The sequence below is a fragment of the Crocuta crocuta genome, unplaced genomic scaffold (genome assembly GCF_008692635.1).
Source record: "Crocuta crocuta isolate KB4526 unplaced genomic scaffold, BGI_CrCroc_1.0 scaffold3, whole genome shotgun sequence".
NCBI classification, from domain to species: domain Eukaryota; kingdom Metazoa; phylum Chordata; class Mammalia; order Carnivora; family Hyaenidae; genus Crocuta; species Crocuta crocuta.
Genome location: NW_027529934.1, coordinates 3,656,733 through 3,728,821, shown reverse-complemented (window position 1 = coordinate 3,728,821; position 72,089 = coordinate 3,656,733). Strand labels below are relative to the sequence as shown.

The 72,089-nt window shown below is 44.6% G+C and overlaps 1 long non-coding RNA gene across 1 annotated transcript; it reads right to left on the bottom strand.

Moving 5' to 3' along the window:
* Positions 1–26,076: 26,076 nt before the first annotated feature.
* LOC144230787 (uncharacterized) lies at positions 26,077–61,795 on the bottom strand. The gene is made up of 3 exons (XR_013334868.1): positions 61,732–61,795; positions 42,767–42,965; positions 26,077–26,140 (listed from the first exon to the last, which is right to left on the bottom strand). It is a non-coding gene; the product is annotated as an uncharacterized LOC144230787 (long non-coding RNA).
* Positions 61,796–72,089: the final 10,294 nt, after the last annotated feature.

Genomic DNA, 72,089 nt, shown 5'->3' with positions numbered 1-72,089 from the left:
AGGAACTGGAATATCTAATAAAAACCATAGTATTCCACAAATAGAAAGTGTTAGAAAATGCAGAAAAACAATGGCAGAGGACGTTCTGAACCTTCCCCCCAAAACAGAGATCACCTGAAATAATAGAGCAGCAGTAAATGTCCAGTCAAAGCAACACAAAGAATACTGCGTAGGGTAACCCCATTTAAAACCTCAGAAGGATAAAATGGAAAGCACAATGCCTGGCACACAGTAGGACATCATTTTGAATTTCTTCCCCTTTCTAGTGGCTTTCCATGGAGCCTCCTTCCAATAGTCTAAGTTCTTTAGCTAAGGTTGTCACCATCAGGGACTCTTTGCCCTCCACCAGAGTACCTCCAGTGACCGCCACATCCAGGAAACCCAATTCCGTGAAGGGCCGTAAAAGCCCCATTTCAACCTGAGTAAATGTTTAATTCCAACTGAGAAAAATCAGGGGATGTTGGCAAGCACCAAAGGCCATCCCTTCCCAAAGAAGAGTGTGGCAGATTCGTGGCTGGGTGACTCTTGTTTGCTCCCCAGAGCTGGGGGGGCGGGGAGGGTGTGAATTACAGAAAGAATTGAGGAGCCAGCCTCTACTCGGGTGCCCCCATTGTCTCCGTCCCCAGAGTCTCCTCCGAGACACACCCAGCCCCATCCGAATGGAGCCCAGTTCCTGAGATGCCTGACTTTGGGGATGTGGCTCTCCGGTTTCTGGGTGGAAGGGTTTATTCACAGATGATTCACTCTACCTGGACCTGTTTCCAGATGCAAACCAGGTGGGGATACAGTCGACTCGAAGCCCCAAGGGACCACCTACCTCTGTTCCTGCCCGCTCTCCTTCATGCTGCGCGGCCCTCAGCCCCCACCGCCATTGTTGCCTTTGGGGAAGGGTGCAGGGCAAACACAGAGCACCCTAGGGGCTGAGCCCCAGAACAATTGTATTACCTGTGAGATGGGGAGGAGAACTGTGGGGCCAAATCCTATTTACTTTTATTCACAATAATGTACCTAATCCTTGCATGGAGTCAATTTCCCTCCATCATAGTACCCCTAATAGCGCCTCCCCCTCCGAAAAAGTTAATGGAAACAATCTAAATATCTGACAATTGAAAATGTGCAAAGTAAATCCAAATAATTGGATACAAAGCAATAATTTAAAATGTTGTTTACAGGGGCGCCTGGGTGGCTTAGTCGGTTAAGCGTCCGACTTTCGCTTAGGTCATGATCTCGCGGTTCGTGGGTTTGAGCCCCACGTCAGGCCCTGTGCTGACTGCCAGCTCAGAGCCTGGAGCCTGTTTCAGAGTCTGTGTCTCCCTCTCTCTCTGACCCTCCCCTGCTCACGCCGTCTCTCTCCCTCTCTCCTAGAAATAAAAATATATATATATATATATATAAAATGCTGTTTACAAAGATTTTGAGGACTGGGGGAATAGTGATGACATAAGGTTGGATGAAAAACAGGATACAGGATACATTTACATACAGTCTAATCCCAGCTACATAAATATAGAAAAATATATACAGCTCTAGATAATGTTCTGTCTGCCAGTATCCCTTTTCCCCAGCTTTTACACACACANGAAGTAGATGTCTGACCCCAGCCAGGACAACCCTCTCCTTCCCCAGTAATTCTGAACTGGAACTCAGGGAATCTGTCTCTTTCCAGCAGTAGAAACGATAGGACAGAGTGGCCAGGAGTTGCAGATGTGGGTCCACATGTCCCAGCCGGTGGGCCAGAGATGCCGGCAGCTGATCCGCAGAGAGAAGAGACGGGAGGGGGCACAGGCACAGAGGCAAAAACAGGCGTCACAGCGCATGAGTCTCTGCTGTTCTTGCTCCTGGGGCCCGGCCACATTGCCGCCCTTGGAGTCCACAGGACACACAGGCCCAGATCTGCAGAATAAAGCTCCCTTTTTACCCAAGCTGTTTGAATTGGATTTCTGTCACTGTAACCAAAAGAACCCTAACCAATACGTGTTCCCTCGAATACCCAGTTATTTACACACCCCGTACCCACTTCAAAATGTTGGGGGGGGGGGGTGTGATTACAAGTGATTTCACTTTGCTTCTCTGCATTTCCCAAATTCTCTACTATGAACATTTTCATCATCTGATGTACAGTGACCACCTCGAAACCCACCCCTCGGATTCATTTACACACAAACATACTTTTGCTCTACTTAACAAGAAAATATATATTTATGAAATATGTATTTTGTGCTAATGTGAACATATTATTATTACTATATAATCTTCATATTAGATATGGAAACCGATAGCCTGAGAGCGTTGGCCTTTTTGAGGCTCCCCTCCCGAGGCCTCTGTGCTCCGCTGGGGGCCTCTGTCATCCCCGCCCCTGCCCTGGCCTCTAAGTCATGCCCTCCGCTTCAGCCATTCCCAGGTCTCTGCTGATTCATTATCCAAAATGCACGTCATTATCAGCCATTTGCACGTCAGAAAAAGAAGAGCAGGAACACTTCCATCGTTCCACACGGTGTGACCACAATTCTTTTTACTTCTACTGCTCCCCGAAACCAGGGCCATTTGGGCCTCTTCTTTTTCCCCTGTGAGTCCTTCAAAAACCCTATTCTCTGGAAGTGGAGAGCAAACTCTCTTTTCTGACTGAGAATCAGAAAACTTGGCTGGCACACCCCCTAGTGGTGGCCTAATGAATCCCCCCCTCAATTACTACAGGGCGCATACCCCAGGGGGTTTCTCAAAGTGGGTTCCATGGGACCCCTGGTTTCTGCAAGAAGACAGCAGAGGAGAGAAGTATTTTACGTTTAAGTTAGATCTGAAAACACTCGGATAAATAAAAGCAATCGGTTTCCTTACTGGTGGACTCCTCCCAGCCTTTAATATACTAATTAACATCACGAACCTCAAAGATCAAGATTTTAGCATGCAGTGCATCCCAGATTTATTTGATCAGAGTTTGGGCAGATAAGAGGAAGAGCTAGCATTTATTGACACCTACTATCAATCATAGTATTCTCATTTATAGGCAAAGAACTTGATGCTTAAAGAGGTCCAATATCTTGCTTGAGCTAGGTTTACATGACACTGAAGTCTGTGTACTTAACCATTACAAGATCCTGGCTTTTTTGATTTGTTCCAGGACATCACTCTACAGATTCTACCTGCATAAAATATGCAACTTGTACATATCACTCCACCCATTCCCCGTATTACCAGTCCTGCAATACTACAGATCATTCCCCTGTGGGACAAGAAAAGCAGAAGCCTACAGAGGATATTGAAGGCTCTCTGATTGCCCTTGGGAAGCTTCGGTGTCCATGCAATGAAGAGAGGGTCAGTGTCTCAAGGCCACACACAAAATCCTTCTTGAAAATCTCAGCACGAGGGTTACGACATGACACCATGTCAAGGAGCCTAATATACATTTTCCAATGATACTATGGAAAATATAATAGACTACTTTTTTTATTTCTTCTAAAAGAAGCTTAGTTTCTCTTGAATCTTATATATCTGTTGACCTGGTTTTATAAGCAGTAAGATATTTGTTGTGTCATACCTGGGCTTTTTTTGGTCTATTAAAAAGTTGAGATGATAATAACCACCTCACAGCACATTTTTAAGTCAAATGTAAGTATATAGTATGTAAAAAGTGTAACTCTGGGTTGTTTTTTGGTTTGGGAATTTAAAAAAAAATTTTTTTTTAGTTTCTAGTAGAAGAGGCCCAAAGATAATTTATTGAATCACATAATTTAAAATTCCAGGCTTCAGGCACAGTTGGATCTAGGAGCTCAAATGAGACTATCATTAGACCTGAATGCATGTTACTTGTATTTTTAGACAAAAGAAATAGAATATAGTGCTATAATGTCTCGGTCCCTTGTCCTGGTGGACACAGAGAGATACTATAAATAATTGCATGGATGCTGGGCATTTGGGATAGACCCCACTTCTACAACTGACCCTCCAGCTACCTTTTTTGAGACTTGGCTTTTCCATCTGTAAAAATGGGCACACTAGTTCTCTTTTTTCACTTCAATGAAAGCTGGAAGAAGTTGTGAAGCTTTCAAGGGCTTTTTTTCCTTGGAGGATTAAAGATTGTGGGGTTTTTTTGTTTTGTTTTTTTGGGTTTTTTTTTTTTTTTGCTATTAATGTTCAGGGAGATAGCACTTAACGCTGGCAAAGGGTTTTACAAGTTTTTATTTGTTTCATAAATGTATCATTTAAAACTCCATAATTAGCCTGGCAAAATATACACCTTCAACATTACAACCACAGTTTAAAGCCAGTCAAGCCACAGGGGGAGCTGTGTAATATATATAATATAATATCCATATCCATATTTAAATTCACATTGTGTGTGCATGTGTGTGTGTGTGTGTGTGTGTTTGCAAGACACATAAATGGCAAATAAGGAAACTTAAAAAAAAAAAAAGACAGATAGATAGATAGTCCCAGATTTTAAAACCACCCCAAGGTAGAACAGGTGGTGAAAATATAATAAAACATGTTGCAAGGAACTTGTCATGAATTTTAAAAACAAAACCGCCTACAGACCACATAAACTGCTCTGAAACTCGGCTAAATCTGAAGTTCCCAAACTATTTTAAATGACAAAGCAGAAGCTCCCGAGAGAGGGAGTCCAACAGAAATGGTTGGAGGGCGATTGCTGCGGAACTCACGGAACAGAGCTCGGGCAGACGGGCAGACACCCAGCCCGCTCCCCTTGCCAGGACAGGCCACGTGCAGCTGTACGGCCCTCGGGGCCAGACCACGTGCATGGGGACCGAGGATTCTGTTGACAAAGGCCTCCGGGAGCCTCCCGCACCCACCTCCCCACCTGCTGGGTGGTTTCTCAATGGATCTAAAGGCAAACATTTGGACGATTTGACCAGAAGCTGGGCCTACATTTGTGGACATCCACTTCCTGATGCCCTGTTTGAAGGCAGGCAAAAGGCCCCGGCCCGGGGATACAGGCGGCCACCTCTTCTCTCTGCAGCACCCACCCGCAGAGACCCCAACCATTTATTCAGCACAACCACCTGCCTGTTTTTGGTTCTTGGTCAACAGTTTATGAAGGCCTTTTAGCTCCACTGCGTCTCTCTGTTACATACAAACACTGGGAGCTACACAGAGACTTCATTTTGACCGAGGAAACTGAGGTAAAGTGATCTGCCCCAAATCACAGAGCTGGATGGACAGCCCCAGATTTCCTGGTCCACTGCTACTAGAATTAAGACCATCCAGGGGCGCCTGGGTGGCTCAGTTGGTTAAGCGTCTGACTTCGGCTCAGGTCATGATCTCAGGGTTCGTGGGTTTGAGCCCCGTGTCAGGTCCTGTGCTGACGGCTCAGAGCCTGGAGATTTTGCTTTGGATTCTGTGTCTCCTCTCTCTGTTCCTCTCTCTCTCTCTCAAAAATAAATGAAGATTTTTAAAAAATTAGATAAAAAGACCATCCAAGGATATGGGATGTCTACATGGCTCAGTCAGTTGAGCATCCAACTCTTGGTTTCTGGTCATGATCTCATGGTTCATGGGTTCAAGCCCCGTGTAGGGCTCTGTGCTTACAGAGCAGAGCCTGCTTGGGATTCTTTGTCTCCCTCTCTCTCTTCTCCTTTCCCTCTTGTTCTCTCTCTCTCTTTCAAAAATAAATAAATAAACATTAAAAAATAAAAATGGCCATCCAGGGATAAGAGTTGGGGGAGGGGCCAGCATTCTGCTCCCTCAAACCCAGGCTCATCTGAAGAGATGAAGCCAGGAACAGAAGCAGTGAGCATGCACCCTAGCTAACCAGAAAGCCAGGGCCCCTGTCAGCGCATATTGTTATGCAGGAATGGCAGGTCTTCTCATTCTTTTAAAAATGAAGCCAGAGATCTGAATCTTTACATGAAACATCTTCGTTTTTAAATATCAGCTTGGTTTAAAATAACAGTACCACCATCTGAACCTGACAAACCCATCTGCAGCCTGCTTTGTGCCGCAGGGCATGAGCTGGAGATCTCTTCCCCATGCAGGTGCCCAGTGCTCTTGACTTCCTCTCTGAAGGTCAAGATGTAATCCATTAAAAGAGGGCCTGTCCAGAGATGCGAAGGGAGTCAGCAAACCTGAGTTTCAATCCTAGCCCTGACTTGCTAGTGGCATGACCTTGAGTAAATAATTTACTCTCTTTAAACCTCAGTTTTCTCATCTATTGAATGGGGTTAATAACACTTCCCTTGTTTCCTCAGCCCCCCCAAGGCTCTGGCTTAGTGAGGGTACCTCCGACACTATTCTAATATCCCATAGCAAGTTTCATTCAAAACTACCATCCCTCTTCCCATACTGCACTGTGATCACTTTTCACTCCATGAAACAGGGGCTCCTCATAAACTAGGCTTGCCCAACTTGGTTCTCCACAGTGTACAAGCATATAATAAGAGCTCAATAAACCTTATTGAATTAAGCAACAGACCAATCAGCTCACTGAGTACTGATTACATGCAGGACACAGTACTAGGTGCTAAGGAAACCAACCTAGAATCACATTCTTAAAGAAGATGGGCTCTGGTTGAAGGGACAAGACACACCCACAACAATCAGATTACCAGTCACGTGTGCTGGTTCAAGCTACAGCCTGGGATCCCAACCACCCTGAGAAGAGGTAAGAGAAAGAAGACCTCTTTCCCTGTCTTTTTCACAGCCTCTTTTAAGCTCTTCTTGGCCCCTAGAGTTTAAGAAACTCATCTTCCCACACAACAAACACATAGAGATAGACCTTGATACCCTGAATGCACATACCGCAGCAGGTAGGAATAGAATTAGGGTGGCTCGCGAGTTCTCTTTTTTTTTTGTTGTTTTTTAATATTTATTTATTTTGGGTAGAGTGCAAGTGAGGAGAGGGGTAGAGAGAGGGGGACAGAGGATCCAAAGCGGGCCCTGTGCTGACAGACTGACAGCAGCAGCGAGCCTGACATGGGGCTCAAGCTCACGAACTGCGGGATCATGACCTGAGCCAAAGTCGGAAGCTCAACTGACTGAGCCACCCAGGTGCCCCAGCTTGCCAGTTCTAGTTGAGCACTACCTTATTTGCTGGTCTGGGGGCTTACATGGGAGAAATGCAGGCTCCATCACTGTCCTGTGATGCTCATGAAGCCAGGAGAGCTGAGGCCCATCTATCAACCCACCTGCCCCCATTCTGGCCCTCAATTCTCACCCCCAGTTAAATGGCCAGTTCCCTGGGTGTACAGGTAGCAAGCATGTGCTAATTCTCTAATCTGGCTTGTCCCTGGGGGCCCACCCCATCCTGCTGGCTGCACCAGCTGCCTGAGGGAGCACAACTGAGAAGAGATTTGGCAATTATCCAGTTAATTTGATCAGTGGAGACAGCCAAACAAATAATCCAGGCCAAAAATGCCCAGATCAGCTGTCTACATGGATCAAATTCCACCTCACTGATGCAGCGAAGGATCGGCCTTAGAGAATGGCTTTGAGCGAGAAACCTGCCCCAGGATCCAGTGTCCCAGGCTGCAGGGGCCTTTAGCGCAATGATGAGCCTGGTTATGTTTCTCTGGGCCTCCCTCCTCCATTCCCTGTCGGCCTCCATACCACTTCTAGGCCTCTCTACCTTGCTCTTCGGAGTTTGGCCCCCACAGGACAAGGGTCTTCAGCAGCTGCGAAGGGCTGGAACAGTCTTGTGCCCATCTAGGCCTCTCTACCTTGCTCTTCGGAGTTTGGCCCCCACAGGACAAGGGTCTTCAGCAGCTGCCAAGGGCTGGAACAGTCTTGTGCCCATCTCCTACTCTGAGTATTTGAAACTCATTAAGTAGAGATTTCCAACATCTGAGATGCCTTCAAAACTTCAAGGAATACAAGCATCATGGTAGAATGGCAGAAGCCAGCAAGCTGGGAGGTGGGAAGGTACAGAATAGGTACCTTTTTTAAAAACTTTTTTTAATGTTATTTATATTCAAGAGAGAGAGAGAGTGCACACATGCAAGCACGCAAGCGGGGGAGAGGCAGAACAAGAGACACAGAATCTGAAGCACGCTCCAGGCTCTGAACTGTCAGCCCAGAGCCCAACGCGGGGCTCGAACTCACAAGTGTGAGATCATAACCTGAGATGAAGTCCGATGCTTAACCAACTGAGCCGCCCAGGCGCCCCCAAAATAGGTACCCTCTTAGAGGCTGCCTGCCCCTCACCTGTCCAAATCCCCTCTTCTCAGATCTTGTCAGGGCTACCCCCCGGGCCCAGAGGATAATGGACCAAGGCCTCAGCACAACTTAAGAAACTTTCACAATTGGCCCCAGGGCCCTGGAGTAGCAATTGCGTTCCATTACATTCATCCAAAATACTCACAGCTGTTAGAAGACAAGGGCTCACAATCTAACATAAATGAGTTCAGAGGCAGGGTGTCCACACTGTGGAAGACAGTACCCTCAATCCTGTCTTCGTAGGGTGGGCACCAGCCTTACTTCCTGCTAGGGCATTGGTTTGGGATCCACTCTAATTCCACTTCACTTTGTAGAATAAAAGCCAACAAAGTTCCATGTTCTCAATAAACGTATCACCCCGCGTCAAAGAGCACCTCCTCGGCCAAGCAGTATTGCTCTCCTTATCTGCCTTATCTGCCACTTTGCTAAAAAGTGGCAAGAGGGAGAGAGCTAACCAGCACTGAATCTTTCTTGCCATTTCCTCTAAAGCAAGAGCTCACGGTTCGCTTTCCCAACTGCAGCTGGCAAGGGCTCCAATACTCTCCCAGTGCATAACTAGGGCCACCAGCTTTCCAGTTAGCAAAACCTGACTTCTAAATATTTGCCTTCCCACCTCCTCCGCTCAGTCAATATCACACTTTAGACTGCGTTTCTGGGAGCCACCCCCTTCCAAGTATCAAATCTCCGTCACTTTGGATGAGGTTCAGCTGCAGAAAACAGAAGCTAGAATACACACAAGGATTTATCCCGTCACATGAAGAAGTCCACAGCTAGGCAGGGCTGGAGGCTCCACAGTCATCAGAGATCTGGGGCCTTCCTCTTGTTCTGCTCCAGCATCCCTAGAGCACAAAACATCCATCGTCAAGGTGCCCCCATGATACAGACAATTGCTGGAAATCGCATAAGCAAGTCTACAAGGGATGCTGGAATACGTGGTCTTTCACCCGAGGACATGGCTGCTGGGAATAAATGCCGAATTCAGTTATAAAGTAAAAGGAGAGAATGATACTGGAGGAGGCCACCAGCAGCCTGATGCCACAATTTGTTATTTGCTAACATTTAAGGCTTCCAAACCACAGTTGGCCCATATTTTATTTATATTTGTAGCCATTCCGCCCCCCCCTCCCCACTGCTGAGCACAATGGCTTTCAGAGCATAAGAAATCAACAAATGTGTACTAAATACGCCTGGAAATCCAGACTGAAGAGGTGTTCCCTTAGGACCCTAGCTTAGATGGAATCTCAACGATAATTTTCACATAATCACCATCTGTATTATTCTTTGTGAAGGTGTAGGTTCTTCTCATCTACCCTCCTTAAACCAGCTTCTAGGGTTTGGATCAAGACCTTCAAGCATTACTTGGAGCCATACCCATCAAAGTGTGGTCAGAACTCCGTTGTCCATCTGCACCCGCAAACATCTTTATCACTTTATCACTTTATCACTGTGCTGAGCTCGGCTCAGACTTCCTCGATACATTGCTTTTATTCTGGAGTGAGCTCCTTAACCCCCTGACAGACCAGCACAAATCAAACAGCACTGATTTGGAGGCTGTGCCTGTGTCCGCAACAGAATGCGTGGCGGGCTATGCCAAGATGTGTGGTTGACATTACAGTCAGCATTCTCATTCGGTCAGATGACCCAAATTGAGAAGATAAGTGATTACAATTCCAAAGGACTTTGGCCTTGTGTTCAAAGGAGCCAAATCCAGCCCCCTAAAATACACACATATAGGAGCGCCTGGGTGGCTTAGTCGGTTAAGCGTCCGACTTTTGCTTAGGTCATGATCTCGCGGTTCGTGGGTTCGAGCCCCGCGTTGGGCTCTGTGCTGACAGCTAGCTCAGAGCCTGGAGGCTGTTTCAGATTCTGTACCTCCCTCTCTCTCTGACCCTCCCCTGCTCACACTGTCTCTCTCTCTCTCTCTCTCCTAGAAATAAATTTAAAAAATATTAAAAAAAAAACAAAATACACACATATGTTTATTGGAAATCCAGGTAAACCTTCCTCTGCACCAGTCAGGACAAGGTAGACATGACTGAGTACTATGTGTTGAAAAGACTTAAAGATCTTGCTCGAGTTCAGCTCAGTAAAATCCAACACTGTGATGTGGTCACATGTGTTTTTAGGCTGTGTCAACAGAAGTATTAAATCTAGAACATAGGAGATGATAATCTGACTCGACTGTGTACCAGTCAGAGTCTGTATGGAATATTGTGTCCAATTAGGGATATACCAACCAGGAGGAGTGTGGAGGACCTGGCACTTCCACAGAGGGGAGCAACCTAAATACTGAAAAGATTCAGGGGTGCCCAGGTGGCTCAGTCGGTTGAGCATCCAACTCTTGATTTCAGCTCAGGTCATGATCCCAGGGTTGTAGACTTGAGCCTCCCAACAGGCTCTGCGTTGAGCTTGGAGCCTGCTTGGGATTCTCTCTCTCCCTCTCTCCCTGGTTTGTACTCTCTCTCTCTCAAAATAAAACAGTTAAATTAAAAATGAAATAAAATAGCTAAAAGATTCAAAACCACATCATATAGAAACAGTTTAAGGAACGGTCAATGTTTAGCTAGGTGAGGAGAAGACTTGGAGAGCATGACTTCTATCTTCAACTATACAAAGAGCTGTCAACTGACAAAGAGATTGATCTTGCTGTGCAAAATGCTAAGTTATAGAACTAGGACCAATGGGTAGAAGACCTAGAAAGATAGATTTGGGCTCAGTAGCAGCAAGAAATTTCTAACAACCAGAACTATCTCTAGATGGAGCAGGCTATCTTGGCAGATCATGAACTTGGCCACTGGGGGAATTAATACTCAGGCTGGACAGCTTCCCAGAGGGTAGCATAGGGTGGGCTCAAGATCCAGATAATAGTTGGACTAAAACCTCAAGGGTCATTCCCTTCCTGGAACTCTGTGGCTTCGGCTCTATAGCAACACCTGAACAGCCACACCATACGTGGTTATATGAGTTAGTGGTTTACTGTTCACCTTTCCATTCATTGTCTCTGTTGACTCTCACAGCTCTTTGGAGTAAGCAGAGTGGATGACAGAGGATACAATGTCATCCAATTAAGTGTCCAAGTCAGGTCGGACCCCAAGTCACTTGATCTCTAGTCCACCCTTACATGGGCAAGGTCACTATGAGAAACCTCTCTCTTGACAGATTGACCAGCAGGGAGAGAGCCGCACAGAGGACAGCTGAGTAGGAGCACACTGGGCTCCGATGGCTTATCCAATCTCTTCCAGGTGTTGCTCCTCTCTAAGAGGTTCATTCCCACAAAACACTAATTCAAAGGGATACATGCAGCCCTATGTCAATTGCATGCAGCATTATTTACAATAGCCAAACCACGGAAGCCATCTAAGTGCTCACTGATTGATGAATGGATAAACAAGAAGTGTGTGTGTGTAAAGTAGAATACTATCCAGCCATAAAAAAAGAATGTAATCTTAACATTTGCAATGACATGGATGGAGGTAGAGAGTATAATGCTAAGTGAAATAATCAGAGGAAGATAAATACCATATGAATTCATTCATACACACCATTTAAGAAACAAAACAAAGTGGGGGGAAAGAAAATAGAAACAGACTCAACTACAGAGAAAAAACAGGTTTACTAGAAGGGAAGTGGGTTGGGGGTTGGGTGCAATGCGTGATGGGATTAAAGAGGACTCTTGATGAGCGCTGAGTAACTCTGAGTAACGCACAGAATTGCTGAATCACTGTATTGTACACCGGAAACTAATATAACATTGTATGTTAACTAGACTAGAATTAAAATTTTTTTTTTAAAAAAGAAGCTCATTCCCTACATCAAGAGATCAAGGCTCTAGACAGGTGTCAGCAAACTACAACCCTTGGGCCAAATCTGGCCGGCCACTTGTTTTGTAAATAAAGTTTTATTGCAACACAGCTTTGCCTATTCATTACATATTGCCAATGGCTGCCTTCCTGTTTTAAAGGCAGAGTTCCATAGTTGCAACAGAGGGCATATGGGCTGCCAAACCTGAAACATTTGTTACCTGGTCCTTTACAAAAAGTTTGCCAATCCCTGCTCTAGGGTTTCAGTGTGGAATGTCAATACTAGCTAATGTTCTCTACTGTACTGGGCAAGGAACAAGAAAATCCTGCAGGACTGGGCAGCCCCATCCAGGAAGCAATTCCGTTCACAAACATTTCCTAACGCGAGAGAAAGGACCACAGGTCTTTTTCAGACCAAAAGTTTTCATCTTCTGTCTGTTGGGTTTCGATAGACCACCACCCTAGGGGACAGCTATTATGACTCTTTAAAACACATGTAAGAAATCAATCGTTCCATCACTGTGTCTATTTGTAAAAGCACAGATGACGCATGACAGCACAGTTATGGAAAAAAGCAAAGTAATTCTATGCATCGATATTAGGACCTAATTAGCCACTGAGCCCAGGCTGATAACAGCTTATCATACCTTTCAGCCCAAAGAAAGCTCAGGTGGAAGGGAGAGGGAGAAAAAAAAGAAGAGGGAATAAATAGCTAATTATGATAAACTGGTTTCCTTGGTAACTCTGTTTATAACCACAGTGATGTTGCCATATTTTTAATGATAAACACAAAGGTTTGATGGGAGATGATATAACGCATACTGTCTCGATGCTGATGCTACTCTAGCAAAGGTGAAGCCAGAGACAAACGTGAAATTTTGTGAGGCTAAGAAAATTAGAGAAGCCTTCTCTAACCCCACCCAAACATCTGTTGTTAGTTTATTCTCTGAGTACCAAAGAGCTCAAGAATATGGAAACAGATATTTGTGGTGTTCGATGAATCCTATGTGCCCATTCAACCCTCAGATTTTTAGTTACAGCTGGGGTGTCCCTTGGTCACCTCTCTGACCCAGACCTGTGGTTCGGGGAGAGACCTGCAGTGACTAATGCAGAGAAGAGGCGCCCCCTCCACAAAGCTGTCAGCCAGTGGACTCAACCCTGCGACCAAACCATCTCATGAGATTCATTCCCCACCTTCATCTTTCCGGGACGCCTGGCCCCTAACTGGTGAGAATAACACTTTGGCTGAAATATTTGGGTCCAGTGGCAAACACTGCAAGTTGAATCACTAAGCCAGGGGTTGGCAACTATGGCCCATGGGCCAAATCCAGCCCATTGCCTGTTTTAGTAAACACAGTCATCCTGAAACACCACCGCACACAAACACGCACTGAGGTATTGTCTGTAGCTGCTTTCAAGCCACAGGGTAGAGATGAGCAGGTGCGACAGAGATCATGTGGTCCACAAAACCTAAAATAGGTACTAGCTTACCCTTTGCTACATAAGTCTGTTGAGCCCCACACTGAACATTCATACTCTGAGCCACATATGCCTTTGCTTCCCTCTACTATAGAGGCCAGAAAGCAAAATACTGAACTTCAGCCTACTCCATGGCTAGGGGTGGAAGTGTGAAATTGTTCTGGCCAGTGAGATGTAGATAAAACTCCCTGAGAAGGTCTCCCCCCTCCAACATCCCTCCTTCCTCGCACAGAATGAGCAAAGCCCATAAAAGGGAGAATTTTGCCCTTCATAATCCTCACTTCTCCCCTCTCTGCCAAGGCCCCTCTGCCTGGAACACAGACGCAACACCTGGAGATGCAGCAGCCATCTTGTAACCATGAAGACAAAAGTCATCACTAACGATAGTAAAGCTGGAAGACAGAAGGAGCTGATCCTTGTTAACATCCTTGAGTAGGTGCCCAGCATTGGATTATGTTCTAAGTACCTCCAGACTCCTTGTTATCTGAGAAAAATTAACCTCTTCCTCATTTAGCCATGCTAGTACAGTTTTTAACTACTCACAACTGGACTGAATCCCAATTGATCAAAGGGATACAAAGAAAGTGTTTAGGAGCATCTGGCTGGCTCAGTCAGAAGAGCACGTGACCCTTGATCTCAGGGTCCTGAGTTCAAGACCCACATTGGCTTGCAGAGATTACTTAATAAATTTTAAAAAGCAGGTTTTTAGGTGGCAGAACCTAACAAGCTGGCAGGGTGGGGGTCAAGAGTAAGATGAGAAACAGATTAATTGGCCAACTGCGACTGCAGAGCTGTGCCTCTGAGAGACTAGAAGCCCAGGGAACGAGTTGTCAGTCCTGCGGGTGGGGCCACTGGTGGCCGTGGCCCCTGCTGTGACAACCTGGCTCTGAGGATGTCCTGAAGCCACTTGTATCCACCAGGACTTGAGCGCCCACGTGATCTCCCCACTCACAGACGACACGACCACCTACCCGTGGCAGAGGGGTGTAGCAAGCAAACATGAAGATTCCAGAGCCAGAATGCTTAGGATACATCACATCTAGCTGTTTGACTCTGGATAAAAGTTACCGTCTCTGTGCCTCAGCTTCTTCATCTGTAAAAGGTGGATAATAACTGTACTTAACCGAATAGAGTTTCTGTGAAGAGTGGGTGAGTGAAACCATTTAGAACAGTGTGCAGGGTCCGGTTGGTACAAAACAAGCCATAGCTATTGTGGATGGATATTTCTGCCCCATGATGTCTGGGGCCTCAGCTAGGAAGACCCAAAGGCTGGGGTAACTCAACAGCTGGAGGCTGGACCGGTCAGGAGCCTCACCCACTCCCGCATCTGGTGCCCGAGGCTAGAATGACTCCACCTCCTAGCAGACGAATGGCAGGGCCGTATCACGGAAGGGCGTGTGGGATGGGAGATTGCGTCGTGGCCGCCCTTGCTCACCATGGTCTGCCACAGCTGTTATTACTTTTCCAGCACAAAAAGCAGAAAGACTGACTGATGCATGATTTTGTTGGTGCTGGCATGCTGGCTACTTAAGATAAGCCTCTAATGTTGTTTAAGGCACTGTGGTCAAGTCTCTTTCTAGTGGTCAGATGAAAATCCTCCTATACCACACACTGAGCCTTTAATAGGAATTATAGAACCACTTCTTCCTCTGAAGTTTCTACAGACTTTGTACCCTTCCTCTGGTGTTTACCACACAGTAGCTGGCACTATTGTACCATGTTTTTAATCTCCCTACTATATCATCACTGCCAAAGGATGTGACCCATTCTACCTATCTTGGGGTCCAGACACAGTACTAGCAAAGTGTCTTGTTCTTACTTATAATTTGAAATATACATTTTAGAATGCAATTAGTATTGATCTTTTTATTAAGTATAGGGCTGTAAAGGTATTTTATCATACTTGTTGATCGTATCATTCGTGCCATTGCCTGGTCGCCTTTGGGACTTTAACTGGAGATAGTAACACACCACCTCAGTCACCACAGGGAGGAGAACTTGAAGGCTGCATTTATGTTACTCTCCTACTTGCAAAACCTACTATAGCATATTGTGGTCGCTTTAGGCTTTTCTGCTTAGCATTTTTTCTCATCACTCATCTTTGTGTGATGTGGGGAGACTTCCTCCCCTCCTGTACAGCCTGGTGGGGCTGTGAATCATGGAGAGCACCCAACCCTTAACCTTATCTGTTTAGAAGCCACGAAGAAGGGTGGACACGGGGTCCTGGCTGGCTCCACAGCCTCCTGCACGCAATCACCAGTCACAATCCATCCAAGCATTTTTCAAACTGGAGGTGAGGGCTGCTCTCTCCCTTGGATTGAAAGCTATAGGGCTGTGAACTCAGGACCATCGGTCACCATCTCCTGAGATGCACGAAGGAAGTCGGGTTGCAGCAAGAAAGGGACCAAGCCCCAGAGCAGCTGACGCAAGCAGACTTCACTGATGGTTGGCGATGGGGGAGGAGGGGGACAATGCTGAGCCACGGCCCTGTCATTCTGCCTGCTACGAGGGACATCCTTCCGTGCACGAGGGACACACTGCGTTCCCTCTGCAGTCAGGCTGGTTTGAATTGGGTTTCTGTCACCTGCAAGTGACAAAGCTCTGACTAATCAAAACTAAACCACTTCCATGCCAGGAAGTCTTTGAAAGCAGGGTTGAGGCTATTCATCCTGGGTGCTTTATGTCTTCTCTGCTTGAAGCCAGGGTGCTGAACCAACGGGCACCTTCAGGTCCCACTCTTAGGGGCACAGTCCTAGAAAAGGATGTTAAAGTCTCGACCGGACGCAGTGTGCCTGAGCCCATCTGAGCTGGAGATGTGAAGACATCAGGAAGCTCTAGAGTGATGTAGTCAAGAAAGAATGCAAAAGTTCTTTGAACCCTCCATGATATTCTTCCAAGTGCGGCATAAACCCCTGCCGCCATCTTCTAGTGAGCGTTAGAAAACTTCAGCAAACATCCAGGTGCCTGTCTCCATCCTCCCCTTTGCTGTGCACCTCCCCTTCCCCCCCACTGTGTACAAACCAACACATTCCAGTTCCCCAACTTGGTATCTCCCTGCCCCAGGCCTGGTACCTTGGCATGCATCATGCCAGAGGTGAAGACTATACATGAAAGGAGGGGGGGAGAGCTTTAAAATAATTTGCCATCTGTCAGTCACTTTGGTACAAGACTCAAACACACCCCCCGCCCCCCCCACACACACACACTGCAGAGGGCAATCCAGCACCATGCACAACAAAGCCTCTCCTGTCACAGACATGTCCCTGAAAGCTATTTTTTTTTTTCCAGTAAGAGTACTAGCAGCAGCAGAGGAAATGCCCTCTTTCTCTGGGAGCTGTGCCTTTGTGTAAGTTGGGCACGTGTGTCTGTGCGTGGCTGAGCAGTAACAGAACACACGCGAATATTAGTCACCACCGCAGAGCAGCTCCCCGGTACGCCCAGTGCCGCGCCACGTGCTCACCAGCAGCCCCAGGGGGCCCCGGAGGAGGGGGATGTGGGCACACCGGGGGCGGCCAGGTTGTTTCTGGCCCCCGATCAAGCCCTGGCCTGGCTTGCCCTTCTCCCTAACTTGCTCTTACCCACAGATGGAGCCAACCTCGACGGGGCCCTCCCGAATGCTGGCGGAGTAATGCAAAGCCAGCCCAGCAGACGTAAGGGAAGGGCGCTTTCTTTGGCCCCCGCAAGTTCAGCAGGCCAGACCAGAGGTGGCCCTCCTGGGGGGACCACACGGTGGGACAAGAAGCCAGAGGCCTGGCCCAGCCCGCGGCTGACTGGGTGCGTCCCCTGGGGGGCTGCAGGGGTGCGTTCACCCACAGATTACAAACTGGACCAGATCAGATCTAAGATGCTTTCCACTTGCGGCATTCTGAGATTCTGGGAGCCACAGCCCCGACTCCCAAGTTGCTAGTTATTCGGGTGTCCTCCTCCTCCTCCTTTCCCCCCACTTCCCGGTGTATTTGGGGGCCTAGAAGCCAGTGGGACTGGACACTGGGCTGAGAGCCCCTAAGAAACCTGGCAGGAAGGAGGCCTAGTAGGGGTGAAGCGCTCAGGAACCAGCAAGGAAAGGCGTTTATCTCCGACAAGGGCTCCAGGTGGGCTCAGGGGCTCAGCTTTGGGGCAGTGGCCTCCTAAGAATCACCCGGGAAGCTTATTTAACTATGTGTACTCTGGGGCACCTGGGTGGTTCGGTCTGTTAAATGTCCAACCCTTGATTTCAGCTCAGGTCACAGTCTCATGGTTTGTGAGGTCGAGCTCGCGCTGGGCTCTGTACTGACAGTGTGGAGCCTACTTGCGATTCTCTCTCTCTCCCCACCCACTCGATCCCTCCCCACTGCACTCTCCCTCTCAAGAAATAAATAAACATTAAGTGTGTGTGTGTGTGTTTGTGTGTGTGTGTGTGTGTGTGTGTGTGTGTGTAGCTCACCGGATCTGAGACCAAGAAATCTTCATTTCAGGCAGTTCCTCCAGGTGCTCTCCAAGTAGGTGTTCCACAGATGAAAGACTGAGAAGCTCCGGAGGGAGGCGCTGGTCCTGCCCTCTGCTTTCTGCCCGTCCCTGTCCTGGTGCCCACAACAGCCCTAGGCACCACAGGCAGAGTGACCAATAACCACAGGCAAAGAAAACAGCCAAGGCCCCACGCCCAGGTCCAGGAATCGGGACGGCGCAGGTCACAGATGGGCGCACGGAACCGCCCCACTCCTAAAGGCCGGGGCGAGAACGCCCGCCCTGGGTGGGCTCCGAGTCAGTATCCGGGGAGCTCCTGAACACACGCCAGCCCAGGCTGAGTCCTGCCGTCGTGCAGCAGGAGAGGAGAGCAGATGTGATCGTGGTGTCATCTGAGGGAAGGTTTTACCTGGATCACTGAAGGGGACGAGTGACCTTTGGAAGCTCCTTTTGACCCTGAAGACCTGTGATGCTAAATGAGCTGGCCTATGTTAATAAAACAGGAAAATAAAAACAGCCAGAGTATCCACAGGGGCCTATGATAACCCAGAACACCTTGCCTGCCCCTTTTATACTCTTACTGCTGATTAATCGGTAGTGGCCTGGCCCCTCCTGGGACTACAAGCTCTCTGAGCTCAGGGAATGTGCCCGCGGTAGCTCTCAGCCCAGCTCCTGGCCTGGCGGCTAGGTTATAATAAAAGCCGATCTGTACAGAGCGCTGGGTGTCCACACGGTGCTACATGTTTTACTCCAATTATCTCCCTGAATTCTCATAACAGCCTTCTAAGACAGGCACCAGGGATAATGCCTATCTTACCAACTGGGAAACTGAGGCAGAAGACAGTTAACATGTCCAGAGTCACACAGCTAGCAAGCGGCAGAGCCAGGAACGGACCCAGGCAGCTCAGGCCCTCTGCTCTTAAACCCGAAGCCACGCTAGCACTTAGTAGGTGCTCAATAAAATACCTGTTGGATTGCAAACATCTCTGAAGTGTTTCCATGGAGTTGAACTGAGAGTCATACAGACTATCACCCAATATTTAAAAACAAAAAAAGTGGAGCCAAGTACAAAATAAGCTGATATCCGGTGTTTGCTGCAAGAGACGAGCTTAATTAGAGTTTAGGTAATTAAAGCTTTCATGGCTTCTAAAAAAATACAATACACTCATTTATGCAAATCTACTCCAGAGCATGATTTTTGGAAAGTGCTGTGTAACTTGCTTCTCACAGAAAATTGACTTCTGAGTCACCCCGAGAAAGGACAATCTCAGGTTGTGGGTTCTCCCACCAGGTGGCCCATGCCTGTGGGAGCCCACAGGACCCTGTTTACAGCCAGTGTTTCCAGGGGCCACCCCAGCACCCATACTGTGCCTCGAGAGCTGGTTCTGAAAGGGAAGCCACCTGTCCATCCCACCCAGCGCTCTCCACCAGCCCCCTCGGCCACAGCTTCCTGGTTTCCTTTTCCCTACAAGTTTGTGCCATTCATTTCGGCCCAAAGTGACTCATCAGAATTGAAATATCTGTTAGGGAAGGAAGAGCCGGGTGATCTTCCCAGGCCGGGTCAGGTGAACGGCGGTGGAGTTTCGACGAGTTCATGCACATGAAAGGATCCTAATTGGTAAGCCCCACGTGAGTGCAGAGGGCTGTGGCTATCATCACCTCCCAGCACGCAAACAACGAGGGTGGCCGAGAGCCGCACGTTTACCGAGCAGTCATGGCACCAGGTAAAGCTGAGAGCTGCACATCCATGACCGCCTTTGATCCCTCCCACAAGCAATTAAGGTAGGTCCTATTAGCTTTGATTCTACAGACAAAGAACTGAGGCGCAGAGCAGTTCATCAATGGGCCCAAGGGAGGAATGGAAACACTAGCGGAGGGTGTCTTCACCAACGTGCTGGACTGAACCCTTAGATCGCTCGCAGGACAGACATACCAGGACTTGGTGGGAGATCTGTTAGCACAACAGAGGCCGGATTCTGGCTCTGAGGGATCCCTGAGCAGCAGCTACGAAGAGGTCTTCTTAGATGGTCTTCCACAGCTTTGCTCCTGCCGTTCCCAGCATGCCTTGCCATCTCCTTTCCCCATGGCTCTCAGGACGAGATCCAGAAGCAACAGCACTACCCTCTGAATTTCCGTAATATTTCTCACTGCCCCTTTCTCGTGGTGGACTTAACTTTCTACGTGTTCCCGAACATCGCTTGCTTTCTACAGGATGAAAAGCTAATATGTATGCCTGACTCATGACAGGAAGAGCTCAGCACTGAGAGATGCTAATAATTCCACTGGGCTGAAAGAAACGTTAAGGCCGGCCTCCTGGGTAGAAAGAATCATTTCCCTCGTCCGTAAAATGAGGAGAATACTAGTACCTATGTCAGGGGATTGGTGTTTAGGGCGAGGGGAGTACCTGGCATATTAAGTGAGATATAAGTGTATTTTTACAAGTATGAACGGAGGCGCACTGTGGGAGGGGCACACGGCAGTGCCCGTTTATTCAGCAGAAACTCAGGATCTACTAACACTGAGTCTGTGCCAAGCATTGTTCAAAACACCAGGGGCGACAAACAAAGATCTTTATCCCAGTGAACTTACACGTGAGCAGCAGAGACAGATAACAGACAAAACAAATAAGTAAATTCTACAGGATGACAGAGGCCATTCTGTACTTTAGTAGCCCCCGCAGTGTGGTAAGTGCCTGAGGGCAGCCCTCTCATTTCACACTCTGCTCTTTTTCTTCCCTTCATTTTTTTCCAAAAACGATCACAACGAGTCCAGTTAACATCCATCACTACAAATAGCTACAACTTTTTTCCTTGTGATGAGAACTTTTAAGATCTACTCTCTAAGCAATTTTTACATAAACAAGATTAGAGTCACCATGCGCATATCACATCCCCAGGGCTTATTTGGTTTATGACTGGAAGTTTGTCCCTTTTGACCGCCCTTCACCCATTTCACCCTTCAAATTACTCTTCTTTCCCCTGGGACGGTCACTCTGGGGTCCTGAACCTGAAGGGTGCATAATAAATATAAACTTATTGACTGACTTTAAAATAAATAGCATAAGCCCTAATAGTACATACTTTGCACACCTTGTCAGTGCCATTGGTATTGATCTTATATGGAAGTCCAGAGGTCCAGAATGACATCTGCCTATGCCCATTTGAGGACTGGGGCCAGCCTAAGGTTAGCTTATTGTTGCTGCTGTTATCTTAGTTTCTTTAATAACCCAGCGGGTTTTCTGTCACTGACAGTGACACCAAAGAATGGAGGTGAGGATGAGCACTAAGTGAGGTGTCATGCAATAGAGACTACTATTAATATTAATCACAGGGAGACCTGATAGCCACACCCAACTGGACCAAACTCAGATCAACAGTCATGCAGAAGCCTCCTCACATCTGAGTAGCTTTAAAGAGCCTATGGTTGCAAGATGATGACTTTCCTTTGGTTTCTGAGATTATGTCATCTGATTTCTTTAGAAAAAAGACCTTCCCTCCCTCGCTTGCCATAACATTTTTGTCCCCTCCCTCCCCAGAGCTCTGGCCTCCCACCAGCGCCCCCCTCTGGCAATATAGAACATTCAGAGAGCACAGGATCTCAAAGTGAACATATGTAATTTGTCTTCATTTGCATATTTCAATTAATAATTTGTACTTTCTGCCTTCTCTNCCCACATCCATCAGTCCTCAGTTTTTGTCAGCATTCAAGAGTCTCTCATGGTTTGCCTCTCTCCCTTTCCCCCACCATTTCCCCCCTTCTTCTCCCCCTTGTTCCTCAGTTAAGTTCCTTCTAATCTATATTATTTTATTTTTAAAATAGTTTTCTTGTGGGGCACCTGGGAGGCTCAGTCAGTTGGGCGTCCGACTCCAGCTCAGGTCATGATCTCACAGTCTGTGGGTTTGAGCCCCGCATCGGGCTCTGTGCTGACAGCTCAGAGCCTGGAGCCTGCTTCAGTTTCTGTATCTCTCTCTCTCTGCCCCTCTCTCTTGCTCTCTCTCAAAAATAAACATTTAAAAAATTAAAAATAGTTTACTTGAGGTGCTTCGGCAGCTCAGTTGGTTGAGCGTCCGACTCTTGGCTTCAGCTCAGGTCATGATCTTGTGGTTTGTAAGATCAAGTCCCATGTTGGACTCTGGACTCACAGAGCAGAGCCTGCTTGGGATTCTCTCTCCCTCTCCCTCTTTCTCTCTCTCTGTCCCTCCTGCTCACATGCTCACAGCCCTTCTCTATCTCTCTCCAAATAAATAAATAAACATTAAAATAATAACAATAAAATAGTTTTCTTATCTCAGAATACAGAAGGGAATGTTGAAGAAAACCTAAATTCATTTGCACCATTTCTATACACACATTCTATGATGTGCCTCCTTCCACCCATTATTCATTACACTGAAAATTCTTCTTGCACCTGCAGTAAAAAGAAAGGAAGGATGGAAAGAAAGGGGGAAAAGAAAGAAGAAAGAAAGGAAGGCAGGCAGGCAGGCAGGAAGGCAGGCAGGAAGGAAGGAAGGAAGGAAGGAAGGAAGGAAGGAAGGAAGGGAAAGAAATAAGGAAAGAGAGAGAAAATAAAGACAGGGAGAGAAAACAAAGAAAGGGAGAAAGGGGGAGGCAGGGAAGGAGCAAGGGAGGAATTATTACTAAGAAAATAATCAGAGATGCCCCGAAAGTTTGAGCAGAAAACATTTCATTGCAGTGCTCATGATGAAAATAAATATGTAATTAATTTATTAAATATAATCTAAAAATAAAATCTAAAGTATATAGGAGTAGTCAATTTTGTAGACCCACCAATGGCTATATTATACAGCCATGAGAATGTTTCAGAAACTATTTAATGACAAAGAAAAATACCAAATAGGATACAAAACATGTACCAAACAGGAAACAACATTTTATATATTTTATATATATATATATATACACACATATATATAAGTATATACCAATGTTATTATATGTATGCTTGTGCATAGAAAAAAGACAGAAAGGAAGTATAACAAAATGTTAAACACTGTTACCTCTGGGTGGCAGGGTAATACATAATTCTACTTTCATTTTGCCTTGAATATCTTCCAAATTTTCTATAATGAATACATATTATTTTTACAGTCTGAAAATCAAGGTGTTTTTAAAACCCATTCCAACTCTTTAATTAATTCAGCTGCCCTTTCCTGGACCTTCTCCAGCTCCATTATGTCATTCTTAAGAAGCAATAGCCAATATGGTACAGGGTTTTCCAGGTGTCTACTTTTAGGAAATGTGATTTCTAACTCTCAGAGGCAGTACGCGCTCTCTCTCTCTCTCTCTCTCTCTCTCTCTCCCCCCTCCCTCCTTCCCTCCCTCTCTCTCTCTCTCTCTCTCACACACACACACACACACACACACACACACACACAGCCACATCTGCCCCAGAAGCATCCATCCTATTTACGAGGACCCTTACCTGCTCTTTTGCTGATAAAAGAGAATGCTCTATTTGTACCTAGATCAAAATATCACAATACCATCTAGCTGCACATGCATATGATGAAAAGAAACAACAAGGTCAGTTCTGATTGCAAAGCTCTCAGACTGTCTGATTTGCTTTCTATCCACATGTGATCTTAGAGATGTAGGGCTTTAATTAGGGAAAGGGAGAGAGGGTGTGGGGAGGGGGACAAGGAGAGAGAGAGAGAGCGGAAGGGAGGGAGGGAGAGAGAGAGAGAGAGAGAAGGAAACCAAACAAAGGAGAAAAACTTTCTGAGTCCTAATGTCATCCCCAAGCTTACTGCAAGGGAACAGACTTCAGAATCAAGGTTTTAGCCAGGCAGAATGAAGTAACGTGCCATCTCATAATTTTTCTGGGGCTCTAAATCCACATCTTGCAAGTCGCCCAGTTCCCAAATTCCTAGAACCTACGAGAGCGCTAAGACCACTCAGAGGTCAGGCAGCAGTTGGGTGAGGATTTGGGGAAGGGCAGGGTAGAGAGTCACAGCCTTCAACATGAAAACAGTCCAACAATCAACATAAATGTTTCTATTTCCCATGATGAGAGTCTCTGTCTCCGGGAACAGAAATGTGCAGAATGCCACGTTTTATCACAGGCTCACGGTCTTGTCCAGCTCAACCATCACTGCCAGGTCCAGTAGCACAGCTGACTCTAAACAACTTTACTCTAAAGGAATGGAGGCCTGTTTTTCCATTTTATTTTTTTTTAATTTTTTAATGTTTTTACTTATTTTTGAGAGAGAGATAGAGACAGCATGAGCAGGGGAGGGTCAGAGAGAGAGGGTGACACAGAATCCAAAGACAGGCTCCAGGCTCTTAGCTGGCGGTCAGCACAGAGCCCCCGACGCAGGGCTCAAACCCACGAACCGTGAGATCATGACCTGAGCTGAAGTTGGACGCTTAACCAACTGAGCCACCCAGGCGCCCCTCCAATTTTATTTTTGAAATACTGAAATACAATACTGTTTTGTTTCCCTGTGGTCTGTGCTTTCGTGTTTGGAAGGTTTTTAGTTTTACAAAGTTGTGTTCAAATACGAAATGACTGCATCACCTGAAGGGCCCCCCTCCTGTCTTCAGGACCTATTTCCCAATCTGTGATCCTCCCCAGGATCTGATGAAACTTTGCATTTGACTTCAGGCTGTCTGTTCTACCTGATGCAATGGCAGCAATCCAGCAAAGTGTCCAGGAGCCCAGAGATGCTTGGGTGGGAAAAGCAGGCCATAGAAGCATCTCAACACGCAAGAGCCATGTAGCCTAAATCTGTGCTCCCACTCTTGCTGCCCTGGGTCACCCAGCTGGTCATGGGTGACCCTCCTATAGGTCAAAGGCACAGGGTAAGGGCAGAGGGCTAGGGGGCAAAGAAGGGAAGAAAATAGCCAGAAGACTTGCATTTGGTTAATAAAAATGTTCAAATAATAATAAATTTAATACTTTGCCTTTTCTAAACCAATGGAAAAAGTGTTAGAGAAGAGGAAAGGGCAGAACGGTACAGTTGCCAAAGAAAGCCAAAGAAATATTAAATCCTGATTTGAAAAAGAGAACCCCAGAAATGAACACCAGTGTGGGGTGGTGTTAAGTCTAGGCTTTCTTGCAGCTCTTCGACAAATTCAGTCGCCCATTCACTCATTCATTCAATTCAAGGAGCACTTATGAAACACCAACTGTGTGCCAGACACTGCGCTAAGTGCTTTAAAGACATTCTCTCACTCCCTCCTCTCACAAGCCTGCCTGAGGGGGTTTCTTGTTACTGGAGAGGAAAGAGAAGCAAGCTTCCGCTTTTCCATTCTACTCACAACTATGGCGCAGCTCAGACAAGTGATAGCTGGTTCTTGCCACATCAGGAATACTTCCTTTGTGTGTGTGTGCTTTTGTTTGTTTTGTTTTTTGTTTTATTATTTTTTTAAACTTAACATCCAAGTTAGTTAGCACAGGGTGCAACAATGATTTCAGGAATAGATTCCTTAGGGCCCCTCACTCATTTAGTCCATCCCTTCCCACAACCCCTCCAGCAACGCTCTGTTTGTTCTCTATATTTAAGAGTCTCTTATATTTTGTCCCCCTCCCTCTTTCTATATTACTTTTACTTCCCTTCCCTTATGTTCATCTGTTTTGTATCTTAAAGTCCTCATATGACTGAAATCATATGATATTTGTCTTTCTCTGACTAATTTCACTTAGCATGATACCCTCTAGTTTCCATCCACGTAGTTGCAAATGGCAAGATTTCATTCTTTTTGATTGCCAAGTAATACTCGTGTGTGTGTGTGTGTGTGTGTATACCACATCTTCATTATCCATTCATCTGTCGATGGACATTTGGGCTCTTTCCATACTTTGGTTATTGTTGGTAGTGCTGCTACAAACATTGGGGTGCATGTGCCCCCTTGAAACAGCACACCTGTATCGCTTGGATAAGTACCTAGTAGTGCAATTGCTGGGTTGTAGGGCAGTTCTATTTTTAACTTTTGGAGGAAACTCCATACCGTTTTCTGCTGCGAGCTACAGAAATACTAACTCCAATTGCCTTAAACCATATGGGTATTTATTATTTCTCACAGAACATCCGAAGCCCTGTGTTCTTTACAGTTCTTTTCTGCCATCCGTGGTGTTGACATCATCCTCAGGATGACAGAAAAAACAACTTCCATTCCAGATAGTTTTTCTTTCAAGAGCAAGGACAACTTCTGAGGAAGCACCTTGGGAAAGTGTCTCTGCATGTGTCCCAGGCGGGAATGAGGTCACCCGTGCTTTCCAAAACCAGTCCCTGGCAAAAGGAACAAAAATAAACATGCAGATAATGAAGAAGAGGAAGAGTTAGACAGAAGGTATTTATGATTGAGCCTTCTGGCCTTTTTTCATCTGGAGCACATAGTTCTGGGCCACAGGTTGATCTCTGGAATCACCTGTGAAATCACCTAAGATGCTTCAGAAAGCGTCAGTCTCTGGGGCTTTTCCTCAGAACTACTGAATCTCTTAGGCCCAGAAACGTGTACTTTAACAAGCTCCCCTGTTTCCTCCCCTTTCCAAGTGACTGAGAATACTAAAACCCACCCCTGGACCCCATAAAGAGGTGATTCAGTTCCTCGATGTGGTCCGGGTCCTTCAAGAGCTGCTCCCGCCTTCCCACCCTTGCTCAGCCATGCGGATCTCCTTTTTTAAAAAACAAAATAATGTTTTTATTTATTTCTGAGGGAGAGAGACAGAGCATGAGCGGGGGCGGGGGTGGGGAGGGGGAACAGAGAGAGAGGGAGATAAAGAATCCGAAGCAGGCTCCAGGCCCCCAGCTGTCAGCATGGAGCCCGACACAGGGCTCAAACCCGTGAACTGTGAGATCGTGACCTGAGAAGAAGTTGGACGCCCACCCAGCTGAGTCACCCAGGCACCCCCCACATGGACCTCCTAGAACATGCCAATCACATTCGCACCTCGGGGGCCTCTGCATGTAGGTCCCTGCGGTGGGGTGAACTGCATCTCCCCAAAGATGCGCATATTCTATCCCTTGAATGTGTGAAGGGGCTGTGATTAAGTCACACTTGCCCTTGTTCCTGTCTTATTCCCTACCCAGTATAGGATCCATAAAGTTTTCTGTACTCCTTTATTCTTCTGCTGATTTGTGAAAGCTAAACTTTGATCTGTTACCCTAATGAGTTGAGCAGACACACGTAACTATATCGCCTCCTACTTCGCGAGCTGTAGAAGAATCTCCTCCAATATAAAGCAAGAACAGTTTATCTCCTGAGAACCGATAACCTTAATTTCTCTGATGGCACTTTTAGTTAAATGGGGAAAACCAGTTTCTATAGCAATTAATCTTATTACCGATAGATCTTAATTTCATTTTTCACTTCTTTTTTTGCATCCAACTTTTGCTCTCTGGGACCACTTTTCTTCTTTTGAAAGACATTCTATATTAATTTATCTGGAAATGTCTTGGGGGACCAGTTCTCTTGGTTTCTGTATGTGTGAAATGGTCTGTGTGTCATCTTGAATCTTAAATATTAGGGTTTTCTTTTTCAGCTATGGAATCTGGGTTAATGCCTCTTTTCGCTCAGCATTTGAAGATATTATTTCTTTCCTTGCATTTATTGTTAGTTATGAGACATTTATAGTGAGTGTATTTGTCACTCTTGACTTACTCTACTGGTAATAGAGAACTGGGTAATTTAGATTCAGACCAAATTTTGTGTAAGAAGTTTGCAGGTCAGTTCTGCCCCAGTGCCTCTCCTCCTCCTCTGGTGGCCACCAGGCAAACCTGGAAAAGTTCTTCTCATGAGAATGATAGAAGCACAAGACCACATAAGTGTTTGTGCAATAATACTATATGTATATGTAGGCACATAGGGTTTTCACATAAAAAGCATGATTCATTCATATTGTATTGTCCATTGTTTATTTTCCCTTAGAAACTGTATAACAACATTATGCTCTATTGGTGCATGTAAATTCTACTTCATATGAGTAAAAAATATTTAAGCAAATTCTGCTTGAATAAAAGAGAAGGAAAATCTTGTACCTTCACAACCTTCTGTACCATTACTCAGAGATAACCAATTCTTTCTATTTTCTGTTTTTCCAATCATTTTCATCATAATTCTTATACTTCTTTATCATGAGTTATGAACTGGATGGTATCAATTGACTCTATCAAAACTGAGAAAATTTAACTCTCTAATACTACCTCCTCCATTATAAGTCTCCCCAGAGTTTTATGGATTGCATTTTTTCATTGCTCAGTTGGTTATCTTTTATAATGCTGAATATCCAACATTAAGTCTTCTGTGCCTTATGTATGGATTAATTATAAAAAATGAAAAACCAGGGCACCTGGGTGTCTCAGTTGGTTAAGCCTCCAACTCTTGATTTCAACTCAGGTCATAATCTCACAATTCATGGGACTGAGCTCCCCATCAGGCTCTGCGCTGATAGCATCGAGCCTGCTTGTAATTCTCTCTCTCTCTCCCTCTCTCTCTGACCGCCCCCCAAATAAACAAAGAAACATTTAAAAAATTAAAATAAAAATAAAGAATAAAAAATTAAAAACCAATAAATAGGGGTTCTGCATCTAGCTATGGCCTATTAGTTTATAACAGATCAGCCCTCCTGCCAAGAATAATAAGTTGGATTTTAGAGGCTCCTGGGTGGCTCAGTCAGTTGGGCAGCCAACTTTGGCTCAAGTCATGATCTCATGGTTTGTGGGTTTGAGCCCTGCGTCGGGCTCTTGTGCTGACAGCTAGCTCAGAGCCTGGAGCCTGTTTCAGATTCTGTGTCTCCCTTTTTCTCTGACCCTCCCCTGCTCATGCTGTCTCTCTCTCAGAAATAAATTTAAAAAATTTTTTTAAGTTGGATTTTAAAAATATATTTAATAAATGCAATGTAATATTCTAGATTGCACATTAATAGAAAATTGGCAAAATGAGAATAAAGTCTGAAATTTTGTTGAGAGTAATGTGTCGATGTTTGTTCCCTAGTTTTGGCAAGTATACCACAGTCACTTAAAATGTTACATTAGGGGAAGCTGGGTGAAAGATACATGAAAACTTTCTATACTACTTTTGCTACTTTATTGTAAATCTAAAATAATTCCACAATAAAACATTTATTAAAAGAAAAAAAATTTTAAGGTGCTGGAGAGCTGCCAAGATAGGAGGACTTTGGAGAGCCAAGATATCAAAGAGAAGTACAGAAGAAAGTCAGCTATCCATGTAGCTTTTAGCCTCAAGGCAGATAAGACACCACGAAGCAGAGCATCAGAGAAGCAGAATAGAAGGTAGGAGCCCCAAGTCTGAGAGCTAAGCAGAATTCTAGGAAATCTCACATAACCAGAAGAATGAAAATTGGGGCCTAGGATCCATCACTATAGAGTGGGCCTGGAGTACATCTCAGTCATTCCCTAAAAGGACAATTCCCTAGAGGTAAAGGCAAACCAAGTCTTTACCAAGACTGAAGCCCAGCTTCAAATAAATTTAATCCATCTCCAGAAGAAAACCTCACTCAGAGCATCAGAATAAATTTTTATTATACAACGTCTATAATTCCGTAAAAATTACTTGATACAGTAACAGGCAAGACCAAATGACCAAAACAGGAAAAAAACAATAAAAACAAACCCATCAAAACAATGAAGACAAGCAACAAGCTGGGAGAAAATATTTCCAAAAGATATATCCAAAGGACTGTTATCCAAAGTACACAAAGAACTCTTAAAGCTCAGCAGTAAGAAAATAAACAATCCAATTTAAAAATGGGCCAAAGATCTTAGCAGGCATTTCACCAAGGAAGATATACAGATGGCAAATAAGCATATGAAAGTTCATCTCATGTCATCAAGGAATTGCAACTGCAAATTAAAATCACAAAGGAGATACCATTATATACCCATGAGAATGGCCAAAATCCAAAACACTGACAACACTAAATTCTGGAAGGGATATGAAGCACCAGGAATGCCTTCATTGCTCATGGGGATGCAAACGGTACAGCCACTTTGGAAGACAATTTGACAGTTTCTTACATAACTAAACATACTCTTACCATATGCTCCAGCAATCACGTTCCTTGCTGTTTACTCAAAAGAGTTGAAAACTGGGATGCGTGGCTGGCTCAGTTGGTAGAGCATACAACTTCTGATCTCAGGCTCGTGAGTTCAAGCCCCATGTTGGGTATGGAGCCTACTTTTTAAAAAAAAGAGAGAGAGAGAGAGCCTGGGTGGCTCAGTCAGCTCAGCTGGTTAAGTGGCTGATTCTTGATTTTGGCTCAGGTCATTATCTCACACTTAAAGAGTTTGAGCCCTGCAGTAAGCTCTGCACTAACAGTGTGGAGCTTGCTTGGGATTCTTTCTCACACTGTCTGTCTGCCACTTTCTCTCTCTCTCAAAAATAAATAAATAGACTTAAAGAGTTGAAAACTTATGTCAACACTAAAACCTACACACATGTTTACAACAGCTTTTTTCACAATTGCCAAATCTTGGAAGCAGACAAGATGTCCTCCAGTAGGTGAATGGATAAATAAACAATGGTATGTCCATACAATGGACTATTATTTAGCACTAAAAAGAAATAAGCTATTAAGCCAAGCAAGGACATGGAGGAAATTTCAAAGCATATTACTAAGTGAAAAAAGCCAATCTGAAAAAGCTACATAATGTCTGATTTCAATTATATGATATTCTGGAAAAGACAGAACTGTGGAAACAGTAAAAAGATCAGTGGTTTACAGGGAAGGAGGGATGAATAGCTGGACAGTGAAACTCTTATGTATATTATAATGGTGGATACATTCAACCAATTAAACATTGGTTGAAACACATAGATTGAACACTAAGAATAAACCTTAATGTAAACTACGGACTTTGGTGATAATAATATATCAATATTTTTCCTGAAATTCCTAAATTTTTCTTTTTTATAATGAAAGGAAGTACACATTTAAAAAATGATATCCATAAGATATCAAGAGCTCACAATCATAGTATTTATTGAACGAAATCCATTTTTTCTTAAAAACATTCTTCTTGGAGTTATCCAACATCCTGTTCTAATTTGATCTGATTGATTTTTGGCCTGCTGTATAACTGCTACACTGGAATTTCTTTTTAATATTCTGAATACTGGAGCCTGTGTTTTCCCCCTTCTTCAATTATTTTCTTATTTTGTTGGTCTACATGCTCAGATTTTATGTTTTTGTTGTGTTTTGTTTAGTTTGAAAAAGCTGTAAGGGAGATAAAATTTCTGAGTCCATCTATTAAAAGTGTCCTTAGACCCCACATTTGGATGATAGTTTGGCTGGGTATATAAATTTAGGTTCAAAATCATTTTCCCTTAGAGGTTGACAGGGGTTGTTCCATTCTCTTCTAGCAACCAGTGCTGCCGATGAGAATCAAATATAAATCTGATTCTCCTTCTTTAACTGCTAAGCTTCCCTCTGGAAGCTTTTAGTATCTTCTCTTTATCCTTATGTTCTGGAATTTGATGAACAAATACCTAGGTTTCGGTATTTTTTTATTCATTTGTTGGCAGCTAACAGTCTCTTTTAAAATAATAAAAAAGGTCAACTTTCCTGCACTTTGGGATATTTGATTATTTTCCTTTCTTCATTTGTCTGTTGTTTCTTTCTGGAACTTCTATTGGATAGGACTATATCTCTTTGATCTTTTATAAACTTTTCATTTGTATCTCTCATCTTCTTGTCTTTTGCAACACAAGCACAGAGATTTTTCAGTATTATCTTCCAGGACCTTTATTGAAATGTTTATTTCAGTATTCACATTTTTTAATTCCAAAAAACGATTTCTTGGTTTTTGGAGTCTCTTTCTTTTTTAGAGCAGCAATTATTTTATAAATGCAACACTATCTTGGAAACTTCTAAGGATACTAACTAAAAATAATTTCAGTCCTCTTATGTTTCTAAGTATTTCTGTTTTCTCTGGGGTTAAATCTATCAGTTTGCTTTACTGTTTTATGCTTTACATTTTTTGTCCTGAATGTCTAGAGATAATCTAGTGTCTATTATGAATAAGTGAATCATTTATACTTGTAAATAAAGGTTGATTAATATATGTAGATGATAAAACTTTTCTCAATATTGTGTAAATGTTTTTCCCAATATGCCTCTACCCTGGAAGAAAAGGCTGACTATAAGCTGTGAGTATATGGGAAGGCTGGCAATTGACTGACTTTATATTAGGGTGCATGGGTGGGAGCATGGAGACAGGCTGATCCCCAACATAGCCAAGCTAAGAAAGGCTTCACTCTGAGGTACCAAGAGCTTCACTAAAGAGCCTTCACCCATTCCAGACATATGATTCATGTTCCTTCAAAGAACAAGCCTCTATGTATCAAATACAACTACTTCTTATAACTCCCAAAAAGGATGATTTGGTTTTCTTAAAAAAGTTAAAAGCAATTCATACCTAAATCTGGTCAATAAGTGAGATGATAAAATGTCTCTGGTAAAAAGTGATGTGTGGTTTCCAAGTAATCAGCAGGACCCAACAGGTAGGGATGGTGCCAGTCAGACGTTTGGCAGTGGAAGCAACATCAGACCAAGTGTGTGGCTTCCCTTTTGAACTCTTTGAACAGGTGACTGTCTTCTGGTGCATTAGGTGGAATCAGACTCATCCCTCACATCCACACCCCACACAGCAGAAAAGACCACCTGGTGAGAAACTAACCGAGTGGCAAATAATGAAAGATAGTGGGAAATAGGGAGCCTTGGAGAGACTCTGACTTGCCAAGAGAAGGGCCAAACAGAGAAATAGGGGCACCTGGGTGGTTCAGTGGGTTAAGTGTCTGACTTCGGCTCAGGTCATGATCTCACAGTTTGTGGGTTCAAGCTCCGTATTGGGCTCTGTGCTGACAGCTCCGAGCCTGGAGCCTGTCCTTGGATTCTGTGTCTCCCTTTCTCTCCCTCTGTCCCTCCCCTAACTCATATTCTGTCTCTCAATAAATAAATAAATGTTTAAAAATATTTTAATTTAAAAAACCAGAGAAATAGATATTTGCCGGCATTTAGACTAAGAGGAAAACTTTAATAGGATACAATATTTACAGTGTACTGGCACTGACCTAATCACGCTACCTGTACTATTTCATGTAATCCTTATAACAGCTCCATGCAGTAGATACAACAATTGCCATCATCTTGCATTTGAAGAGAAAATGTATATCATAGAGACAAAAAATTCAGGCTATAGAACCAAGTGTTGAGATTCAAATCTAGGTTCCTCCACTTAATAGCTATGTCACCAGGGACAAGTTACTTAACATCTCAGTGCCTCCCTTTTCTCACCTACAAGGTGAGATCCATAATGGGATATACCTAGTGGGATTGCTATGAAAATTAAATTAATTAATACATGTAACACATTACCTTAAAAATAGTAACTGGCCAATAAATGCTAGTATTTGTATTATTATTAGAGGAGCTAAGTATTTGCTAGTGGTAGAGCCAAGATGTTAACCCAGATATCTCAGACTTCTCAATCTGATCTTACCCACCACCCTCCCATGTGGTATAGCAAATGCCCACATGGTGAGATATCAGGACTATCCAGAAGTGCTCCTACCCAAACATTTCATTAACTCCTATTGATTGGGCATTCTATAGGACAGTAGGTCAGTGGTTCGCAGGGAGATTTTGCTTCCTGTTAAAAACGTAAATACACTCCCAGGCCTTCCCAACACTTAAGTCATCAGTCAGTCACACTTGAGTGTGAATGCGTTCTAGATCCTTTCACAAAAGCAGTTCTTAATTGGGAGTGTAGTATAGGCAGCTTGATGGGTATCTGACAGCCCTGAAGATGAAGGGGACATGCTGAAGGAGCAAAAGGCACAGAGATCACTGATCTGGAGCTTTAAAGGCAAACTTCAGGAGCGCCTGGGTGGCTTAGTCGGTTAAGCGTCCGACTTTTGCTTAGGTCATGATCTTGCGGTTCGTGGGTTCGGGCCCCGCGTCGGGCTCTGTGCTGACTGCCAGCTCGGAGCCTGGAGCCTGTTTCAGTCTGTGACTCCCTCTCTCTCTGACCCTCCCCTGCTCACACTGTCTCTCTCTCTCTCTCCTAGAAATAAATAAAACATTAAAAAAAAATAAAAAATAAAGGCAAACTTCAATCAGTTACACAAGATAGCATTCAACAGTTTTATATTTGCTCTCCATTTTAGCCCTGGGAGGCAGGGATTACTATCATCCCCATTTGTACAAAATGAGGAAACTGAAGCTGAGAGACACTGAAATGACTTCTCTGAGGTGGTGCAACTGATGATGGACAGGGCTGGTCAGGTATTCCAGGCTCGCACCTTGACTCTGTCCGTGGTCCTGACTTGCCCCTTTCCAGCCACTGCATGGTTTGGCCCTGGTTTATTCCTGCCCACAACCACTCGGGTGGGGTCAGGCAGGGCTGACCAGCTCTCACATCCCACACTTCTGTCCAGTCCCTGAAAGCTCCCACAACAGGCCCAGATTTGTCAAAATAAAGGAAAGAAAAAGAAAGGTCATTGTTTCTAACCATTTGCAAGAATATCTGAGTTAAAAATGGAAGATTTGTCATTTGCATGGTGAAGGGAGGCGGGGAAGAGGAAGCATTGTTAGGTGTTGGTAATGTAAAAACATAAGTATGCTGTTATTTATGTAATTAGTTATTGCTTTCATTATGGGTGCAGTCTTAATGGTTATAGTATTTATGTATAATTACCTTAATATTCACTGAAATTTCCAAGTAGCTCCCTAATTAACTGTCTCAAATATATAATTACATTGCATCTTTACGCAAGACTTGCCTAATTAATGTAGTTACACCACTTCTTTTGTGAATGTGCATTATTAAATGCTCTTTGCATCATTCTTCTGACTTCTTGTAATTCACGCTTTACAAAAATTAAGACCCCGAATTAGAAACCTTCACAAGCAGCCTAATCCAGCAGCAAAGCAGAGGCTCATAGCAACTCTGGAAAAAACAAGGACTTGCTAAGCCTCATTATGAGTTTCTCATTATACAACCTGCCTACTTGGAGGTCAGAGGAGCCTGGGGTAGCCAGGCTCATTAGAACAGGCAGCCTCAGAGTGCGGCCCTCAGGTCTCAGCTTTCTTTGTCTAACTCAGGCTGTTGCCCCCAGGGTTAACCCACCCTCAACAGGAAAGGCCACCACGTGTCCTGGGACTTCTGAATGACAGAAGGCTGAGCACTAGCCCTCCATGCTCTTCCAGCTAGCATGTCTGAGGCAACCTTTCTTAAGTCTTGCTTTCCTAATCTGTAAAATAGGTACAGTGACAAACGCCTGTCTCCTCAGAAAGGTTCTCTAAGAATTAAATGATGTGATGAACAGGAAGAAGCTTGAAGTACATAATGAATGTATTATATGACTGCAAGGGATTTTTCTAGAACCACTTTGCCTTGCTACCAGAGTGGTCTGAGAATATATTGGTTATTCAGTGCTGCAGAGCAAACCACCCCAAACTTGGTGGCTTAAAACAACCACCATGTTATTTAGTTCATAATTGTGTGGATGGACAATTTGGGCCAGGCTCAGCTGGGTGATCTTTCTGGTCTGAACCAGGCTCAGCTGTTCTTGGCTAGCCTTACTCCCATATCTGGGGCCACAGCTGGGATGGCCAAGACCCCTCTCCATGTGGCCTCTTGCCCTCTGCCAGGCTAGCTTTGGCATGTTCAGTGCTGGAAGCATTTCCAGCCCAAGATCAAAAGCTACAAGGCTTCTAGACCCAGAACTTGTACAACTCCACTTCCACCACATTCTATTCAACAAAATACCTCACAAGACAAGCTCAGATTCAAGGGCTGAGGAAATAGGCATCACATCCTGATGGGACGAATTTGTGCCATTGTTTGCAATTTATCACACCAGGCTTACCTCCAATCTCTTCTATCCAGGGAGAAAATAATTTTTCAATTAATCAGTATTCAAAGGTTATTGACACCTGCCATGGACTTTGCATTGTGAGAGGTCCCACCAGGGATCCAGAAGAAGTTTAATACAGCTCACTTCCAAACTACTGAGCCACAGTTGAAGAGGCAAAGCCAACAAACATGAATGAAACAAAGTATGTGCAAACTAAGAAGCATGGGCTTTAAATGGAATACAGATTCCCAGAGAGGAGAAACCCATGAAGTCCTGAGAGAAGACTTCATGGAGCAATCATGGTGAGGAGGCCCTCACAGGCCAGGCCAAAGCAGGGTAAAGAGAATGACCTGATGTGTAGGAAGTAGTGAGACACTCAGATGGAGAGCATGATGTTCATGTTGGAAAGGCCCTTTTGGAGCCAATTGGACTTGGGGATCAACGGAAAGGAAAGTGGAGTTTGAACAAAGTTGGCCCAAGATCTATTATTTATTTAACATCAACCAAACATTTCCCAAGAACCTAGGAACTCAACTCTTCCTTCTGATAACAACACAGTTCACTCTTCTAATTCAGATCTCCTTCTCAGGGAAGCTGTCCCCTCGTCCCACACATACTCGCACAAGTGCATGCACACACACACATACACACCAAACATACAAACAGCCTCACACCTCACTAACCTTTCACCCTTCTGCATTGTCTTCAGAGAAACTGTCACTACCTTATGTTGTATTACATACTTTTGTGTTTCTTTGCCTCTGGTCTGTTTCCTTTCCCCTACAGGATTATAAGTTGTCTGAGGGCAAGGATTTGATCCATTTTGTGTAGAGCTGTATCATCCCCAGCCCACTGAATACAGATGGCACACAGGAGACCCTCAATAAATAGCTGCTGAATGAGTAATGATTTAAATAATGTATTCTATGTGCCAGGAGCCAATCAATTAGGTCCAGTCTTCACTAAGAACAGCATCAAAATCAGTAACCATAGTGATCATGTGATACTGGGAAAAACAGCATGGTATTTCATGATCATTCCCTGATTACATTAGCATGAGGGCAAATCAGCCAACCTCACCAAACTGCATCCCTCCCTACTCACTACTCCCAGCTCCTATGCCCTCCAAAAGCTGGCGGTGTGGGGTACATACAACATGTGAAGAATGCTGTCTAGAGACAAAACTGGATACATAATTAACATAACCACAAGTGTTTTATCATATTTTACTGAGGAGACAGCTCAGAGCAAAAAGGGACTTACCCAAGGCCACATAGCTAGTTAATGATGACAGCAAGACTCAAACCCAGGTCTTTTGGCTTCAGATCTGAGCTCAGCCCACTACTGCACTTGTTGCTGCAATAGATGCACTGGCTAATGAAGACTCTAAACCCTACCTGTATCAAGTCAGGGAGAATGAAAAGGGTAGGACTTAAGTGGTGGGGATAAGGGGCAAGGTTTACCCCCTGCCCATTGTAAGGATGCCATTCACATCATAGGTTATGTAAATAGACTGGAACATAACCCCACAGACTACAGTGGGAATGGTATCCCCCAAAGAGGTGCAACACAGGAAAAGGTGAGAAGTGTACCAAAAAACTCAACAAGCAGGGTGAGAACTAGGAAGAGAGATTTGGATTTTGACTCAGAAAAATGTGGCTCTGAAAATGTAACTCCTAGTTCTATCACTCACCTGCCCTGTGTTCTTGGGCAAGTCACTCAACAGCCTCAGTTTTCTCATCTATGAAATAGAAATAATACATGCCTTAAATGTTGAAAAGCTTTTTGAAAGGATTAAATGAGATAAGGTATATAAAAGCACACTGTAAAGACAGAGTCAAACAACTGTTAGGTATTGTCATTCCCTCCATATTAAATAATGACCCTGTTGGGGTGTCCGGGTGGCTTAGTCGGTTAAGCGTCCGACTTTCGCTTAGGTCATGATCTCACGGTTTGTGGGTTCGAGCCCCGCGTCGGGCTCTGTGCTGACTGCCAGCTCAGAGCCTGGAGCCTGTTTCAGAGTCTGTCACTCCCTCTCTCTCTGACCCTCCCCTGTTCATGCTGTCTCTCTCTCTCCTAGAAATAAATAAATAAAACATTAAAAAAAAAATAATGACCCTGTAACCCTAAGGGTCTCTACACTCCTTAATTGGACATATCCCATTATTAGGAAAAGGTCTTTCTCTTACAACAAATATGTATCTGGTGGCCTCTCTGTATTCAACAGTCTCCTAGGCAATATAGACAGATTTAATAAGAAGTACTTGGCACCTGGCACCATGTTGGAAATTAGCCCACACTCCTTGACTCATAAACTTGATTTTAACCTACTTCTGCCCCCGCCTAGCTCTGGGATGCTACCAAATCACTTTGCCACTTTAAGTCTCACAATCCTTGCTGTGCAAGAAGTTTGGGTTTGACTGGTCATTTTCAAGCTCAAGTTTGAAGGTGTTCTGAAAATACTGTATCGAATTTCATCATTAAAAGTGGATTTAAAAACTATTTATATGTCAGTGGAAAATATACCCTCAGATGTATCATATATCAAATATTAACACATCATATACTTTCAATTCTTTAACTTGAGTTTGGGTTGATTCTAAACTAAGAAAATACTATAACTCAGAACTTAAGACATTTATTTTAACAATATATTGCTTTTAAAGCATATAGCAGGGTCCCATAAAGAATTTCTTTTAAAAAAGGAAATATACTGACAAAAAGAAGTTTGAAAATCACTGAACTGGATAATCTCTATGGACCTCTCTCACTCTGAAATATCTCTGATTCTGTGATAAATATAGAACAGAACTCCTGCCTTCAAAGAGAGTGAAATCTTCTTGAGACAATCAAAAGCATAACATGACAAAATACAGCACAAGACAATTGTGTTAGCTGTGCCCCAATATCAATTCTACCATTACCCCACCCACAGTGCTGTCGGTATCCATGCTTGCCTGGAATAAACCTACACTTCCCAGTCTCCTTTGGATCTTGGTGTGGCCACGTGACAAAGTCCTGGCCATTGGGATCGTAGATTGGGGTAGAAGTTGCACACATGTGTATATACCCAAAGTTCTCAGTAAGTGTACTTTGTAAAGGAAGGCTGTCTTCCTTCTGCTCTTTACTCCTTCCTGCTGACTACAATGTAGACCTCACGACAGAAGCTACAGCAGACTCTTTGGGTCATGACTCAGAAGTCTCATGCTGAGGATGGCAGAGCAATACCACAGAAGGAACTTAGCCCCTGATGACGGTGGACCAGCTACCCCGACCTTCACATGAGTGAGAAATAAATGTCCATGTGATTTTAACCACTGCTATTTGGGGGTTGTCTGCCACTCACAGCCAAAACTAATCCCAACCAATGCAACAACCTATCATTATGTGCTTAACTTCCCCTAAGGAGCAGTAAGCTCTTTGCCATCCCATCCTCTTGAGGCCATGAAACATGATCCTTATTTGTGCTTTTTAAAGAGGCCACCACTAGTTCCTACAGTAAATAGTGACTGTCAGAGCTGGTTCTTTCCCCTGTGCACTTCTTCTGAGCCTCAGCCCCCACGTGCGCCAAGTGGGGGTAATAATCCCTGTCTAACAGCGCGGTTGTAGGGAAAGGTAGGGTGGGGGAATCATTTAAACCAAGCCTCAGCTTCACAAAGTATTTCAAATGTGGCCTTTTCATATCATCTCCAAGTGAGGTATTATCCCTATCACAGTAATACTCAATCGGATTGGTGGCAGAAGACAGCCACTAGAGCTGCACCCCACTACCATTTGTGTGTGCACACACGTGCGGACGTAAATCCTGTAAATGTCCCATGATCAGGAGTAAATTTGTTGTAAAGCTAATGAGTATAAGTTCCAGGGCCCCTCCCTCACTCCGACCACTTCAAAGACCCCAGAAGAGACTGTTCCAATGAATTGACGTGATCATGTGTTTTCATAAAATTTGCAAAAGTAAGATGTCTTAGGAAGTAAGACTCAGTTAAGACATCTCCGTCTTTCTACTCTGACTCCATTCCAACCTTCACTCAGGTGGTAAAGGAATGGCTGCGAGCATTTTGGGGACTCAACCAAGTGAAAGTTGAGTTGGTGACACATTTAGTTTGGGTTTTGTGGGGGTATATTTGTGTGGTTTGCAATCCCTGGTGCACTTATTGCTAATGGTCCATGTGTAGATGGCTCCCGATAATACTCTTAATATCACTTCATAACATATCTTAAAATCATACATGAGAAAACGTTAACAGAGGTGTTCCCCAACTTGCAAAACGTGGAACCACCTGTGTGACCTTGGGCAAACTAATCAACCTCTCTGTGCCTCAGTTTCCTCATTCATAAGATGAAGATTATAGAATCTATCTCATGGGGTAGTTGTAAAGATTAAAGCTATAATTGGTAATTCATCTGAAGCACTTTGAACAAGGACCTGACTTCAGTAAATGCTACTGCTAGTATTATCATCCTGAAATGCAAGGAATTTTCTTTCTGCTTCCCCCTTGGAGCCCAGGAACTCTCAATTCTCTTCTTAAGGTTCTCCAGCAAGTATCTTCCAGTCATGATTAAAAAGCCATTACTCCGTTTCCCCAAAATATCCTTGATATACAATACAAAGCATCACAGGAACACAGGAAAAGAGTTCAAGAACATCCCTACAGCGACACCTTTCATGAAGCTGCAGGAAATCAAACACCGAAAACAAATAAATACCCATCCCGAAACCTCACCCTGAGCACCTCACAACTCAACACCTCGGGATAAGTCACTGAGGCTGATTGTTCTGCAGATGAATTTAAGGCTCCTGTGTATATGGAGAGGATGCACATGAATGTGTTCATAAACACGAGACACCCACCACGGGAGTGTTAAGTCTTACACCCTTAACACCGGTGACACATCAGGCTGTCCCCTTAATTCACAACATTCACTCCGCCAATCCAACTTTTTACTTTTAGAAAATACAGAGCTCTGTCTAATGACAGAAATACCAGGAACTTAGGTCACAGATATGATGGGAAATATGCGGGCTCTCTTGACGGGCTCCCCTTCCCTATCTCTTTGTAGTGACTTGAGGATCCACACCCACCCGCGATAGAAATGCGGGAACAGCTTTTTCTCTTTAAATGTGTAACTATCAGCTTAGCTAAGAGTCACCTATGATTGTGGAATGGGGGGCGGGGGAGTGGACAGTGAATCTGAGAAACAGTTTGGGAGGTAGAATCCCTAAGACTTTTCCATGGATTCAGTGTGAGGTGAGGTGGCCTCAAACAGGAAGAGACGCAGTGAGAGCTCCCATGGCCTGACTTCTACCTCCTGCTCTGCCCCGTGGCCCCTTGGAGCCCTGAGATTTGTCCCAACTGCACAAGAGGATAATGCCTCTGCTACCTGACCCATGGAGTGCTGGGAAAACCCACTGAAAGACTTGTGTCCTTTCTGTCGGTAGTTACACATCACGCCAGATCTGCCCCGTGGTAGGCATGCGGGAGGGAGATGCGAGGAGCAAGTTGTTGGATCATCCCATCTGAGGTCAGGCTTCTGGATAGAGACACAGTCTGCGGTCAGGGCAGAGAGAAAATGCCCCTCCTCACAGGAAAGGAATTCACGGCCCCGCTGTGCCACCACCACGCCTACCTCACCTACCTGCAGCGCCACTGACTAAACGGTGTCTGAGGAAACCGTTTCCCTACCTGCAGGATCTGGCCCACACTGAATTAACTAATGAGACTCTTCCTATAGGCCTTTTTCAGGCCAAATTCTCAGGCACTGCCGGCCATCCTGGTGCCAGAGATCTATTAGAGTCCCCATCGGAGCAACATATGTCTTCTGTGGTATTTCTCTTATTTTGCACATACAGACAAGCCTGGCCTCCACCATCTCTAACTGGGTGGCTGCAGCCATTCACTTTCTTCCACATGCTGGCTAGTGGAGAAATGGTGAAAAGGATTGTGAGCTGCGACACCTAAAATTCTCTCTCCAGGGAGGGTCTGGTGCTTAATAAGTTTGATTCAGCCAACGTCCAGTGAGCGCCAACTTCATGCTCAGTGCTGCAATGGGCTCCAAGGAAGTGGTACAATCTGTGTAGATGTACCACAAAAGAACTGTGGATGTTTTGAATGAATTTACTGCATCTCAGTTGGTTGGCTCCGTCACGACAACACCCAGGCTATGCATGTGAAACATCAGGGTGGCCCGTTATGAACCCTAGGACTCACGTATGGAAATTTTTTTCCAATATAGGATTTTTCCATTGTCTTTTTTCCTTTCTTTCTTTCCTTTTTTTTTTTTGTAGATCTTGTGATGCCCAGATAGCTACCAAAATAACCAGTGGCTACAACATCTGGGAGACCAAACAGACACAGGAAAAATACAGCAGAAGGGAAGATCCATGAAAACAGGAAACATGGAGAGGAGAGTTTAAAAAGATGTCAAAACAAAGGCAGTCTGGGCGGGCAGCGAGGGAGGATGCCCGGAGAGAGGCCACGAGTTCACGCGCCAGCACGAGTTCCTCAGGAGCCTTCAGAGAACCGCAGGCTGACGCAGTGCTATGGCCACACACAAGAGGACCGCAGCCTTTTACACCTCTGTTTTACACAGAAGTCATGGCCTCCTTCAAAACCGAAGAATAGCAACACCACCAACTGCCCTACATAGGTGGCTGGCCCTGCCTGTCGGAGCCCACCGGCCCGGAGACATTCACAGGCAAGTAGCGACCGCAGGGCTGTGGGGACTGTGCAGAGGCCCTATTCCAGCTTTGTCCGGCCACATCACAGGGGCCCCTCTGCGAGCCCCCACTCATCTCCTTCATCTCCATCCCCCCACACCAGCAGTGGGCCAGGCCCGTAACACATAGTTGCTCAAAGAATCATTGCTCACCCTGAAGTTAAAATGGCTTTGACCCCACCATCCAATACTCTTCTCACGGTGCTTCCATTTCTTTGGCCCAAGTTTTCAGATTCCAACTAGACCAAAGTAGACACCCACAGCTGAGAGGGGCACCACCTCCTGCATGGAGGGGGCACCCAGTCAGTGATGATTACCTTATAGACAAGCGGAACTTGAAGCGTTGAATGTGAGGGGGCGGGACCTGGGTGGCTCAGTCAGTTTGGCATCCAACTTCAGCTCAGGTCCCGATCTCGTGGTTCATGGGTTTGAGCCCCGCTGACAGCTGAGAGCGTGGAGCCTGCTTCAGATTCTCTGTCTTGCTCTCTCTCTGCACGTCTCCCCTGCTTGCACTCTCTTTCTCAAAAATAGATAAATAAATAAAAACATTAAAAAAAAAAAGAATTGAATGGGAGCCTAGAGTTCATCAAGTCTGACCTTCTTCTTAGACATGAACCCTCCACATATCATTAAAACAGAGAGACTTTGGGGCACCTGGGTGTCTCAGTCGGGTAAGTGTCTGACTCTTGATTTTGGCTCAGGTCATGATCTCACAGTTCATGAGATCAAGCCCTGCATTGGGCTCTGTGCTGACAGTGTGGAGTCTGCTTGGGATTCTCTCTCCCTCTCTCTGCCCCTCCCCTACTCTCTCTCTCTCTCTCTTAAGATAGATAGATAGATAGGTAGGTAGGTAGGTAGATAGATAGATAGATAGATAGATAGATAGATAGATAGATAGATAACAACAAAAAGAAAGCCAGAGAAACTTTAGTTCATGAGTCAGGCCATTGGCAACCACAGAGGGACACTTCTTCACCTCCTACCATGAACCAGGCAACAGCTAAATGCTCATTTCTCTCTTTATTTTTCCTTCAGATGACAAAAAAGACAACCATTACCACCACCTCTTCTCTGTCCCTTCTTCCATGTGCCAAGATAAAATATCACCTTCTGATTCTACTCTTCCTACAGTTTCCCTGGCTTGTGAAAGGCTGCTCAACAGAGATCTGATCTCCTCTCACTTTAGCAATTAATTCTGAAAGCAGCTGCTGATTCCATGAAAAGTTCTACTCCCAGGGGGAGAAGAAAACATTCAAACCCAAGAAAGAGCTAGACACTTAAACTGTGAAGCCTTCACTATTCACCTTCTCAAGAAAAGGGGCAATAGTGGATAGTAGCACCTGTTCCCATGACACCATGGAAGTTTCCTTCTCCGCCTTCCCAATGGTCACCACCCTGCACGAGTGAAATGAGAAGAGCTTCAGGTGGTTCTCTGTTCTCCCAAAAGTCACACCAACTGGGTCCAATTTCCCTACCCCTGAGTCTGAGAAGGGCAGGCTGTGGGTCCCCAGGAGCAAGAGCCTTTAACAACCCCAATAGCACACGGAGGAGGTGCTACGCAGGAGGAGCTTCTCCCTGGGAACTTCCAGGCTAAGCCAGAGACATCCAGCTACCCATCACCCTGGACTGAAAGTTAATCTTTTACATGTCTCTCTTGCCTCCTGGACTCCAACAGGATGGTGATTTAATTATCTGATTCCCCAGTGTCTGACAATAAATGTGTGTTTGTGCTAAAGAAACATTAACCTGAGACATGAACAGAGAGGCCATTTGGTTATGGCATTTCCAGTAGAGGGTCAGTGAACTAACCTGGCGGTTAGGGGAAATGAGGCCTTCTGAGACTGAAATCTCAAATCCAAAGCAGACAAGGATGGGAGGGGAGTGGGCTTGGGTTTCTCCTATATCCCACGGGAACCTTTTTCTCCAGGCTCTTTAAAGTTAAAGCAATGGTTAAAGGAGCCAGGGCGGACACAATCCCCACCAAGTCACCAAGTTCCCATCTCTCCGGTGCCCCCACAGGAGACCCTCAGACAAGCTGATGGGGAGTCTGTGGCGGGAGGTTTTCCGCACAAAGCGACCTCCCTCTTGAACCCTTCTCACTTCAGGTTCCTTTGAGAGGGTGCCAAGGTTTCACTTGCTGGCGCAGAGATCGGCTCCTTCCCTCAGACACGGTGTGTGAAAGGCAAGGCAGGAGGAGCTTTTGTGGCCTGTTTGACTAGGAGGGCCTGGGGAGGGGGGGTCCAACGGTGAGACCACAGTAGAGGAAGGACCTCAGACAGCTGTCTGCCAAGGCACAGAAGAATGTCTTTCTTACTTTATGAGAAAGAAAACAAACAAACAAACAAAAAGATCTAAGGAAAAGGGAAAGAAAGGTAACCATGGAGCTTTTTCCAAGGAGCCTAAGACAGCTATCTCCGCCAGCCGGAGAGCGGGAAAGCCCAGCTTTGTTCTGATGAAGGGATATGAGGCTTATTTGGACCAGAAAAAAAATCATCCACTGAATAATCAGATGCCTCTGGACTGGCTACAGAAGGCTCTATCTGGTGGTGTCCATTCTGCGTGCTGGCTTCCTGCAGAGATGAGAGCCTCCCCCAAGGAGACTGCCATTCTCCAAAAGTCGAGTTCTTGGCATGGAGCTGGGGTCCTCGCGATAAGGGATTAGATGGTCTGGGGCCTGCTCTGGCCTTCTCTCTGCCAACTCCATGTGGAATTAAAATGCCCGGAGCTGAGCTGCTCACTCAGGACCTGCCCCCCGCTCCTCTCCCCATAAATCTGTGACCCCATGGGTCCCCTGAAGTTGGAAATGAGATCAAGGCCATTGGGAAATGCCTCGCTGAGCTTCCTGGGAGAAAGGAATCGTTCCAACTATAAGACAGAGAAAGAAAAACAAGCCCCAAGATGAATTTAATTTCCATTTTTATCAGTCATGGCAAGTTCTAGAAAAAGAAGAACTTGTTTCATTTTATTTTGTTTTTAATGGCCCACGGGATACTGTAAACAAGTAGACAAGGACTTCACTTCCCCACTACCACTCATACCTAGCCCTGAACAGGGGCTCAGGAGTGGGAGATGGTACTCAGCAACTGGAACCTTGGTCTATGTAATAGGAGTTTTTAAAGAGCACAATCCAACCAGAGGAGGAAACTCCTTTCCCCATGACCCTCTCAGCTTATTAAGCTCCTAGAAAAAAAAGCGGTTAGCCCATGTAATTAATAGAGATGAACCTGGTACTTCACTTAGCATTTCCACTATTGTGAGGGCCCTTTGCAGTGTCTCTAATTTCTAGAGTCCAATGTCTGCAATGTCAAGCCAAGGAGGAGCCTTCTGACCTTCCTTTGTCTAGAACGTCCTTCTTTTCTCATCTCCCCTTCTCTGCTCTCCTCTTCCTCCTCCCCACTTGCCTCATATAACCCAGACCTCCATCCTTCATGCTCCCACCCAGAGGTCGGCACAGAACCACAAAGATGGCGGAGTCCCAGCTCACAGTAAGCGGACACAACATGAACCATGAACTCAAAAAAAAGAAATGTCTTTTCTTTCCAAGAAGCCACTACCTGGCTTACCCATCAAATGAGCACCAGACTTAAAAAAAGGAGAAATTAGCACAATATCTTTGTAACCAAAGGAGACCAGTGTCCCACATTTTAGCCTCTAGCAAAATTTGCCACAGAATCACGATTCAGTAAATAACGTGGTGGTTAATGTGACTTGATCTCTAGGCAACATCTGTTTTCAGAAATAATTTTTCTAAAACAGCACATAGGTATTACATGTCTGCTGAAGGCCAGACCTGGGTGCAAACACCGAGGATAGGAGACCAAAACGCACACAAAACCTATCCTCTAACAGGACAATGGATAGTATACATGTAAATAAAATTAAATAGGTAAGCAATAGTGTTTATAGCAATAAACTTCAGATAGCACTAAAAGCTATAAAGGAAATAAAAACATGGTAACAAGGTAGGGGTGGCGGTGGATGGGTGACCACTAATTGACCTTTGGAGGGCAGAGCTGGCCCCTTTGAGGACATAGGATTTATGGTGAGGCTCAAACGATGGGTGACCCAGGCCTGGAAAGATCTGGAGGAAGTGACTGTCAGGCGAGGGAACACTGATTGGCAAAAGCAAAAGGAGGTTGGTGGAAGAAGTGACAGAACAAACCTGGATAAACCAACTGAGCCCCTTACTTTTCCAACAATGCCTCAACAGTCCCCTCTCTCTCTCTCTCTCTCTCTCTCTGATGCTTTGCCCCCTCCCACAAATAAAAATCAATCATAATTATTTCTTTCCCAATTTCTTCCCTGCCAGGGCCTCTTGTCTTTTATCAACCTGTTCCTCTAACACCCTGGGCCCACCCCCACATACACACACATATACACACAGAGACAGACAACTACTAGCAATGGAGGGACCTCAGAGAGAAAATGAAGTGATTTCTTCAAGACCTTAAGACCACCCACGAGTCGGGCACATGACCAAAAACCTGAGTGGAATGCTTGAGGCAGAGGCGCCATGGCTGGAGACACAAGCCAGCGTGCCCGAGGAAAGGGAGGAAGCACTGGCAAGGTTTTGTTCCTTCAGCATGGTTTTGTTCCTTCTTCCCCGGTTCTGTGTGAACAGCCGGAGTTCACAGTGTGCTTTTTCTTTTCTTTAAACAGATTAAGAGTTGGTCCGAGGCAAGAAAGGTATTCCAGTGGCTGGAAAACACACTGACTTTTTTTTCTTTCTTTCTTTGCCCCATTGAAGCAACTCTTCCCTCCTCCTCTGTGCAGGCTGGGCTCACATCCCTGCACTGCAGGCTCATGCAAACTTCCCACCCCTGCTCTGCCTTTCATGGGAAGGAGCATTCAGGAGGTGGGCAGCAAGGGTTTTATTCTACTTGACCATCTCCTAAGGAAAGAAAAGAAAAGAAGAGAAGAGAAGAGAAGAGAAAAGGAGAGAGGAAAAGATGAAGAACAGAAGTTGAGAGAGGCCAGACTAAATGGATATGATCTGAATGCATATTTGTGTTACAACGAATACAACCAGCATCAGAGAGGGGCCAAGATCAAATAAATGGTAAAACCTGACAAAGAGAAGAATAGATGGTATGTGGAGCCATCTGTTTTGGAGGACACCCAAATCTGTCTGAATCTGTGAGGCCAAACTACCAGCTATTCTAAGACGCCCCATTCCAAGAGTGGCCTAATGCGCATCTACACAATCAGTCTCTCTCTCCGTCACTTTGGCTGCAACTTTTTTGTGCAATTAAGTAATTTATTCCTTTCTTCAGCCTCCTGATTCTAATGAATCCGAGCCACAAACAAGCCTCAGTTGCTCCTATTCAAGGAGTCTGATTGCATCTGGCAGTGATTGCTGAAAATCCTGAAGAGGAAACAGGGAAGGGAAGCATATTGTTTGGGGGGGTAATAGGTGAAGACCTGCCTCTCTTGACCTATAATACATTAGTGTCAGTGAACATTTGGCAGCCTTCAGATGATTAGCAATGAAGATGAATCAAGCAAAAAAGAGGTAGAAATCTGCCTCATCTGAATCACCAGAACTGCATACATTTGCATGCTGATTAGCTGTTCTTTTGTCTGTGTTCCTAATTATTATGACACATTATGTCTTCATCATGCAAGATTCTGATCTGTCTTGTTCAAAATGCATGTAGAAAAAAGTGCAGTTTATTGATTCAACATGTAACTTTTATTTTTATGTTTGCTTTAATTAAATACATATTTGATTGCCTTTGACTGCTGTCCTTTTTTTTTTTTTTGCTCTTATTTATTTTGTCTTGTTGACAAACACACAGGTAACCTTCCTTTATCATTCTCAGATCATTTGGTGCTCGCAGTCTTCCCCCTCTGCCTTCCTCTCTCTCTCTCTTTCTTAGGTGCTCACTTTCATTTTCTTGAAGAGGCAAAAACAANGCTCAGGCAATGCCCAGAGCAGGAAGGGAAAATGGCTCCAATCTTAAGAAGAGCAAACAAATGTTTGTGACTCTGGAGAGGAGCTTTCCAGAGTGCCACAGGCAGCAGAAAGGGGTTAAAAACAACATGATCCTGCAAAAGGGAGAGAGACCCCGTGGCATTCCCATTGTCTTCCCACATTACTGACCGCGAGGCTTTGTGAACAGGACATGGAAACGCCTGCCTCCCAGGTCAAGCCTCCATTTGTCCCATGTGGCCCGATGACTCCACTGGAATATCTGCAAAAGGAGGGGAGACTGCTTTCCTCACAGGCTCTGCTTAGACCCAGGTACCCCCCGCCTCTTGCGCAGAAGTCGAAGTGGTGCAGGATACTTGGCCTCTATCTGGGCCAGACCCCAGAGATTCCTCCAGCCCCAAAGCAGCCAGGAAACCAACATTCCTGGGAGCAAGGGAGAGAACAGCAAACTGGATGTGGAATTCTGGGATGAAGGCCTCTAGTTCCCCCACCTACAAAGATGCAGGATGTACCGCATGTACCTCCAGGCCCGCTGGGGCTACTCCCTCCACACGACTGGGGAGTCTTTCAGTAGGGGTGGTGGAGAGAGGTGTGGGCAGAAAGAGGAAGGCTGGTTTCAGCCACCCGGAGCCCTGATGTCCTTATGCCCCTCCACCCAGGAATATGCTAAACAGCTGTAGTTAGCACCAAGCTATTTGGCGAATCCAATCAAGACACTTAGAAAGCAAAAGAGCATCACAGAGGAAGAGCCGGATGCAGGAGTAATTGAGTGCGCGGAGGGTCCATGGATGCTCAGAAAGAAAGCGGGGCCCAACCAAATGCAAATGGCCCCTCACTGAAGAGGCATAATGCCCATCGCTCTTCGTTGCTAATGGGCATGATTGGCTGAAAATGTAATCAACAGCTCTGCCCCCAACATCTATCCCTACAGTGAGGGATGATGGAAATCCATATTCATGAGAAAGCAAACCGGCAATGTTTACTGGGTGCAGAAAGGGGGCAGGGCTGGCCTGGGTCACACAGAGTTCCTTGGGAGCCATAATGAGGCTGGGAGCAGGGGAACCAGTGCTGTTAGAGCCCCCGCCCCAGCCCTCCTCCACAGACCCCAATATGTACACATGGCTGCTGATCCTGGGACTACAGAGGGCACTCAACATGGCAAATCCATAATTTACCTAAGCAGAATCTGCCCAGTGACAATGGCCTCCGGATGTCTATGTGAGTGCTGCCATCTCACAGCATCTGGTGTAAAAGCACTCAGTCCCTCCCCTCCCTTGCCAACCCACCCTCTAAGCGCGGCTCATCTATCCCGTATGCAGGAACAGATATGGAGCAAATGGTAACAAAAAGTACAGACCTCTGGAGATCCACTTTGGAATCCCTCCATCATACACTGGGTAGCCTAAGTTAAAACTAAAGGCTATCAGGCACGGTACTGGTGGAATGATGTCTGTATTAGTCCGCCCAGGCTGCCATAACAAAACATCATAGACTGAGTGGGCTAAAAAACAGAAACTTACTTTCTCCCCATTCTTGAGGCTGAAAGTCCAAGATCAAGGTGTTGGCAGGTTTGGTTTCTCCTGAGGCCTCTCTTCTCGCTTGAAGATGGCTGCCTTTTCCATGTGTCCTCACATGGTCTTTCCTCATGTGCGGGCATCCCTGGTGTCCCTGTGTGTCCTAACCTAATAAGAACACCCATAAGATTGGACCAGGGCCTGCTCCAATGTTTTGTTTTTCCCTAGTTTGTGCTTTAGGGCCCTATCTCCAAAGACAGTCACATTCTAAGGTACTGGGGGTTTGTCTTCACATATGAATTTTGAGAGAACACTATTCAGCCCAAAACGGTGTCTCCTCAAAATTCAAATCCGCCAGAACCTCAGAACATGACCTCATTTGAAAACACAGCCTCTGCAGATATTGGTTAAGATGGGGGGTTGCTCCATGTACCCCAATGTTCATAGCAGCACTCCCCACAATANAAAAAAAAAAAAAATCTAACAACACACACACACAAAAAAAGATGGGGGGTTGCTCAATGAGAGGGACCCTAATGGCAGTGACTGATGTTCTTAGAAGAGGAGACAAACATACAGATACACAGAGAGAACGCCATGGAAGGACAGAGGCAGAGACTGTGCTGGTGGCAGTCGTGAACCAAGGAACACCAAGGGTTGTTGGCCAACCCTCTGGAGCTAAGGAGGGCGAGGAAACCTTTCTCCCTAGAGCCTTCAGAGGGAGCATGGCCCTGCTGACACTCTGATTTCAGACTTAAGCCTCCAGAACTATGAGAGAATAAGTTTCTGTTGTTTGAAGCCACCTAGTTTGTGGTCATTTGTTGTAAGAGTCATGGGAAACTAACATAATCATGATGACTGAACCCCACAGAATATCTCAAGATCTCAATGTTGAATTAGACTATCACTTGGGCCAACTAGTCGCTCACCACAAGATGACCACAGATGCCATTGCATTTGGTCTGCATTTCTCTTCCCTCCTTGGCCTCCCAAAATTCCCTCTGGTAAAGGAGCCAGTAGCAGGACAAGGCTTAAGAATATCTACCATGGGCACTTGAGTGGCTCAGTTGGTTAAGTGTTTGACTCTTGATCTCAGCTCAGGTCATGATCTTCTGGTTCGTGGGATTGAGCCCCCATCAGGCTCTGTGCTGACAGTGTGGGGCCTGCTTGGGATTCTCTCTCTCTTTCTGTCTTTCTCCTTCTCTCTGCTCCTCCCTCTCTCTCTCTCAAAATAAAAAAATAAAAATAAAAAAGAATACCCATAAGCAAGACACCAGATCCTTGTAATCTGATCACCAGCCATCTGAAGTCAGAGCCCAAAGAAATAAAAGGAGAGAGTCATGTTCAGTGAAGTCAGAAATCCAAACTATAAACAACCCAAACAGCCTTTTGTCTCTAGGCTGAGGTGTGCCAATCCACAAGGACTCTCAGTGAAATGAGAAAAATAAAGCATTGAGGTTTTATGAAGCTAAATAGGTTTTATGCAGGAGATTCCCCCTTTATTCTGAGATCACATCCTTTTTATACCTTGGATGCTTAAATGTCCTACTTATTATAAAAGGATAGCAATAAGGGATGGTAAGAATTTTTCTAATGTTCATTCTTAGCAAAATTAAAAGCTGGCAATTCCCCCCATTGAAAACTAAAAATCCACAACCTGTTCTTACTTCTTCCAAGAAGCCTCTCCACATTCTTTACTCCCTTGGTACTGATGCATGAATCTTGCATTTCATTTTTCATTCACATTTGGCTCTAAAATTGTTCTCTGATTTCTTTCCAAAGAGACTGCAAATAGGTCCCTATCTCCCAGAGATAAGGATCATGACTCTTATATTTTCTATTTCTACTTTTACATAGCACAGAGCAGTACGCTCAACAGATGCCCAGGAAATGCTGAATGAATCAATAAAAGAATAAGCAGATATAAAGTTGGTAAAAACCACTCAAGAAGTTTTCAGTGGGCCCAGGACAAAGCAGGAATTTAGGAGACTTGATAACTCTGAAGTTCCTTCCCACCACAACCATCTATGGTTCCTTGGTTTCAGGATATGAGTAATAGGTCCAAGTCTGCTGAAACGATAATGAATAAGGGGATACCTATGCCACAGGCCCACATAATTCTGGAAGCTTCCATGCTGAAACTGGTCCAAGATGTGAGGCAGCTTGATATATAACCACGATCCAACTGCTTCTCACTACCTCTGCCCAAACCACCTTCATCCTTCACCTATACAAATGCACTAACCTCTATGGTAGTAAAATAATGGCCTTCCAGAGATGAACACATCCAGTCCCCCAAAATTGTGAATACCTTACATGCTGAAAAGGACATTACAAATGTGATCAATTTAAGGGTCTGGAGACTGAGAGATTATCCTGGATTATACAGATGAGGCCAATTTAATCACATGGGTCCTTATACAGGTAAGAGGGGGGTTGGAGTCAAAGAAGGAAATGGAGCCATGAAAACAGATGTCAGAGAAAGAGAGATGAGGATGCTGTCCTGCTGGTTTCAAGACAAGGAAAGAAGCCGAGAGTCCAGAAATGCAGGCAGTCTTTAGCAGCTGGAAAAGTCAAGGAAATGGACTTTGCTCTAGAGCCCCCAGAAGGAACGCTGTCCTGCTCACACCTCGATTTTAGGACTCTGGCCTCCTGACCTGTAAAATAATAAATTTGTGTTGTTCTAAGCCACTCAATTTGTGGTAATTTGTTACAGCAGCAATAAGAAACTAATACATCTCCTTACTGGTCTCCCTGCTTCTGCCCTTGTCCTTCTAATGGTCTATTGCTGAACACAAAAGCCAGAGAGCCTCTTAAAATCCAAGTCAGACCCCATCTCTCCCTCTGTTCAATATCTTTCCACTGTACCTTATGTCAGAGTAAAATACAAAGTTCAGAACCTCCCACTAGGCCCTACCCAACCAGCAGTCATAACTTGTGAGACTTCCTCTATTCCAGCTCCTCCCACTCACTTCACTCTGGACTTACTGGCCTTCTTGGGGTTCTTGGCATCCTCCTGTCTCGGGGCTTTTATATTTGCTATGCCCTCCATCTACAAGGCTCCTTCCCCAGACAGCTAGGAGCTAACTCTGACCTCCTTTGCATCTCTCTCTGCACCTTCTCAGAGAGGCCTTCTTGAGGGCTTTATTTAAAGCTGACACCTCCAAACTGAAACCCCCTTCCACTTTCAGTCTCCTCTCCCTACCTAGTTTCGCTATAGGTATATAGCTATACCTATGTTCGTTATAACATTCAAACTATCTAGCACACTATATATTCTACTGATCAGCTTGTTTATTTCCTGTCTTCAGTAGAATGTGTCCTGTCTTCATTAGGACTAGGATTTTTGTCTGTTTCATCTGCAGTGCCAAAACAGTGCCTGGCACATAGTAGGTGCTTGAAAAATGTCTGCTAAACAGATGATCACTCCCTGTAGAAAGGAGCCTATGAGATGATGTCACTTGTGCTGATAAAAACAATCACACTAGTGACAGCCAAGTTACTGGCTACCAGGCACTGTGGCAAGCATTTCACATGGATGAATCAGATCACAGTGGCTCTTCCCAGTAGGGTCCTCAAGGGAACTCAAGGACAAACAAAACTCAAAATGTAGGGTGGAAATTGCTAATTTCTGATTATGGTGCCCAGTGGCTCAGGGCAAAAAGAGGAAACTGTTTACTCTCAAAACTGACATCACCACAAGAACTTTGATAAAATGGAATTTGAGCCCATAACCCTCCAGCTCTGAAAGTTCCTGACCCATAGTAAGTACACAGTCAGAATCTGCTAATTATTTTTTGTTTACAAAAAAAAAAATCTAATGTCCCCTGACAATATGGTAGGAGATGATACAAGTCAGAAATATAGGACTTCTGCTCAACAACCCACGTTTGTCGAAGGCCTCCAAATCCTACCCATCTCCTTAGGATAGAGTCCCCAGTGTCACAGGTTAGTTAGCTCTATTATTGTGACTTATAATAAGAAATATATATTTGGTCCTTGGCTCTATTTCCAGCACTAAGCTTTTCCTAAGACAGAAGATAAACATGTCTCTTGTTATGTTAGTGAGGTGACATTTGGAAAGCACCTAAGGATTGGGGCCGGTTTTCAGGAGACCCAACCACGTGACCAGAGGGTTGGAAAGTTCAGTCCCACCTCCAACTTCCAGGGAGGGAAAGGAGCTGGAGGTTGAATCAATCACCAAAGGATGGTGATTTACTCAACTGTGCCTATGTAATGAAGCTTCCATAAAATCTCAAAGGGACATGGGCACCTGCATGGCTCAGCTGGTTAAGGATCCAACTCTTGATTTCAGGTCATGGTCTCACAGTTCATAGGTTCCAGCCCTGAATCAGGCTCTGCTTGCTCTCTCTTAAAATAAGTAATAAAATGGAGTTTAAAAAAAAAAAAAAGAATCCTTATTAAAAAAACAAAAACAAAAACAAACCTCAAAGGGCAGGGGTGGGAGAACTCCCAAGTTGGTAAACACGTGATAGGTGATGCGGGGAAAATGGCATGTCAGGGAGCGTGGATGCTCTATACCCTTCCCGGACACATTGCCCCGTGCATCTCTTCCATCCGGATGTGACTCTGTGTCCTTTATCATATCCCTTTATAATAAACTGATAAATGTAAGTGAATATCTCCCTGAGTTCTGTGAGCCACTCTGACAAATTAATCAAATCCAGAGGGGAAGGAGGTCATGGGAGCCTCTGATTTACAGTGGTTGCTCAGAAGCACAAGCAAGAAGCTGGACTTGTGTTTGTCAGCTTAAGTCTTGTGGGACTGCACCCTTAGCCTGTGGAATCCAATGTTGTCTCCTTGTAAGTTGTGCCAGTATTGCGTTTAATTGTGGGACGCCATGCTGGTGTCCAAGGATTGCTTGGTAGGATGGGGAAACAGCCCCCACACACACATTGGAATTGGTGACCGGGACCCTTTTCAGTAACTAAGAGTATAAATGAGAAGTAGAGCAGGAAAAGGGGGCCAGGATGAGAGAGGATGGGGGCACCAGTAAGGTGGTCTGGAAGATCTCCTCTCCTCAAAGATTCACAGATGAGGGTGTTGGGGGAGGGGAGAATCAAGTGAGAGAGTCTTGTAGGGTGGGACAGGTATGCCAGAAGTCTCTCCTTTCTGACTCTCCCCGTGGGTCTCATCTGGGAAAATGTTTTCTGAAGCAACACAAACTGGCCCGTGACACTCCACTCACCAGCCTGACTGTCCCCAAGGGGCAAGAAAAGGGAATTCCCCCTTTGAGGCCACACTGCGAGTGGGGACCTTCTTCTGTTTGCAGTTGTAATCTCAGGAGTCACTCAAGTCAATAAACAAACAAGTGAAAAGATTCAGCGAGGTGTAAAAATAGATTTGCACAGGGCAGACAACTGCGCATTCCATTTATTTACCTCTTCTAACAAACCGATACCTGGGGTGACATTTATTAATAAACGGCATTACCAGGTGCCTGATATGTGGCTCACAGAAATTAATTACCCAGCCCATGGTAAAACCATAACAAGCCTGCAGCGCTGTAACATTTGTGCTAATTGGAAATGAGATAAGTACTGTGGGTGCAATTTGCATTCAATGCAGTGTATTAATTATCTTCAGTTCTCTTCATGATAAATATACCTGACTGAACCGCTCTCCTAATTTACTGGGTAATAGAGTCGTAAGTGGGCTCCCTTAGGTAACCAAGGGAAGGCACTGAGTTGTGGGCAAGATGGATACCCTCCGCTTCTCCGAGTACTTCAGCAAGATTAGCTTGTTCGCTGTGAGCTAACTTGCATCATTCGTAGGAACATGAAGTCAACTTGTTAGATTCACCCAGACGCCCAGCCTTAGGCCCTAATCCTTCTCTCTTCCACTAGAGAGGCCAACTGTTCTAGAAGCTCAGAGAGTGATCGAAAACATGATGTTAGAAGGGATATATTTTAATCCACCTAACAACTCTCCTGTACACTGAATATTATTAACTCTGCAAGGAAGGGCCTTTTGCTAGTCACTGCTCCCATACTAATTCAAAATTGTTTGCCTTTGGTTCTGAAGGGACATGAATTGAGATGTGTCAGGAAAACAAGCTTTAAAGATGTGGGGCAGTTGCCGCAGATTAATGCTTGGGGATGACGGTGTGGAGAAAGGGATGTACAGTGAAGTCCCTTAATACCAACCAACAAGGAAGGTCTGCCTTTCAAGAGGGAAGGATGGGAAAGACACATCCAGCTGTCAGGAACTGGACCTCCCCAACCATCCATGGCTGACACATCTGCAAAGCCTCTGTGGCCTTCTCATGTTGAGCAGCGTGTAATGAGGGAGAGGTGACAGTTGATAATAACAATAACACTTTTTGAGAATTGAGAGCTTACCGTGTGTCAGGCACCAGGCTCAGAACTTAACTTACAACATTTAAATTCATGTTCTTTAGAAACTCCTCTTACTCTGTCTAAAGAAACCCATCCCGTCCTACCTCTCACTCCCCACCACACACACAGTAACTCTCCATGACAGCCCCTGTTTGCTTCCTGTAAGGCACTATCCCAAAGTACAATCAGGTTGGTCACGTGTTTACCTGCCTCCTCCCTGATTAGCGTACAGGCTCCTGAGGGTAAAGCCCCAGCCTGTCTTCTTCACCCCTACTTTGTCACCAGCACAGTGGTCACTCAGTAAATACCTGTGGAATGAATGCAAACTTGACATAATAGTCCCCTAACCTAAGCAGACCCAAACTCAATTATGACCCAGTCTAAGCAGTGCATAACACATGTTCTCAAATTCATAAATTTATCAGGGTGTCCCAGCCCCATCCACAGCACTCAAAGAGGCCAGGAAGCCTGTGTGATAAGGGCCATTAGCACCCAGAGTGCCTGCTGTGAGATCCACTTGCTGGAAGGAAGGTTCCAACCCCATTCCAAGTTTTCTCATAGTCCATGGGAAGAGGAAAATGCAGCTGTGAATATCCATGACATGAAACAAACCAGTAGCCCAAGGGAAGCAATGGCACTTCTGATGCTCACACTGAAAAGATATTTCTTCTGAGGACAGAGAAGATGCTGCTCACTGTTTCATCACACTCTGGTAGTCAGGAAACTGCTGCCCAATTAGAAAATGGCACCCTTCAGGCCAATGTGGGCCATAAAGGCACGGGCATGGCAACAAGAGTCTCGCTGGACTTCAGCTCAGCCCCCCTCAGGCAGGAGCCTCTCTACAGGGTACAGCCTGCAGAATGCCTTTGGCGGCCCTGCTGAGGAGATGCCAGTGCCGATCTCCTCCCAAAGCTTCTCAGTGCCATCTGGTATGTTAATGACACATAAATGAATGAATGAATGAATGAATAAGGAAAAAAAGTGTAATCTGATAAAACCATCCCTATTGGGGCCTTTGGGATGTGATCCTGGTCTCCCCAGCCCTCAATCCCCTGGTAGATGTTATCATATTTAGGCCGACTCTGCTAGGCTACGCCTCAGTATGACAGTAATTGCTAGGTTTCTCCTAAGAGAGGAGTGGCAGATTTTTATATTAGCTAAATGAGCATACTCTCCAGTCTGGTTAAAAAGAACTGAACTCTTGCAGTCCCTATCAAAATAACACCAGCATTTTGCATGGAACTAGATCAAACAATTCTAAAATGTGTATGGAATGAGAAAAGACCCTGAATAGCCATGGTAATGTTGAAAAAGAAAACCAAAGCAGGAGGCATCACAATTCCAGGTTTAAAGGTGTATTACAAAGCTGTTATCATCAAGACAGTATGGTACTGGCACAAAAACCGACACATAGATCAATGGAACAGAAAGAGATATGGACCCACAAACGTATGGCCAACAAATCTTCGAGAAAGTGGGAAAGACTATCCAATGGAATAAAGACAGTCTCTTCAGCAAATGATGCTGGGAAAACTGGACAGCAACATGCAGAAGAAGGAACCTGGACCACTTTCTTACAACATAAACACACTCACACACACAAAACCTTAAAATGGATGAAAGGCCTAAATGTGAGACAGGAAGCCATCAAAATCCTGGAGGAGAAAACAGGCAACAACCTCTTTGACCTCGGCTGCAGCAACTTCTTACTTGACATGTCTCCAGAGGGAAAGGAAACAAAAGCAAAAGTGAACTAGTGGGACCTCATCAAGATAAAAAGTATCTGCACAGCAAAGGAAACAATCAGCAAAACTAAAATGCAACAGATGGAATGGGAGAAGATATTTGCCAATGGCATATCAGATAAAGGATTAGTATCCAAACTCTATAAAGAACTTATCAAACTCAATCCCCAAAAACAAATAATGCAGTGAAGAAATGGGCAGAAGACATAAATAAATACTTTTCCAAAGAAGACATCCACATCCAGATGACTAATAGACACATGAAAAAAGATGCTCAACATCACTCATCATCAGAGAAATACAAATCAAAACCACACCTGTCAGAATGGCTAAAATGAACAACTCAGGAAACAACAGATGTTGGTGAAGAGGCAGAGAAAAAGGAACACTTTTGTACTGCTGGTGGGAATGCAAACTGGTGCAGCCACTCTGCAAAACAGTATGAAGGTTCCTCAAAAAATTAAAAATAGAACTACCCTACTGCCCAGGAATTGCACTACTAGGTATTTATCCAAAGGATACAAAAATGCTGATTTAAAAGGGCACATGCACCCCAAGGTTTATAGCAGTGCTATTGACAATAGTCAAATTATGGATAGAGCCCAAATGTCCATCACCTGATGGATGGATAAAGAAGACGTGGTATATACATACAATGGAATATCACATGGCAATCAAAAAGAATGAAATCTTGCCATTTGCAGCAACATGGATGGGACTAGAGCGTATTATGCTAAACCAAATAAGTCAGTCAGAGAAAGACACATATCATATGATTTCACTCAAATGTGGAATTTAAGAAACAAAACAGATGAACATAGGGGAAGGGAAGCAAAAATAATATAAATACAGAGGGAGACAAACCATAAGAGACTCTTAAATACAAAGAACGAACTGAGGGCTGCTGGTGGGGTGTTGGGTGGGGGGAAGGGTTAGATGGGTGATGGGCATTAAGGAGGGCACTTGTTGGGATGAGCACTGGGTGTCATATGTAAGAAATGAATCACTGAATTCTACTCCTGAAATCATTACTATCCTATATGTTAACTAACTTGAATTAAAAAAAAAAAAAGAACTGAATTTTTATATGCCACTTCTTTCCTGTTACAGACTGAATGTTTGTGTCACCCCCAAATTCATATTTTAAAGCCCTAACCCCCCACATGACTGTATTTGGAGGAAGAGTCATCATGCAGGCAATTAAGGTTAAATGCAGCCATAAGGGCAGGTCCATGATCTGATAGGATTGTTGTCCTTATAAGAAGACATCTCTCTCCACCATGTAAGCACAGAGTGAAGATGGAGGTCAGTCTACAAACCAAAAGAAAAGGCCTCAGAATAAAACCTACCTTGCGCCAGCACCTTGATCTTGGACTACCAGCCTCTAGAAACATGAGAAATAACTGTCTGTTATTTAAGCCACTCAGTCTACAGTATATTGTTATGGCAGCCCAAGCTAAGACACTGCCCTTAATGTCAAGGCTATATAGCTGCCCTGGGAATTGGGCAACAACAAAAGGAGAGCGCCACGGGATGGGGAAGACTGGGGCTAGAGAGAGAAGAGGAATGAGTCACAGAGGGCCTTCTTCAGAGAGTTATGCCCATTATTTAAATTTATACACACCGTGAGCTACTCATATTGCAATAGAATATATTCTCAGCCCCATCGCCAGATTGGTCCTCCAGAAACAATCAGATCTTACACTTCTTTGCTCAAAGCTTGCCAATGGCTCCATCTCCCACAGGATAAATTCCCAGGTGCACACCAGGTCCTACAATGCCCCCCTGACCTGACCTAGGGGTCCTCTCTGACCTAACCCCCCAGGATCCTTCCCTTGGTTCACTCTGCTCCCAGCCATGCTAACTTCCTGCAGCTTCTCAGACATCACCATGCACAAATCTAGCCCAGGGCCTTTGCATTTGCTGCTTCTTATAACCAAAGGCTCTTTTTTCACTTCTTTTCTGTCTACTCCAATGTCATATGATTGGTGAGGACTTCCCTAATCATTGCATAAAAAGTAACAACCCATCACCCCCACCCCCACACTACATGCCTTACCTACCTTATCCTGCTTCATTTTCCCCAGAGTGATTCGTAGAATCATTATGTGCTTATTAATTTGACATACTATTTGCTTATTAATTTGTTAATTGCCACTCTCTCCTTAAAACAAAAGCTTCACACAGACAGGAAATTGTTTATTCTCTCCTATATTCCAAGCAGTTTCAACAGTGCCTGGCATGTAACAGACCCCCAATAAGGATTTCTTAAGTGAATGAAAGACATAAACAATTATGAGGTAGCAGGTAATAACAACCACATTTTTTAAGTGATTAAGCTTTTAATAAACATTCTATGTATATATGCTGGGAATGAAACTAAACACTTTACATACCAGGAAAAGTGGTTTAAACCATTATCTCGTTTAGTCCTTACAATAACCATTTGGAGTAGGTGTTATTATTCCCATTTTACTGATAAGAAAACTAAAATCCCCTGAGTAAGTCATCTGCACAACTTACAGGTACGCGGGGAGTGCAGTTAGTCAGGATTTGAATACAGGTCTGCCTGACATCAAAGCGCATGCTCTTAACCATTCTCCACGTGTAGCGATAGAATCCGGAAAGTATAGAGAAATCAGATATCTGTAAATTAAATCTCAGCTGAAATGCACCAGGAGTATTTACTATTCAGAGGGAACTTGCAGTGAATTCCAAGTTGTATATTTCTTATTAAAAATTTTTTAAGTGTTTATTTTTGAGAGAGGGATAGAAGGGGGGAGGGGCAGAGAGAGACTGAGAATCTGAAGCAGGCTCCCACCTGTCAGCACAAAGCCCAATGCAGGATGGGGTTCAAACCCACAAACTGTGAGATCTTGACCTGAGATGAAGTCAGACACAACCAAGCCACCCAAGTACCCCCCAAGTTGCATATTTGACAAAACAGATAATTCCTTTTATTAAATAGCCCTTTAATGTATCTATTTTTACTAAATATACCAGCTGTATCTTAAACCAGGACAGATCTCTGATTCAAGAAAACATTTTTTATTCGGCTTTACAATGTAACATGTGGCATTTTTGCCAAGAGACTGACCATCCTACTCAGGTGTTTCCCAAGCTAGTACTGAAATGGATTTGTGTCCCTCAACCCACATAAATGGAAAGAGAGGGAAAGGAGTCAACCATCACAAGTTTGCCAAAAAGCCCACTGGGGATTAAACTTTTTGCAAAAAGATGCAGAAAGAACTCACATGGTGTTGCAAGGATTAAAAAGAGGATTTTTTTTTGTTACTGTTGTTGGGAAATTATCATCATTATGCTCCTTTAAATATAAGCACAAAATCAAGTTTTCCCCAGGCACCTTACCATTCTAACACTTCATTTAAAATCATTGTGATTGAAAGCACAGAATAGCATAAGGACATACTGACTTCATTCATATTCCTGGTTAAATTGCTGGGCTCAAATAGCAATTATGTACACTACATTTTTAAGATATGTATGCTTGTCCCCATTTTCAAATGAGGAAACATGTCATTCGGGGTCAGGTGAGTGGACTGAGCACGGGGAGGGGTTCAAGCCATTCTATCCAAATCCAGGCTGAATTCAAGTAGCACTCAGAATTGAGTCTTTTAAAAATTGCTCCTATTCTACAGTGCACATTTCATGCTATCCAAAAAAAAAAAAAAAACAAAACTGCTGAACCGAATGCCATATTATTCTGCTTACCTCATTTGGGACAATTCATATGGCAGAAACATCATTCAATGGGCCTATATTCTCCCAAAGTATATTCCATTGCTGTTAATGGAGGAAACTTGGAGCAGGAAAAGTCCCTGTGGTAAAACAACAACAACAACAACAAAAAACTAGTGAAAATAAAATAAGTATGACTTAAGCAAGTGTCTTTATAGCAACATTTCTCTAAGCTTTTAATATGCTAATCAGCATCTTAAGTCAGGGACATAGTTACAGTGCTTCTCTAATGTGTTTGGCAATAAGACCCTCATTTCAACAAGAACCTAAGGATTCCTGTTCCCTATTCAAGGACTGTATACATTTTTCTGCACAAAGAGATGGGGGAAAAAATTCCATGTTCACGGGTTGGAAGAACATGTTAAAATGTCGGTAGTACCCAAAGCAATCTACACGTTTAATACGATGCCTATCAAAATACCACCAGCATTTTTCACCAAACTAAACTAAACAATACTAAAATTTGTATGGAATTGCAAAAGGCCTGAAATAGCCAAAGCAATCTTGAAAAAGAAAAGTAAAGCTGGAGGCATTATGATTCCGGATTTCAAGCTATATTACAAAACTCTGGTCATCAAGACAATGTGCTCCTGGCACAAAACAGACACATAGACCAATGGAACAGAATAGAAAACCCAGAAATGGACACACTAACATATGGCCAAATCATCTTCGACAAAGCAGGAAAGAATATCCAGTGGAAAAAAGATAGTCTCTTCAACAAATGATGTTAGAAAAACTGGACAGCAACATGCAGAAAAATGTAACTGGACCACTTTCTTACACCGCCCCCCCCCAACATACACCTCCAAATGGATGAAAGACCTAACTGTGAGACAGGAAACCACCAAAATCCTAGAGGAGAACACAGGCAACAACCTCTCTGACCTTGGCTGCAACAACTTCTTACTAGGCACGTCACTGAAGGCAAGGGAAACAAGAGCAAACATGAACTATTGGGACCTCAGCAAGATAAAAATCTCTGCCCAGCGAAGGAAGCAATCAGCAAAACTAAAAGGTAACTGACAGAACAGGAGAAGATATTTGCAAATGACACATCAGATAAAGGGTTAGTAGCCAAAATCTATAAAGAACTTATCGAACTCAGACTGTCAGCCTCCAGAATAAACGTCTGTTGTTGTAGGGCACCCAGTCTACGTTACTTTGTTAAGGCAGTCCTGGGAAAGTAATACAGGAGGGTGAGGCGTGGGGATACCTGGCTACAAAATGCAGACCAGATACCAACACAACACGTGGCAAGGATGGAAGCAGGTGGGCAGGAGTGTTCAAAAGGGATTACAGACAACAAAGAAGCAGGGCTTCAGAGGCACCTGAGTGTCTCTGTGGGTTGAACGTCTGACTTCGGCTCAGGTCATGATCTCACAGCTCGTGGGTTCGAGCCCTATGTTGGGCTCTCTGCTGTTAGCACAGAGCCTGCTTCAGATCCTCTGTCTCCCTCTCTCTCTGCACCTCCCCAGCTCTCTCTCTCTCAGTAATAAAAAAGAAACATTAAAAAAAGAAGCAGGGCTTGAGAGGAGGAGAGCTCTCTGGTGGCTGGGGTGGTCAGAGATGGGTTCCAAGAGGAGGAGTTAGTGGGGTGGAGTAAATACATAGATCTCCTGGATTATGGGGGAAGTTCACTCACACACACACACACACACACACACACACACACACCTGCCTTGAAGACATCATGTAAACCCAATAATCTCCCGTAGACACCGCAACTGAGTTTTAGGAACTATATACAATTTCCATTTTCGTGAGCTTTGAATTTCTAGGCCAGCTTGCATGTCATGAAAAGAATAGCTAAACGAGAACACCTAAACAATTAATAATTCTAGATCAAACCAGTCATACAGCCATCCCATTTCAATAGGAAGACCCAGAATAGGAAAAATGACTCTGAAACTTTAAAGTAAAAAACCTCCATCGAATAAAATAGCAGGGAAGGTTTCCATGGGGGGAAGGGACAGGAATCATGAGAACCTTAACTTTTAGCATGAAATGCATCTGTTAAATAGACCTACTAATGGTGTTATTGTAGCTAAAAACAGCGACTTGAAAATGTTGTGCACATTATTACTGTCATTATCCACCAACTGTAAGAATGCTATGTTAAAACTAACTCAAAACACCTCGAGAAAGGTAATTGCTACTAATGGATCTGAAGTGTGCAAAATTGGACATCATTACCCTGTCCTCACACGGTGGGGCTGGGGAAGTTAGTAGGCTCGCTCATCTTACTATCAGGACCGAGGTTTGCGGAAAGGGCTGGGCTCGCTTGCACTGTGCAGCGTGAGGGCAATTCCTCACTGTGGAACGGTATGGGTAAGGGTTCACAGGGCAAAGCCAAGGGCAGGAGACCCTCCAAACTTTCCCAAATGGTGGGGGAGGGGACTGGAGATACAAGAGAATCTTCCTGCTCTGAAGCTCTTCCAGGTGCCAATTTGTCAGACCAACTGCCACCAGAACAAGTTAAGTATCACCAAGCCTGAGATTTAGGGGAATAACCCAGAATCGAGGGTGGTAAAAGCCAACCGGGTCATCATGAGGCACGGACACCCCTGAGAAGAGCTGCCCAGGGGGCCATCTCCCAGCCTCCCTGGGTGTGTAGAGTCACACTGGTCCCCCTGAGGTTTCCCTACTCTCCCCAACTGCAATGACTACTTTTACTCTATGTTCCCCATCTCCTCACCTCACATGTCTCCCAAATATCTCTTCTCCGGTGCTGGTAATAATACTTAAAAAAAAAAAATCCATATTGTCCTTAAATGGTTCCCGAACTTTCAAAACAAATGATCCCAAATAGCACATGTGCCTTTCCATGGCAGCTCCCCTCTTCTGCACAGTTCCCCCAGCATACCTCCAACCCCACGCCCATCAGAAAAAAAAAATCCAAGAGTATAGACTTTGACCAGCAATTTCAACCTCTTTTCTCACTACTGACAACCTCACTGGAATTTCCCTCCTTCTGGCCAAAGCGCAGGAGTACAAATGAAAGGCCAAATGCCCGGAAACCGCATAAGTAATCTCTGACCAAGAGAGAGCTGCCTAAGTTCTAAATTTAGGAGGCGGGGGGTGGGGGGCAGGGGGAGTCCTTCATCCAGGTAAGAAACTGGTTCCCACCCTCAGTGGCCCTGGCTGAGCAAGACTCCCGAGGCCCTCGCAGGCCTGTGACCCGGAAGCTGGGGAGGACCGCCTTCGCCCCCAGTGGAATCACTGAGACAGAAGGAGAAGCAGGGCCTGGATGGTCTTTGGTTCTCCTCGGGAGCCTCCACCTTGACAAAGAACACAGGGGTTTTGCTCGGGACACACGAATCAGGGCAGGACAAAATCCTGGTGGGGAAAGCAATGTGGCAAAACATTCTGACCTTGCAAACGATCTTCTCAGAGTACACACCCCAATACAGATAATTTCAATTATTCATTTTATCATTCATGCCATTTATTTGTTTGTTTATTCAAAAATTACTTATTTAGGGGCACCTTAGTGGCTTAGTCCGTGAAGCTGTTGACTCTTTGTTTCAGCTCTGGTAATGATCTTCTGTTTCATGGGTTACGGCTGCATTGGGCTCTGTGCTGGCAGCAGGAAGCCTGCTTGGGATTCTCTCTCCCTCTCTCTCTTTGCTCCTCCCCTGCTTATTCTCTCTCTCTCTCTCTCTCAAAATAAATAAATAAACTTTTAAAAAAAGAATTACTTATTTAGCACTTATTAACAGCATTCGTTTTCTAATCGTACCTGCCAACAAAAGTGATACAAATGCCTGATGAATAACTGAAAACCCACAGTGAATACAGAACTTCTAATCTGATGTGCGAAGGCAGATAATAAACATATAAATATATAGGCCAGGTCTTGATCATTTTTCTTATTAAGAAAAATTCAGGGGCACCTGGGTTGCTCAGTCAGTTAAGCATCTGACTTGGGCTCAGGTCATGATCTCACAGTCCGTGGGTTCAAGCCCCATATTGAGCTCTGTGCTGACAGCTCAGAGCCTGGAGGCTTCTTCAGATTCTGTGTCTCCCTCTCTCTTTACCCCTCCCCCGCTCACACTCTGTCTCTGTCTCTCTCAAAATAAAATAAAGACATAAAAAATTAAAACAAGAAAAATTCAGTAGGAAGGGATTGATAAGGTGAAGTGCTCTTTTACACAGGTGCTCAGGACATGTGAAAAGAATGGAAAGGGAAGGAAAGGGAAAGAAAGGGAATATCTCAGGGACAGCCTTCCGGGCAGCAGGAGGAGTAAGACCTGGAGCAGGGAGGGGCGCCTGGGTGGCTCAGTGGGTCAAGCCTCCAACTTTGGCTCAGGTCATGATCTCATGGTGCTGAGTTTGAGTCCACTGTCAGCTCAGAGCCTGCTTTGGATTTTTTGTCTCCCTCTCCCTCTCTGCCCCTGTCCTGCTCATTCTCATTCTCATTCTTATTCTCTCTTTCTCTCCCTCCCTCTCCCTCCCTCCCTCTCTCTCTCTTCCTCCCTCCCTCTCTCTCTCTTCCTCCCTCCCTCTCTCTCTCTCTCTCTCTCTTCGTCCCTCCCTCTCTCTCTGTCTCTCTCTTCTCNTGCCCCTGTCCTGCTCATTCTCATTCTCATTCTTATTCTCTCTTTCTCTCCCTCCCTCTCCCTCCCTCCCTCTCTCTCTCTTCCTCCCTCCCTCTCTCTCTCTTCCTCCCTCCCTCTCTCTCTCTGTCTCTCTATTCCTCCCTCCCTCTCTCTCTGTCTCTCTATTCCTCCCTCCCTCTCTCCCTCTCTCTCTCTCTCAAAAACAAAAACCAAAAAATTAAAAAGCCATGGATCAGGGAGCTTTCATAGGGAGTTGAGAACAGCAAAGAGCCAGGGAGCACAGCACTGGAGGACAGGTTAACAGGAGCAAGACTTTAATATCAGGGAGGCTTTGGGACTTTATCCTGAAAGAGAGGAGAAGCCTCTGGAAGGCCCGCTTTTAGAGGATCCCTGTGACTGCCACCCAGGGCACAGGCATTGGTGGGAAGAGCTGGGAGGGGCATCCCAGCTAGAGAGCTATTGTAGCAATCCAGCGGAAGGACCAGGAGATGGGGCCGAGGGGAAACAAACTGTCAGATTATTCTGGGAACATTCTGGAAGAGAGGCCAATCGGATTTGTTCACGGGAGGGATGCCGGGAGTCAAACTCCAGTGCAAGTGACTGGAAGAACTGGTAAAGTGGGCAGATCCAAGATGGGCTCCTCCCCATCACCTGCAGTAAGATTTTGCCCTCCTCTCCCTCTCTGGCTCTTCATCGCTGAGGTGATGGACTAAAGAATTCTGAAGTTCCTATGGACTGGATGGTTTTTACTTCATTTTAAGCATGAAGTAAGAGTATAAAGCAGATCATTTTCTAAATGCCCAGGTATTACATCAGTGTTCTAGGGTTCATATAATCCTCTTTTCAAACACCTATATTGTCATCATCCATTTCAATCGTCCCTTCTTCAATTTTTAATTAATTCAGCTCTGTCCGATGTCCATTGCCAAAGGCTTTGCCTGTGACTAGAGGAATCCTCCATATCACTACCGACAACTTCTGGAAAACTTGGATCTTCTGCAAGATTTCAAATTTTACTTTGTTGTCAAATGTTTCCCATACCCTGAAATTAGAGATGGACTGAAAGCCAAAAATGTTAAAGATATTGACCCAATGGGCAGAGTTAAACTCCAGTGTTAAACAGGGAGTGGTGTCTGAGGGAAAACTGACTTTATAAATGGTCTCATTATTACCGAGATTTTTCTGGTTAGAATGACTTTTCCTTCCATATGCAACCAGACTCAGAAAATGAATCTTCAGAGAACAAAAGGATCCCTACCCCAACGAAACAGCTTCAAAAAGTTTCTCAAAATGGGCCTGAAATGTCTGCTAGCAGATAGGCATCAGTTCCAAGTCTGTTTGATATATCATTATAATCATGAGCACTAAATATTCAGTGAGTCCTAATAGACAAAATATTTGGGAAAAACTGTTCCTAAGTTTATCAGATTTATTATACAAAACATAGACATAGTGAAGAAGAAAAATGTGGAACAACATATCTCCTGTTTTTCTTTAGAAATAAATTAATTTTTCTTCATTCTTTTTTAATTGGCGATAGCCTGGTATCATGACACAGCTCGCTACCACTCCGTGTTTGACTTACTGCCCACAGCAAACCATGAGAAGGTCCCCAGCCAGTGCTGGGCTCTCAGGGATGAGAGAGGTTGGAGGAGCCAAGAGAAGCATGCTGATGAGAACAAAGGGTGACAAGAGACCAGTGAAGTGACTGAGCTGGTACTGTTGATGCTCTCTTTGTGTCCTTTACCATTTCACTTGAGTTTCATGGTACAGATTCTATGGAGAAGCCATCCCAGAGCCCTGGCCAAGAATGAGCCACAGTGAGGGATCCTGCTGGTCTTTATATCACTTCTTCTTCTTTTTTTTTAATGTTTATTTATGAGAGAGAGAGAGAGAGACAGAGCATGAGCAGAGGGGCAGAGAGAGTGGGAGACCTAGAATCCGAAGCAGGCTCCAGGCTCTGAGCTGCCAGCACAGAGCCTGACATGGGGCTTGAACTTATGAACAGTTAGATCGTGACCTGAGCCAAAGTTGGACACTTAACTGACTGAGCCACCCAGGCGCCCCTCTTTATATCACTTCTGCTGAAGCAACTGGAAAGGAAAAGTGGCATTCTTCCTGCTCCATCCTGGGTGAACTTAAAAAAAATTTAGAGAAATGGAGGAGGGGAATTAATATCTTTCCCATTTGCTAGTTTAAGCTTTTTAAGAAAATAGAGAATTTGGTGTATAGGGGGAAAAATCTGGGACCTAATAAGGATAAGCAAAGTTTTATAGCAGCCAGAGGGATGAGCTAGGGGAAGAGAAACAAAGGAGGAGATGGGACCCCATTAGCACCTTTAGTTTCCTTGAAAACACACGTGCTGGGGATGAAGCATATGGTAAGTACTGAGGGGAAAACACTTCAAAACCTACATCCTTCTTATGGGAGTGCATGTGAGAGATAGTCAGTTAGCAATGATGTCTATTGCTTGAATCAATCTGGCACGAACTAAACAGGTCAGAGATGGAAATAGGAAGAAAATAATGTGTCCCCACTTCCCTCGCCCACTGCCTCTGTGCACACATACATACACAGGCCCACACACGCACAGGCCAGTACCCCATGACAGACATCGCTAACTGATATTGATAATGCAAGTTCCATGTGAGTTGCAAGCATCAGCACTTGGTACAATGCCTACTACGTCCTATGTGCTTTGTCAATATCTGTTGAATGACTGAACCACTGCACTGTTCCCCACTGAGCCTAGATGCTTCCTTAGAGACCAATCAAGTAGCTGTGGCACACAAATGGAAACCTGCTTGTCCCATCCTTCATGATTAGCTAAATCATAACACCCTCCTTTCAAGTATTGGGAAACATAGGTAGATTCTTGGGCTACCTTGAGCTCCATCATGACATCCAGGTTAATTTGATGGAGTTGTTTTCCCATGAGGCAACAGCTTCACATATTTGTAAAACAACAAATTCGGCTTGAAATATAAAGTTTATAATGGATGCTCTCCTAAGTCACTATTCATCGGTGCTGCTTGCACATATTTAATAATGACGTTTGGAGTACATTTTAAGAGGTTTTTGTGGGGGGGGGTTGGTAATTCAGATAGACATCATAATCCTCAGCGATATTTCCGGTTATGTTTCCTTCCTGGACATGTGGATGATCACATTTTCCTGATCCCAAACAATTAGGTAAGGTCATGTGCTTAGTTTTGACTCAAAGTTCGTAACTGTATGTCACTTCCATGTCTGAGCACTTATGAGATAATGCTCAGTTTTCTGTACATTTATCACCTGCCATGGCCATCCTGAAATCATGTCTCAGGGTCAAGGTGCTGAGAAATTCAAGCAGGCTGCATCATAGAGTCTTGCCCCACTGGATGAGAGAGCAATAAACAAGATTACGTAAAAGCACTAAGATGTTGCTTCTGTTTGTTACTACAGCATTGCCTAGCTTATCTTACAACAGCAATAAATGTGGCCTGCCAGCTCTCATGGAATACTTGACCCCCAGCTTCAGCCTGGTACACTTTAGGAGTGGCAACCAGATTCCCCGAAGTTACAGGGTCCAAACGGTCCATGGAAGAGCAAAGAAGCTGGTAGAGAAAAGAGATGGGATGGAAAGGGTAGGGGACTCAGGAGAGAGGGGCTGTTAGGGACAAAGAAGATAGGCAGAGGAACCCACTAATAGGAAAGGTTTGGCACACATCTGTCCTTGCCTAAAACATGAGATACCAGCTGAGTGAACCCCTAGCCATCACTTCTAACTCTTCTTCATTCCCATCCTCTGTTCTGACACCTTCCTCAAGGTCAGCCATGTGTGCCATCTCCCTTCCGCTAAGTTAAGCTAAGAACAACATTCAACTGATTGGAGCTGGGGTTTCTGACACTGCGTTTTTAAAAAAAACTAGTACCATAGAGCAAAATGGAACCTTACTCCAGATACTAGTTTGGCAAGCATATAGCAAGAGTTTTGAACTTAAATCCTGACTTGATCCAGTAATAAGTGAATTTCCAACTGTTTCCTAAGACAGGTTCCAGTAAAGGTAGCCTTACTGGTAACTGCAAAAACTTGAAAATAGCCAAAATGATCAGCAAAAGAGGAACTGCGAAAAACAAACACACAAACAAAGGCACACCCATGTAATACAATCTTATGGGCAAAGCAAAGTGGTGCTTTCAAAGAATGTTTAGTGGGATGTGGAAATATGATATGTTAGGTGAATAAAAAGGTACAAAATTTTCTATACAGAATAATCTCAATTTTATATAATAATATATAATATATAAATACTAGAGGGAAATATATTAAAAATGTTATCAGTGATCATCTCTGAACGTTTGGCTATCATGATTTTTCTTTCTTCTTTGAAAGTGTCTACATTTTTCAAGTTTTCTTTAATGAAAGTTTTTATTTTAAACAAAATAAATCTGGGGTACCTGGGTGGCTTAGTCGGTTGGGTGGTCGACTTCAGCCCAGGTCATGACCCTACGTTTCGTGAGTTCGAGCCCTACATCAGGCTCTGTGCTGACAGCTCAGAGCCTGGAGCTTGCTTCGGATTCTGTGTCTCCCTCTTTCTCTGCTCCTCCTCCACTTTCATTCTATGTCTCTCAAAAATAAATAAACATTAAGCAAAATACATCTGTAGCAGGGCTTCAGTGATTTTGATTATTCCAAGGTATGTTCTGGGGTGAAGAAAGCTTTGGCCCAACCATCTATACCCTCTGAATGCAATGGCCACTAATGTTCAATATGATGGCTCTGTTGAAGGAATGTTTTAATTTTATACTTTTCAGTTGATATATTACTAAGTAAATAAAATACTACTATAACACTATTCAGAGCCATGTTTAATAATTTATAAAATTTTGGTAATATAAGGCCATCTTCAAGTCAGCCAATCTGAAATCCAGGGACTCTTACAATAATTCAGCATGGCTGGCAGGAGGAGGCCGGATTCTCCATGCTTTTCACACGCCCTCCCCCCATTTGGTCAGGGAAAACACAGGCAGAGTATGGTCATATTTGGGGATGGGCTGTGCCTCACACTCCAGTCCTAGCGTAGCCCCTTACACCACAGGCTCCCGGGCCCAGGCAGGCATCCAAGCAGGCACGAAACCTGCTCTCACGTCCAAGTGACCTCAAAGCTGGAAGGGGTCTGGGATGGGGTCAAGTTCCCAGGATTACTTTAGGAATGGGGGAGATCTCAAAGGTCAGTTTCAGTCTGGAAAATCCTAAAATGAATCTTGAGGGGAACACTAGCTGTTGTTACTGGGTCTTCCAAGTAGGTTAAAGCTCACGGGCACCAAGCAAGGACTTCTTTATCGTCTACACTTCCCATCCTGGAACTGATTTGGAGCTCATTACATGGAGACCCTCTATTCATGCTGCAGGCTGGCTTCCTGAAGCCTGGCCAGTCAGCTAGTACTTATTAAACAGTTGGGATGTGCTGAACGCAGCATGGCACTGCCGAATTTTTGAAGCATATAACCTAGTGCTTCCCAATCTTAAGTGTGCATGCATGTCACCTGGGGATCTTGCTAAAATTACAAATTCTTTTCTAGTAGATCCGGGCTGGACCTGAGACTCTAACAACCTTCCAGGCAACGTTGATGCTTCGAGTACTTGGACAATACTTTAAGTATCAAAGGTTCAGTGGGCAAAATACATGCAAAAGCATAAGCTACTATTATTAGATACTAACCACATGCCAAGTGCTATGAAAAGCATATTACATGAGTTTTGTCCCTGGGTTTCTCCCAGCCTTG